At 40.8% G+C, this 72,089-nt stretch overlaps 1 pseudogene; it reads right to left on the bottom strand.

Moving 5' to 3' along the window:
• Window positions 1-48,456: 48,456 nt before the first annotated feature.
• On the bottom strand, window positions 48,457-63,921 carry LOC129115418 (glutathione peroxidase 7-like; annotated as a pseudogene).
• Window positions 63,922-72,089: the final 8,168 nt, after the last annotated feature.

Genomic DNA, 72,089 nt, shown 5'->3' with positions numbered 1-72,089 from the left:
AAAAGCCGTCCTTGATAGGACGGGTTTCTCCCCGAGGACCACCGTCGCTGGTTCCGGGGCACGAAATGGACACCCACCGACCGTCCTTTCGTGTATGCCCAGAAGCTGAGGGACGCAGCTAACAGGTGGCTACAGCCAGGGAGTCTGATGGGGAGCAGAAGATGCTGGAGAGGATCTCTATTGAACAGTTTGTGGAGGGCCTCCTGACTGGGACGTCGGAATGGGTGCGGTGCCACCGACCTGGGGACTTGGGGGCGGCCATTATCCTCGCAGAGGATCACCTCGCCGTCCACCCCGGGGACAGGGAGCGGAGGGGTGGACATCAGCGCCTGTCCGACCGACTCCTGCTCCTCGCAGGAAGTTCCTCACCTCAGCCTCCCCCATCGGCCCCCACAAGCTCATGCATTTCAACCGCGCAATAACCCTCCCTCTGTTTCCTCCCATCGCCAGGCTCCAGGCGCTGTTCCCAACCCACAGGGGGCCCCTCAGGCGTCAGAGCAGGAGTGTTGGAGGTGCGGGCAGCCCGGTCACTTCCGCAGAGAATGTCCACTGATGGAGGTCGGGTGATCCCGCCAGCACCCTCCTCCGGTCCGGGGGACATACAGCGTTCCGGTAAGGATTCAAGGGGGTGTACACCAGGCTATGGTGGACTCGGGCTGTACACAGTCCATGGTCCACCAGAACTTGGTTCGGCCCGGGCGTTGGTAGAGGCAAAGTGGGTGGAGATAAGGTGTGTGCATGGGGATGTTCACAGATATCCTGTTGTGTCAGTCGAAATTAAACACAGGGGCAAAACGCATAGAATTAGGGCTGCGGTTAGCTCCCGCCTTGCACACCCACTGATTTTAGGCACGGATTGGTCTGGGTTCCATACGTTAGTGGGGCAATGTGTGGGTGTGCGATCGCGACCGGCAGGGACATGTGGGATGTGTGCTGTGCTCAGTGGTGATGCGAGGTTGTCCGACGCTGCTGAAGGGGAGGGGGAACCGGTGGTGCCCTCACAAGGGGCCCCGCAGGTTCCCGAAATACACTCCATGGAAGATTTTCCACTGGAGCAGTCTCGTGACAATACTCTACGCTTTGCCTTCGACCAAGTGATACAAATTGATGGTCACATGGTACACCCTGACACACCACCGACATACCCACACTTTTCATTGATTAGGGATAGACTGTATAGAGTGAGTCGTGACACTCAGACTGGTGAAGATATTACCCAATTGTTGGTGCCGGAAAGCCGTCGGGAAATGGTTTTCCGGGCGGCTCATTATAACCCAATGGCTGGGCACATGGGGTATGACAAAACACTAGACCGGATAATGGCCCGATTCTATTGGCCTGGGATTCGGGGAGTGGTGCGCCGTTGGTGTGCCTCTTGCCCTGAATGCCAACTGGTAAACCTACCGGCCATCCCAAGAGCTCCATTGCGCCCATTGCCACTAATGGAGGTCCCGTTTGAGCGCATTGGCATGGACCTCATCGGGCCATTTCACCGGAGCACTCGAGGATATCGCTTTGTGTTAGTTCTGGTGGACTACGCAACGCGATGTCCTGAAGCAGTGCCGCTGCGCACTATCTCTGCAAAGAGTGTTGCGCAGGCACTGTTTCAGGTCATCTCCCGAGTTGGAATCCCGAAAGAGATTCTGACCGACCAGGGCACCTCGTTTATGTCACGCACATTAAGGGAACTATACGGTTTATTGGGCGTCAAGGCAATTCGGACTAGTGTTTACCACCCACAGACCGATGGCCTTGGAGTGCCTGAATAAAACCTTGAAGTCCATGATCCGTAAGTTCATACACGATGATGTCGGAAATTGGGATAAGTGGCTTGACCCTCTGTTGTTTGCAGTGCGGGAGGTGCCCCAGGCCTCCACAGGATTTTCTCCCTTTGAGCTGCTGTTTGGCAGAAAACCACGTGGGGTTCTGGACCTAGTTAAGGAAAACTGGGAGGAGGGTCCGAGCCCAAGCAAAAACGAGATTCAATACGTCCTGGACCTGAGAGCAAAACTCCACACACTGGGGCAATGTTCACGGGAGAATTTGCAACACAAATTTACCACCTCAACCTCCTCAAAGCATGGAGAGAGGCAGAGCCTGTGTCTCTGGTGACTACCGTGAAAGAGAGGGATGAGTTGGGGCCTGAGGTGCCAAATTCCACCAATCCAGCCTCGCTCCGTTGTGAAGACCATCTCACTCAGTCCCAGAGAGCAGATGTGGCTGCGTTGCAGCAGCGCTTTGCTGATGTGTTCTCCCTCTGCCAGGACGCACCAACCTTATACAACACCATGTTGAAACTCGCCCAGGCGTGACAGTACGATCACGGCCTTATCGGTTGCCTGAACACAAAAGAAAGGTAGTTCAGAAAGAATTGGAAGCTATGCTGGAGATGGGGGTAATAGAAGAGTCCAATAGTGCCTGGTGTAGCCCCATTGTTCTGGTTGTCAAGAAGGATGGGTCTATACGGTTCTGTGTGGACTACCGCAAGGTGAATGACGAGTCACGGTTTGATGCCTATCCAATGCCCCGGGTCGACGAGCTCCTGGACCGGCTCGGCACGGCTCGTTTTTTCACGACACTGGATCTGACCAAGGGCTACTGGCAGATTCCCTTATCTCCAGAGTCCAGGGAAAAGACGGCTTTCTCCACTCCGTACGGATTGTACCAATTCGTCACACTTCCTTTCGGGCTGTTCGGTGCCCCAGCCACATTCCAACGTCTCATGGACCGGGTACTGCGTCCACACGCTGCTTATGCTGCCGCCTACATGGATGATGTGATCGTCCACAGCAACACCTGGGCGGAGCACATGCAGCGGGTGTCCGCGGTGCTTGAGTCTATGAGACAGGCTGGGCTCACCGCCAACCCGAAGAAGTGTGCGGTTGGACGGAGGGAGGTACGGTATCTGGGGTACCACTTGGGTGGAGGGCAGGTTCGTCCCCAGGTCGACAAGACAGCAGCGATTGCAGCCTGCCCGAGACCCAAGACCAAAAAAGAGGTGAGGCAGTTCTTGGGGCTGGCAGGGTATTACCGGCGGTTCATCCCCAACTTCGCCGACCTAACCAGCCCCCTGACTGACCTGACTCGAAAGGGTGCCTCAGATCCGGTCCAGTGGACGGAGCAGTGCCAGCTGGCGCTTGAGAGGGTAAAACAGGCCCTCTGTGGGGAACCTCTTCTCCACACACCTAACTTCTCTCTCCCTTTTATCCTGCAGACTGATGCCTCGAATAGGGGGCTGGGGGCCGTTTTGTCCCAGGAGGTGCAGGGGATCGACCGCCCAGTGCTTTACATCAGCCGGAAGCTGTCTGAGAGGGAGTCTCGCTACAGCACAGTGGAGAAGGAAGGCCTGGCGATCCGGTGGGCGGTCGATGCCCTGCGTTACTACCTCCTGGGACGCCCATTCACCCTCTATTCGGACCATGCCCCTCTACAGTGGCTCCACCGCATGAAGGATGCCAACGCCCGGATCACTCGGTGGTATCTGGCGTTACAGCCTTTTAAATTCAAAGTGGTCCATAGGCCGGGGTGCAGATGGCTGTGGCAGACTTCCTTTCCTGCTCACAGGTGGGGGGAGTAGGCTAGGCCGGACGGCTCCCCGGCCTAAGTCGGGCGGTGGAGATGTGTGGCAGTGGGCGTGGTCTGCGCTCAGCTGCAGGCGAGAGAGGTGGGGGAGTGGTTCATGGGAACAGTGCCGGGGTGAGTTCAATCAACACGGCTGTAACATGGTGCTAATCAGGCTGAATGTATTTAAGCAGTAGCAGGCGGGAGTTCGAGAGCGACAGTCACAGACGAGGAACGGACTGAGACAGAGCGAAGCCATCAGAGAGGTGGCATTACGGAACGAGACCGGAAGCCATCAGAGAGGTGACGTTACGGGAACGCTGGACCGAGTGCGCCCGAGAAGCCGGGCAGCGAAGCGGAGCGCACGACGGTCCGCATTGTGTGGTGTATATTGGATGAAATAAATATACCTTTGTTAAAAACCTACCCACTGAAGCCGTGTCTGTGTTGGGGAAAACCTACGGTAGTCGAGAGTCGGCTACAGTAAATAAAAATGAAAATGCTGCAATTGAAAGTGGTTGGCTGGGTTTTGGGTAGTATGACCCCTCTTGGGATACAGTACATGCTTGCATCCCCCCATGAAGCGACACCTCATAGCTGGGGCCCACAGCAGGCTTGCGCCACACAGATATTTCACATACCGGTAAGATGACCTCTCGGGATGCATGCTTGCACCCTCATGCTTAATATAACGTTCACTGAGGTCTGCAGCAGGCATTGCTGCTACACATAGATATTTCATACAACAGTAGGATGACCTCCTCGGGATGCATACTGCACCCTCATGCTTAAGATAATGTTTTCTGAGGTCGGCAGCAGGCTTTGTTGCTACACATAGATATTTTACATAAGGTAGAATGACCTCCTTTGGGATGCATGCTTGCGCCCTAATGCTTAAAATAATGTCTACTGAGGTCTGCAGCAGGCTTTGCTGCTACACATAGATATTTTGCATTACAGTAGGATGACCTCCTTTGGGATGCATGCTTGCGCCCTAATGCTTAAGATAATATTTACTGAGGTCTGCAGCTGGCTTTGCTGCTACACATAGATATTTCTATGTAAGTACTGAAATTGACAATTATATTTTCCTAGGTGATGCTTTAATGTGTTAAATGTTGTGTTTTGTCTGAATAACAGACAGTAATGATTTAAAGCTGAGGTAACCAGCAAATATCTCCAATTAAAGAGCTGGAACCAGAAAATGTTGTGCATTTCTGCTTAAAAAAGTACTTACAACAAATAAATTGATTAATTTGCTGTTGATCCACTAATCATCATTTAAGCTAAAATCTGTGGGCAAATAATTGCACGGGTGTCAGCTACATCGACATGTATAGAGTAGACATAATAGTAGCAAAGTAGAATAGAAATAGCTGTCCCAACCAGGCCAGAAATGACATCCCCGAAATGAAACCATTTCCTTTGCCAATGTACTGTGAGGTGTCAAGACAAAGAAAATAGTTGAACACGTAATGAACAAGAACATCATACAAATAGGTGTGTGAATGTGCTTCATCAACATGAGTTCCTTAACGCCCGTTTGATTTTCAATGGCCTATTATTGAAATAAAAATAAAGAATTGCAGTGACGTTCATTCAACAATAACAGGTGTGGGAATGACGACAGAGAATACCAACAACACGGCGCTGCAAACATAAATAAACAAACTGAATCTTCTGTTTAATGTATTTTCAGAAAAGACACTTGATTTGACATGGAACTAAACCATGGGGGATTAAAATCACAATTTAGCAAATGGCATAATCCCCGTTGAACTTTAACCATTGGCGGACAAAGGAGCCTTTGCTTATAATAATACACTGTGAAAATACTCCACTGCAAGTAAAATTCGTGCATTAAAAAAAAGGAAATATTGGCTAAAGACTGTGGCTTTACACAGTTAGCAGGTCCAAATGGGTAATGTTAAATTTTGCTAACTTAGTTGTCAAGTAAATTGCTGTTAATCAAAAAGTTATATACGTTAACATTTGTATCATCGTTGATTCCACAGCATAGCTTTGGACCTCCTTAGCTAGCTGATTGCTGTTGTTAGTTATCTCAAGTTCAACTTTATTTGTCATCTCAACAATAACAATCCAGCTGAAAGGAAATGTAGTTTGAGCACAAACACTGGGCTGGCCAAATTCATTGACCTTTTAACCAGGCACAGAGTGGCGTATACCATCATTAGGAATGTATTGAAATCTAATGTTTTTAATCTGATCCAATTATTTGAAACATTACAAATATTTCAATATTTCAATTCAATTTTAATTCGAAAATGTAGGTACTCTGTTCTCCAAGTAAATGAAGCAATGTAGGCCTAGGGCTGATGTGCCACAGGTCGAACTAATTAGAGGCAGGGCAGACAATAGCCACTTGCAGGAAACACATAGGGGCAGGAAGTGGAACATCTGAATAGAGAGGTAAGTAACAAAATAAAACAAGAAACCCAAAAGACTGAACAAAAATGACATGAGGCAAATATTATACTTTTCATCCCATGTTTATTTGGGCTATAGTAAGGTATTTTTCAGGTTATGGTTTTCCATAAAACGCCTTTGATGAGTGTATAAAATACAACACAGTAAATAACCTATAAGACCATATACAACATTGGAATGCTGATTACATAGTACTAGTGTACATAACATTATGTATGATGATAGAAATATTCCCCTGCATAATAAGGAATTAGATTTTATTAATTTCTTCTGAAAGTTTCCCTTGAGTAAAAGTTCAAATCCAGTAATTTTAACCCATTTGGTATAAAGTATGCCCAGTGTGATATTGCTATTTATTTTTACTGAAGTAAACCATGAAAACTTTTTCCATCGCTGCACACATAAAAGTCAGGCCCTCAAAGATTTACTTAAGTAAAAGTAATAAAAGTAACAGTATTATCACTAAAAAGTATAAAATGTGAAGGTATTCATTATACAGAAAGGTCTCTTTCAGACTCTTATGTTACCAATCATTGCATATTTTGTATAATGGATCATTGTGATCATAAATATTAGATAATTGTTTTATGATAGGTGTTGCACTAAGATGTATACAGATGGAAGCTTCCATTAGAGGTTGTCGTTTGTTCATGTCATAATTTTCCGTGAAATAAATCTATGAGTATGCTTTCCCACAACATTGATAAACTGCTAGGGGTGTAAAAAAACCCGATACGTATCGATATCCGTTTTTAGCTTGTAAGATACGACTACATCGATGCGTGAAGTCCCGCATCGGTTTTAAAATGACACGAATCGGTTGGTGCCCCGATTTAAAAGTTATGAACCGATTCACAAGTGTTTTTCTCTACGTTAAGTTGCTATCCGAAACCCTCACTCACTGACTTGGTGCATTTGAGCTCAGTCACAACAATGACAGCCTGTCATTGGCCAAAGCCCGCATACCATAAGCCTATCAGGCATGCCGCTATCCCTTTGAATAACGCAACATATTGTAATGACCACAGGCGAGGTTTGAATACGTTGATAGCAGGTTTATTAGATTCCAACATAGGACCAACAGGCGCAGCTGTTGACCCCCTCTCATTCCTCCCAAACCCTGTGACTGTTGACATTAAGTCTGTAAAATGATGTCTGACCACAGCGAACCCATTTTCAATGCGCCATCGACCCTCCGATCAAAAGTTTGGAAGACATTTGGCTTCTTCAAAAAGAAGGTAAACTTGATAAAAGTGAAGCCGTATGTAAAATATGTAGGGCAGCAATTAAGTACACTGGCAGTACTACAAATCTCAGCACACACATCTCGAGACGCCATGCCAGTGATGTTGAACTTGATGCCAGCACTGCATCGACCAGCAGCAGCACCAGCATAACCCCAGACTACAGAAATATAACTCCGTTTCTCACTCAATCACAACTGAGTTACAATTCAGCGAGGGCTAAGTCAATAACGATGCGTGTGGCTCGTTTCATCGCCATGGACCTAAGGCCATACAGCGTCGTTGAAAATGACGGATTTCGCGAACTGCTTAGAGAATTAGAGCCGAGGTACAAGATACCAAGCAGACAGCATTTCAGCGAAACGTGCATACCCGAGCTGTACAAAAAAACTAAAACTGACCTTAAGGCTAAGCTCTCAAGTGCAGAACGAGTGGCAATAACTACCGATGCCTGGACATCACGTGCAACGGATTCATACATTACGATAACCGTGCATTATGTTAATCTGGATTGGGAGTTGGCAAGCTATGTTTTACAGACGAGAGTCTTCAATGAGTCACACACGGGGAAAAACATCGGGGCTTTATTGAAAGAGGCATGTCTTGAGTGGAACATAGAGGATAAAGACCCAGCACTGGTGACTGACAACGCGAGAAACATGGTTGTGGCGGGAGTAGAGGCCGAGATGTCCCCTCACCTTTTTGCTTCGCGCACACATTAAATCTGGCTGCCCAGAAGGCCTTGCATGTGACCACTGCTACGAAGGTGCTTGGGAAAGTGAGGAGGGTGGTTGGATTTTTCCACCGTAACATAGCGGGTGCTGAACTACTGCGACAAAAACAACAGCAAATGGCATTGCCCTCCCACAAGCTCATCAATGACGTTACTACCCGGTGGAACAGTTCCCACGACATGCTCGAACGTTTTTTGGAGCAACAATCGGCAGTTTTTGCCACACTTATGTCAAGGGAGCTCAGAAAAGGAGAAGATGTAAGCGCTCTTACTGAAGGAGACCTCTGCAATGCTGAGGACATGGTGAAAGTGATGGCACCTGTCAAAGTTATCACCACAGTTATGTGCGAAGATGAGCAGCCCACAATTTCGTTGATTGCCCCCTTCAAAGCAAAACTAAAGAATCACTTTGAGGCCACTACTGAGGACACAGGGCTCATTAAGGATATGAAGAAGGTGTTCCTCGAAGATTTTGTTAAGCGGTACACAAACATTGAAGACCTGTTGTGTACTGCATCAGCTTTGGATCCACGCTTCAAAACCCTGCCTTTCCTCAGTGACCGTGAGACCGAGAGGATCTTCTTGTCCATTACAGATGAAGCTACAAACCTGCATGATAAGGTAAGCTAAAGCTACCCCTCCCCTTTACAAATTAACTGTCTAAATACACAATATTTTTTGCATTATTGTTATAGTATTGTCTATTCTTTCCTCTCGTCATTATTGCAGTCATATTGTTGAGTGTCAGTCAATGATGGGCTACTGCATTGAACTAGACAACTAGTTAATCCAAAATGTTTGTTTTCTGTGATGATAAACATCTACCTAGTCAGTGGTTACTCATCAATAATCATCCCTGTTATTTTGTACTATTACTACTAGAAAGTAGAGGAGAGCCATCCCAGTCCGAGTGATATTCAAGAGCCAGATCAGAGAGACCCAACATCCGTCCAGTCCAGCCCAGTCCAGGTCCATGAAGAACCAAGAGGTGCGTTTTTGCATTCTGCATTTACATTTAACACTGCTGCTGCTACATTTAAAGTAATGTTTAATGGTATGGTAAATGTTATCAACTGTCATCATGGCAATACCAAATGAGTGGCTTAATATACTGTAATTGTGTTGCATGTCAGGTGATTGTCCTCCTTGTAAAAAGAGGAAAAGTACAGCACTGGACCAGCTGTTTGGAGAAACATATGTGGTAAGACCATCAAGAAGCTCCAGGGAGAAGGTCAGCGAGGAAATCCTGAGGTACAGAGAGAGAAACCTTTTGCCCCTGAATGGCAATCCACTGGAGTGGTGGAGAGCACAGGTGGACTTACCATTGTTGTCAGATATTGCAAAAAGATACCTCTGCATACCAGCTACAAGTGTAGCATCAGAAAGAGTTTTCAGTACCGCAGGAGATATTGTTTCCTCTCAACGCAGTGTACTTAGGGGTGACCATGCCGATCAATTGATTTTTCTCAAGAAGAATCTTAAAAAACTCGAGCACAAATGAATTATTAGGAGGTAGCTAAAGGATATCAGCATACACTAAATGTCCTACAAGAACATACATCTAACTAAAAGAGGAAACTGAATCTAAAAAAAAGGGATTGTATTAGTTCTACTTATATATATATTTTTTCTCCTTATGCTGTGTTTGGCAGCAATTTGTGCCATTACATTAAAGTAATAATCTAGGCCAGGATGGCGGTTTTGGTTTAAACAAAATTAGATATTTCCTATTGCTGCTTCTTACAGTTCACAGCTTTACTTCGTGTTTGCAGTGATATTTCCTAGCTTCTTACAGTTCGCAGCTCTATTTGTGTTCTCAGTGAAAGGTTGCACATGTATTAATTGGTATAATGATACCTTATCTTGAGTCTGTATGATTTGCAGAGGCACTTAATTTGCAGAAGCATTTATTCTAAATATGAGAAAAGGCCAAGGTCTAGCTCTGTTTTATTTTATTTTTGTATTGTCATCCATCAACAAGGGACTTCTTTGGGTATAGAAAATATATTTTATTTTACTATTTTATTTAATATTTAAATATAATTTTTTTGTATTTCCTTATGGTGTATTTATTTGGCTGCAATGTGTGCCATTACTGAAATGTATTTTTTTTTTTGTATATGTGAGACAAACTACATACAGACTAATTTCACAATAAAATGTTTGTTCATATTCATTGAACAAATGAAAAGAACTCTTTCAGAATATTTTCAATTATTGAACTGCATCGAATCGCATCGCATCGCATCGAATCGCACTGAATCGTTTTTTAACAACATGCATCTTTTCTTATATCGTATCGTGACCATGTATCGAGATACGAATCGGATCGTTTTTTTCATGAGAGATTTACACCCCTATAAACTGCACTTTGATTTTTTTGGGCACAAACTCTACATGTAAGTAGAGATGGATAAGTGTGGATGGATTAAGCCTCGCCTGGATAAGACAACAACACTGCCGTATTCTGACTTTTTAATTTTGTGCCGCTTGAATGTTGCTCATATTGATTGTTTTCCTTAAGGTAAATCGGATAACTGTCAGCTATGTTTCTTGTATGCCTTATTGCGTCTCAATGCTTCTGTTACTTTAGAGTACATACTTGATATAATTCAATTATGAGTTTATTATTGAATCAAGTTATCGCTGGTCAAGGTGCAACTTCAATAATATTACTACTACTTCTACTTCATATGATGTTATGTAAGGCTGTGCAAACAGTACCAGGCAGGCCAAGGGAAATTATTTGTACAACAACTTTCAACAAGCGATTCAAAGTATTTTAGAAAAGACATAAAGGCACTGAGACTACATATAACATAAATATAAGAATTGAAAAGTATTGAAAGAAAGAAGAATAAGATTGAATGAAGTTAAAATAGAATAAACCAGATTAAACCAGGGTAAAAATAAAAATACAGTTGACAATTTATCATCATTCCAAATGATGGAAAGCAAGAAGCACATGCTAGTGAGCGGTGTGGTATTGGAGCGTGAGAAAGGGCATTCCTTTAGTTTAGACAATAGGTAAGAATGTTTCCTCGTCAGAACAGCTTCCATCACAACATCATCATTGGATTTTCAAATTCTTTTATGGAGACTTTTGTCTTTTACTTACTGACGCATGACAAAAAACAACAAACCAATTGTAAATGAAAAAACTAGGCTCACTGCTTTGCCTTCCTGCTACTTAGTGAGAATTATTTGAAGGCACCTGAATGTTATTTTATGATAAGTATGATGTATTTTAGTAGAAAAGTGTAGTATAGTTGTAGTTATCATTAGCAAAGATCTCAAATCTAAGTTTCACATACTCTATCTCTATCTCCTATCTAGGTAAGCGTTGACAAAATAAAAAACAAAAGGTGTGGGAAGGTGTGTTGGTATGTTGTTTTTCCGAGTGACAAAAGAGAAAATGAAGGGCAGAACGCTGTAAAAATAGGGTTACACCCAATCCCCTGATATATTTACGTATGAATGTGTCATATATTTATACACAGTTGCAGTATATAAAGTGGAGCGGTGCCGATAAGGTGTAGTATCAACCCTCAGGAAAACTAATCTGCAGTGTACTACCTGTTCATCATGATGAAGATGATCCTTTCTCTGACTCTCATCTTGGCACTCTCCAGCACAGGTAACTCTACTTATTCTTACAATGTGGTTTCTGCAGGTAAAATGTAATTTACAGCCTTTAAATCCAAGATAAACTTCATATCCTTGAAAATTATATATAATGTGGATTTAGATAAAGACAACATTTAATTGATCACCAGAGGGTGAATCTACAGTATAGCAGTAGAGGAAGCAGTCTACAGAGCTAGGGATAAGAAATACAGTAGTAGTGATTTATAATTTTAAAAAACGAAGAAACAAGAAATTTGAGTTAATGACAAAATTCAATTCAAAATCTATAGAAATTGTATACATTACAATACTTAAGCAATATCCATGATAAGACTTGGCTGTGGAAGTATATTTGTAAGGAAGTACAAACAGAAAAGGGAAGACTCTTGTGCAGATTAGACAAGCCAATTTTAAAGACATTTGAATTGACATTTGAGATGTGATCATCATTCATTGACTCTTTCTCTTCCCATCGCAGCTCGAGCACTTCAGTGTCAGACTTGCACAGATCAGCAGTGTTCAAGCACAATACCACTCACATGTTCCTCAGAGACAATGTGTGTAACAGCTTCCATTCAAGGTAGGCAATTTCTTTAAACCATGTAGTACTTTTGGGTGAAATTAAGGTACTGTGTAATGTGTTCTTTCCATCAACATTAACAAACGTCACTTTTGATTTTGTAGCCACTTCATCTGGATCTACAGTACAGCAAATCTTCAAGGCATGTGCATCATCCTCCCTGTGTCCAGCCACCGGCTCTCAGACATTTTCAGCCAACTTGGGTGTTACAGGTGCAGTTGCATCTGCTAAGTGCTGCAACACAGATAATTGCAACACAGAGACTCTGCCATGTAAGTACAGATGGATAAGAAGCTCATTTAAGATGAGAATAGACGAAATAGATAGGAAAGGAAATAATGACATCCTGCCATCGTCTGACAAGTTCAAGTTTAATTTTGTGAAGTTTAAATGTTCTCTCTTCTTCAAAATAATTATGTTACTTTCTGTTTCAGTCCCTGCTCCTCAGACAGATAACGCCTTACAGTGTTTCACCTGTAACCCCATCACCTCTCAATGTACTTCTCCATTACAATGTAGGGGGGAGGAGAACCTCTGCTTTCAAGCGAGTGGTGAGTCTTAATCATTGCAAAACGTGTTTTACTACCTTAAAGTATCACTAACAAACTACATGTTAGATCTGTAAAATAAAGAGGTAGATGAAACTAAGGATGTACATTTGTACTTATAATCCACTACATTTTATTGGTAATTATTTTACTTTTTACTGCACTATATCTATATGACAGCTATAGTGACTAATTATCTTAAGGAAAATCAATACACTTAAGATTTGATGTGATAATATTCCCAAATGTTACATGTCATAATCCAATAATATAAATGACACTTATAAACACCAATAAAGTGAAAATACTTACATTTCTGACATTTTAAGTAAATTTTACATTGTTGTATTGCTCATTATGATTATTTAGCAAACTGACAACAATGGAGGCTGTGTTAACAATGATTTTTCCTCTACAGTGACAAGTGGGTCCAGCACGTCTCCAGCTTTTGGCTGTGCATCTACAAACCTCTGTGCAGCTGCTGCCAGCCTGGGTAGCCTTCCTTTCATGCAAAGCGTTGGTAGCATAAGCAGTGGACCATCCTGTTGTGGGACAAGTTTGTGTAATACTGGCACAACAACTGTACCCCCGACAACAACAACCGCTGCCCCAACATCAACAACTACAGCCCCTACAACAACCGTTACAACTGCCAGTGACGCTTGCTCCATCAGACTGGGTATGATCCATCTGCTGCTTGGACTCCTTATCTTTACCTTCTGGTAGAATACAGAAAAGCCTGGACTTGGGTTTAATGCTCACTGACATCTTTGGTTGGCAGGTACAAGGGCTAGAATATCCAACTGTAGGGAAAGGGTGCATTGAGTCTGGGTGAAGCTTAGTTGGGGGAAGTGGGCAGCAAAGTAATGGACACACATACATATATGCACAATATATACTACTGTTTTTCCCACTTTTATCAGGAAAACATTTGATGGGACACGCCCTATGTACATCTTACAAGAGAAAACCCCAAAAATGCTTTTTGGATATTGAATGAGGTAACTTTGTCATGGTTGTGATATATAAAATGAAACAGAGAGCCCAACCCTGTGGTATATCCAGATTGCGTATTGCAATGTTGAAACAAATGGGTTCTCAATTAATTTATCTGTTGTCAAATATTGCTCATTCACATTCATTTATTATATCAATAAATATATGTATACAAACACTGTTTATTTACCTATGTTTGCAAATTGATAAACAAATGACAAGTGTGAGCATACTTAAATAATAAGATTACAATTTTTTTTTTTAGAATTAGTCATGCGCAGGGGCGTAGCACAAAAGTCTGGGCCCCTTATATTTTTAACCTCAGTTCCAATAGTCTACTTTTCCCCTAACTGTGGTTAAAAGCGTTCTCCAAAATGAGCTCAATGTTTCAAATATTCTCACACTTTTTATCACAGTGCAGCTCAGCACAACAATTAAACTCACAGGCATTTATTTTCTTCTTCAATTTCAATAATTATTATTATTTATTTATTTTTCACTTTTGGCTAGTGGTTTTAAACTTTTCACCTCCATGAGTAATGCTGACCTACCAGGATTGAGTGTAATACAAATGATGTTCAATAATCTAATTAATTTAATTAAATATATTTTATTTAAGTAATTGAACTATTTCTTTTTTTGTGATCACATATTGCTCATTTACATCAAACCATTCTATTTATACTCATATCTTATATAGATGTCACGTTTTGTAATATCTTGTTTTATCCAATAAATATATGTTGGAATGAATTAATGTGATGAGATCTCCTGTGATGTATGTGACAGCAATAGTTTGTGGCTTATCAGTGGTGTTGTTATCAGAAAAGCCAAGAATGATGTGTGAAGTCACACATCATTGAAAACCTTCCCACACCCTTCTTCATAATTTGGCAATGTTTAGTAGTATAAAAAACTTTATTCTTAAGTTAAACATTCAAATTGAAAATCAGTCATTTTTTTGTGTTCTTGAGACATTGAATGCATGTCTACATCTTGATAAAAATTGGAGGTTTTTGTAAACACCAGGGAAAACAATGGAAATAAGTTCATTGTCATATAATACCAATTAATAATTTGAATGAAGTAGCAAGAATGCACAGCACTTTTTTTCATAAATAATTGGTTTATTATTTGGTGTCATGCGTCAGAGAGCCTCAGACCTAAAGCCTCAGATAAAAAAAACAAGATTTATTTTTATTTAAAAATCAATTATGGTGTAATAAGGATAGCCATTGTTTTGACAGGGAGGACACATAATGTGTTAAGGAATGCCCTCACCAACACTTTATTATTACACAGCTGGTGTTACAGGTCTCAGTGCTAGAGAGCCTGAATACAGATGATGTGTGCCTGTGAAAACAGGAATAAATGAAGAAGCAGGCAGTTCTGTGGCGTCTTCATTGGTAGTTTTCCCGGCTATATTTATTACATATTTCTTTCAAGTGCATTGTCTTTCACAAAATCACATAAATGTACAACAACTTAAATAAGCAACATTCACACATTCATATATTCACTATCCCACTTAATCACTCCATCCAGTCAATATAACTGGGACAACTGGGCATAAAACCCTCTCTAACCGTTCCACAACAGCAAAAATGGACCCACAGCTACTGTGGTGTAGGTGACGACACAGATCTTTAACAATGGCGGCGCCGCTCTAACAATACGACGAACGAGCGCTAACACAGGCTAACAAACAGGCACAACACTAATATACATCTTTCGGTCACATTTAACCAACATACTCAGTGTGACACAACTCATTGAACATACAGATTTACTATATCACTTCATTATTTACAAATATTATTATGTGCAGGAGCCAGAAAACCCAGGGGAATGTACTGCTATTCTATCATTTAGCTAAGCTAACGTTAGCATCCGACAGTCAGTCTTAATACCGAACTCACGTTGCTTCTAAACAAATAAATGAAACACAAATTTTAACAATTGTTCTATAAACATTGGTCTCTATTTAAATCGTGTTTATTTTGTATTTACATATATTAATAACCTGTGAAAACAGGAATAAATGAAGAAGCAGGCAGTTCTGTGGCGTCTTCATTGGTAGTTTTCCCGGGCTATGGGAAGACGTTGCGCGCGCACATACTAAACCACAGCGCTGCACTGCCACCTATTGGCCATAGGGTGAAATATACTTCTGAGGAAGTTAGTATAATAGATTATTCTATTTCATTGAATATTTTAACTAACAGTACATTACATCATATATTAATCAAATAAACAAAAATGTGACCATACATTTTGTGTGCGTCACACTGGCTTGTTCTTCTTTTATTCCATCATTTAGAACGTTGTATAACTGGTAACTTGACATTCCATGGCATGGAATGTATTCACAAATACATCCTATTCATTTATTTTGTTTTTATAATAGCATATATCTTTCTTACAACCAAAATTAAATTTACATGTACTGAAGACTGCTATTTTATCACAAAAGTAGGTCATGTGACTATTCACCTCACCCTCTAATGTCAGCATAGCCTAACAGGTAACAAGTGCAGCCAACATTTCAAACACACACATACTATGGGGCCATATTGGAGGACTCAAACCATAGATTAAACCAAAGAATAGCACGATTTATTGAAAACTTTGACTGAATGAACTGGAAAAGTAATCAAAGATCCATCATGAGTTCAATCATAGATAAATACAATACGGATATTCACTAGATTCTTCCGTATTTGCATATTGTTTAAAGCCTTTTGTTTTCATTCAATTCAAATCAGTGAAATAAAGATTTAGCCTTGTATTTATCATTCCTACTTTTAAGATTTAATTTATACATAACATTTATTGAATAAAGTGACACCCGCTGACGGGGCACTGGGTGGAGATCGGAGACTTTTCTAGATTGTGTTGGCAGTGCTGTGTTGTTGATGTTTTTCTCGTAACATTACCAGACCTGCTGTTGTTGTTGTATTGACGCCACTGCCTCTGTCTAAATGGGATCACACCCAATCCAATGACATGTTTTGTACATTTATATAACACCTCTGCAGTATATAAAGTGTAGCTGTACTAATAGGATGGAGCATCACCGTCCAGGAAAACTAATCTACAGTACTTACCTGTTCATCATGAAGAAACTGATCCTTTCTCTGACTCTCATCCGGGAACTTTAAAAATGATTTAAAATCTCACTGTTAATATCATCGGAAGATTTATTTTAATTAACCAAGACACATTAAAATGAAATTATGAATAAGATAGATATAGATTGGATAATATTTGACTTGATTGATCACTAGAGGGTAAATTCACATGTCACAATACAGTAGCAGAAGAAACAGTCTAATGGGGCAGGAAAGGGAAAAATAGAATTTAGTCCCTGCTCCTCAGACAGATAACGCCCTACACTGTTTCACTTGCAACCCCATCACCTCTCAAAGTACTTCCCCATTACAATGTGGGGGAGGAGAACCTCTGCTTTCAAGCAAGTGGTGAGAGTTAATCATATAAAGTTTGCAAAATGTGTTTTAATACCTTAGAGTATCTCAAACAAACTACATGTGAGATCTGGAAAATCAACCAGTGGAGGAAAGTAATGATGTACATGTATAAAACTACTGTCTTGTAGTATTTATAGTATTTATATGTTACTTCATAATTGTAATCCACTGCATTTCATTGGTAAATATTGTACTTTTTACTGCACTACATTTATATGACAGCTATAGTGACTAGTTACTTAAAGAAGAGACACTTAAGATTTGATGTGATATTATTCCCAAAATGTTACATGTCATAATCCAATACTATAAAGTAAAGTAATAAACAGTTGCAAACTAAAAATAACTTTTTTTCTCATATTTCAAGTTTACATTGTGGTATTGCCTTCTTTAATCAATTAGCAAACTAACAACAATGGAGGCTGTGTATTTTAACAATATTTTTTCCTCTACAGTGACCAGTGGGTACATCACTTCTCCAGCTTTTGGCTGTGCATCTACAAACCTGAGTGCAACTGCTGCCAGCCTTCCTTTCATGCAAAGCGTTGGAAGCATAAGCAGTGGACCATGCTGTTTTGGGACCAGTTGGTGTAATACTGGCACAACAACTGTAGCCCGACAACATCAACAGCCAAAACAACCCTCACTGGCTTTATGACAACCACTACCCTAATGACAACTGCTTCCCAAACAACAACCGCCATCCCGACAATATCCGTGACAACCACTGCCCAAATGACAACTAATGCCCCAACCACCAACGTATGCCCTAACGACAACCACTGCCCTAACGACGACACCTGCCACCTCAACATCAGCAGCTGCCTAAATGTCAACAGCTGAATCAACAACAACCTCACCAGCAACTGCAATTGCTGCGCCGATGACAACAACTATTGCTCCAAACTGCAACCCCAACTTCAGCAACTGCAAACCACAACTGCTCCCAAAACGTCAATAACTGCAGCACCAACAACAACCGTTTCCCAGACAACATCTGCAGCAGTGACAACAACAACTTCCATTACAACAACAACCGCCACCCCAACATCAACAATTGCTGCCTCAAAAACAGCCGCTGCCCAAACAGCTGAGACCCCAACAACAACCTCCGCACCAGCAACAACTACTGCTGCATGGACGTCCACAACTGCTGCTCCAAAGACAACTGCAGTCACAACAAAAACTGTGAAAAGAGAGAGGCCAGTGACGCGTCATCCGTGTAGAAGTTTAGTGACTTAGAAGAACTCATCAGCTCGTTCGAGAACATGTTAGACCATTTAAGTGATCGAGCAGAAAAGCCCAGAGAAACACAGGTCACAGTGGCAACCATCAACAAGATAGATGAGATGGCATATTTCGACACAGAAGACGCCATGTCCAGCGAGTGTGAGATGAAAGATCGCCATTGAGAGATGACTGCCTGCCGAATTTTAGATGGCCAAGGTGGGAGCAAAGCTTTGCTTATACTCGCGCTTGCGCCGCAGTGCGAGCTACAAGCATTAACGGAGCCGTTTAAACTATATGCCCTGTTATTCTCTCCAGAACACCTGAGCGCAAACAAGCAAATGACTTGTGAGAACGGGTGTAACCCATAGAATGCCCATAGACTGTAAGTGTAGCCGGCAAAAGCCATACACCAACCTCCACAATGCTGAGGAGTGATTGTAATTATCTGTAAGATCATATATCATATTCATGGACCAATTACATTTTCTAATCTTTATTTTTTTTATTTTTATTTTATTTGAATGATGATTTCCAAATTTCCAAAAACATTCCGACTGATTACCAAGAAGCACCCGTTGGATCATAATAACGTGTGAGTAGGATCATTCCTTTACATAGTATGTCAGATTGTATCCTCCCTATCAGAACAATGTCAACTACAATGACAGTATTATTGGTATTGGCGTCAAGGAAATCTAGTTCATTTCAATTTGTCTCACTGGCGCATGACACAAAACCACAAACCAATTAAAAATTAAAAAAAAAACTATCCCCTATGCATTCCTGCTACTTTGTAAGAAATATTAAAATGCACCCACATTATATTACATGATCATGGACTTATTTCCATTGTTGTCCCTTGGGGTTACACGGTCCACAAATCTTTATCAAGACATAGATATGCATTCAATCTCTGTAATAAAGATATACTATGTTAGTAAAGAAGAACTGTAGAACAAGAAAACTGAAACATTTTTTTATATATATTTTCCAAAAGCAGAAGGGGTTAATGATTATCAAAGACACCCAAGCAATAAATCATTTTCATTTAAATGTAAAACTTACGAATTAAGTATTTATACTTTACTATCTGATGAAACATTAAAAATAAAAAAGGGTGTGGGAGGGTTTGTTGACTTGATGCTTTCAATTTAACAAAAGAACAGATGAGCTGTAAAAATTAGATCACACCCTATTCCGAGGGTTTTTCGGCATGCGTTTTACCTTTGCAGTATATAAAGTACAGTGATGCTAAAGGTGTAGTATCCAGTCAAACTAATACACAGTACACTACCTGTTCGTCATGATGAAGCTGATCTTTTCTCTGACCCTCATCTTCGTACTCTCCAGCACAGGTAACTTTATTTATTCTTACAATGTAGTTGCAGTTTTAATGTTAATATCCCAAGGGGATTTATTCTAATTGATCAAGAAAAATCTCACATCCTTATAAATTCTAGATACGAATATAGATACGACTTAATTGAGCCACAAGGGGCTAAATTCAATTATTACAGAATAGCAGTAGAAGAAGCAGTCTACAAATGTAGGAAATAGTAAATTACTATTTAAAATAAGATATACTACAAAATAATAAAAATAAAGTAAATTGCAAAATTCAATTCAATTTCTATTGTAAACATTACAATACTGGGCAATACACATTACAAGACTTGGCAGTGCAAGTAGTGTAGAAAAGTCTTGTGGTGCAAATTAGACACTGACATCCTCATGTCATTTACAGTCCTTTTGCACAAGATGAAGAAGAGTTTTCAGGCTTTACAGAAAAAAACCCATTTCAGGCATTTGATTTGACATTTGAGATGTGATCATCATTCATTGACTCTTTATCTTCCCATTGCAGCTCGAGCACTTCAGTGTCAGACTTGCACAGATGAGCAGTGTTCAAGCACAATACTACTCACATGTTCCTCAGAGACAATGTGTGTAACAGCTTCCATTCAAGGTAGGCAATTTCTTTAAACTATGTACTGCTTTTGGGTGAAATTAAGGTACTGTGGAGTTATGTGTTCTTTCCATCAACATTAACAAACTTCACTTTTGATTTTGTAGCCACTTCATCTGGATCTACAATAGAGCAAATCTACAAGGCATGTGCATCATCCTCCCTGTGTCCAGCCACCGGCTCTCAGACATTATCATCCAACTTGGATGTTACAGATGAAGTTACATTGAAGTGCTGCAACACAGATAATTGCAACACAGAGACTCTGCCATGTAAGTACAGACGGATAAGAAGCTCATTTAAGATGAGAAATGACAAAATAGATAGGAAAGGAAATAATGACATCCTGCCATCGTCTGACAAGTTCAAGTTAAATTCTCTGAAGCTTAAATGTTCTCTCTTCCTCAAACTAACCCAATGACAACAACCGCTGCCCCGACGACAACAACTGTGGCCCCAAAAACAACTGCAGCCCAAACAACAACAACTGCAGCCGCAACAACTACAACTGTTGCCCAAATGACAACAACCGCTGCCCCGACGACAACAAGTGCTGCCCCGACGACAACAACTGCGGCCCCAACAACAACTGTCGCCCCGACGACAACAACTGCAGCCCCAACAACTACTGTTGCCCAAATGACAACAACCGCTGCCCCGACGACAACAACTGCAGCGCAAACAACAACTGCGGCCCCAACAACAACTGTCGCCCCGACGACAACAACTGCAGCCGCAACAACTACTGTTGCCCAAAACAACAACAACTGCAGCCTCAACAACAACTGCAGCCCCAACAACAACTGTCGCCCCATTGACAACAACCGCTGTCCCGACGACAACAACTGTGGCCCCAACAACAACTGTCGCCCCAATGACAACAACCGCTGCCCCAATGACAACAAGTGCCGCCCCAACAACAACTGCGGCCCCAACAACAACCGTCGCCCCAACAACAACAACCGCTGCCCCAACGACAACAACTGTGGCCCCAACAACAACTGCAGCCCAAACAACAACAACTGCAGCCGCAACAACTACTGTTGCCCAAATGACAACAACCGCTTCCCCGGCAACAACAACTGTGGCCCCAACAACAACTGCAGCCCAAACAACAACAACTGCGGCTGCAACAACTACAACTGTTGCCCAAATGACAACAACCGCTGCCCCGATGACAACAACTGCAGCGCAAACAACAACAACAACAACTGTCGCCCCAATGACAACAACCGCTGCCCAGACGACAACAAGTGCCGCCCCAACAACAACTGCGGCCCCAACAACAACTGTCGCCCCAACAATAACTGCGGCCCCAACAACAACTGTCGCCCCGACGACAACAACTATGGCCTCAACAACAACTGCAGCCCAAACAACAACAACTGCAGCCGCAACAACTACTGTCGCCCCATTGACAACAACCGCTGCCCCAACGACAACAACTGAGGCCCCAACAACAACAACTGTCGCCCCATTGACAACAACCGCTGCCCCTACGTCAACACGTCCTCCCCTAACAACAACTGTCGTCCCAATGACAACAACCGCTGTCCCGGCGACAACAACTGAGGCCCCAACAGCTGTCGCCCCATTGACAACAACCGCTGCCCCAACGACAACAACTGAGACCCCAACAACAACAACTGTCGCCCCATTGACAACAACCGCTGCCCCGACGACAACAACTGCCGCCCCAACAACTGTGGCCCCAAAAACAACTGCAGCCCAAACAACAACAACTGCAGCCGCAACAACTACTGCCCAAATGACAACAACCGCTGCCCCGACGACAACAACTGCGGCCCCAACAACAACTGTCGCCCCGACGACAACAACTGCAGCCGCAACAACTACTGTTGCCCAAATGACAACAACCGCTGCCCCGGCGACAACAACTGAGGCCCCAACAACAACAACCGTCGCCCCATTGACAACAACCGCTGCCCCGACGACAACAACTGCAGCGCAAACAACAACTGCGGCCCCAACAACAACTGTCGCCCCGACGACAACAACTGCAGCCGCAACAACTACTGTTGCCCAAACAACAACAACTGCAGCCTCAATAACTACTGTCGCCCCATTGACAACAACCGCTGTCCCGACGACAACAACTGAGGCCCCAACAACAACAACTGTCGCCCCGTTGACAACAACCGCTGCCCCGACGACAACAACTGTGGCCCCAACAACAACTGTCGCCCCAATGACAACAACCGCTGCCCCAATGACAACAAGTGCCGCCCCAACAACAACTGCGGCCCCAACAACAACCGTCGCCCCAACAACAACAACCGCTGCCCCAACGACAACAACTGTGGCCCCAACAACAACTGCAGCCCAAACAACAACAACTGCAGCCGCAACAACTACTGTTGCCCAAATGACAACAACCGCTTCCCCGAAAACAACAACTGTGGCCCCAACAACAACTGCAGCCCAAACAACAACAACTGCGGCTGCAACAACTACAACTGTTGCCCAAATGACAACAACCGCTGCCCCGATGACAACAACTGCAGCGCAAACAACAACTGCGCCCCCAACAACAACTGTCGCCCCAATGACAACAACCGCTGCCCAGACGACAACAAGTGCGGCCCCAACAACAACTGCGGCCCCAACAACAACTGTCGCCCCAACAATAACTGCGGCCCCAACAACAACTGTCGCCCGACGACAACAACTATGGCCTCAACAACAACTGCAGCCCAAACAACAACAACTGCAGCCGCAACAACTACTGTCGCCCCATTGACAACAACCGCTGCCCCAACGACAACAACTGTGGCCCCAACAACAACTGCAGCCCAAACAACAACAACTGCAGCCGCAACAACTACTGTCGCCCCATTGACAACAACCGCTGCCCCAAACAACTGATTGACAACAACTGCCCCTCGCCCCATTGACAACAACCGCTGTCCCGGCGACAACAACTGAGGCCCCAACAGCTGTCGCCCCATTGACAACAACCGCTGCCCCAACGACAACAACTGAGACCCCAACAACAACAACTGTCGCCCCATTGACAACAACCGCTGCCCCGACGACAACAACTGCCGCCTCAACATCTGTGGCCCCAACAACAACAACCGCTGCCCCAACGCAAATGACTGCCACCCCAACAACGGTTGCCGGCACAACAACAATTGTTGCCCCAACGACAACAACTGCCACCCCAATGACAACAACTGCTGCCCCAACAACAGCAACTATTTCCCTAACAACAACAAGTGCCGCCACAACAATAATTGCTGGCCAAACCACCAACAACAACTGTTGCACCAACAACAACAGCTGTTGCCCTAAAGACAACAACTGCCACCCCAACAACAACTGCCCCCACAACAACAACTGCTGCCCAGATGCCCAGGATTATTATCGTAAACTAGAACTGAAACTAAAATGAAAATAAGCAGTGAAAAATATTGACTTCAACTGAAACAAAATACAAACGATATCCTATAAGAAAAGTAAAACTTAAATTAAACATTGCCTGGTTAAGAAACAAATGAGAACAAAAGAAAAATGATCACAAATTCATATGAGATTCAGTATTTCAGCTATAATACTTAACTACCAAATTAAGGAGATTTAAAAAGAGAAAAGGAGATTAAATAGCAAAAACATGATTTCAATATTTAGGAAAATCAAACCATTTGACCAAGCTATTCAGCTCAGGTCTAAAGTTGGAGTAGGAATAAATTGCAAGTGACAAGTTTTCTTGTGAGTGTCAATCACAAGATTAAAACATAATGGCCATTCTTACATAGTTCTCCCATCATCTATTTTGTTTGTCAATGCTCCATCTGAAACATCATACCTGGCCCTAACAAAACAACAAAAAAAAACTGTAAAACCAAATATATAAAACTAAAGCTAACCTTTTTGAAAAACTAAAACGAAGCTAATGCTAGCAAACACACTATGAAAACTGACTTAATCTACTAATTTTGTTAGTTTAGTTTTTTGCACTTTTGTAAATATTTATCCATATATATATATATAAACATATATTGCAGTGGTATAATGTAATTTAACTACTGTCTTGTAAAAATGTGTTTTACAAGACACATTTTTACTGATTTTTATGCTCAGCACAACAGTTGATCTCACATCCAAAATGTACATAATCAGTGGCCGACTGGTCTCTGAACATTCCTCCATGACGAAAATAATTATTCTTTATGGTTAATGAATTGCAACCGCCGGAGGATAATAGATTTTTTTTTTTATTATTCTTTAGATGAAGCAGAGTGTAGCAATTTATTTTATAGTAATTTTGTGTTAGCTTGTGAATTAGTATGTAAATATGTGCAAAATTGACTGTAAATACAGTTTTGGTGGAAAGGATATACCGGTTGATGTGGGAGACAGGTGGCTACGACAGGCGGAAAAGTGAAAGAGCATCTGGAGGACTGGTAGAGAATGGCAATGACTGCAAGGTGTCAAAGAAATGTAGGGGCCCGTGGAAGTTGGAACGGCAGAATGGAGTGACAGAGAGGCAGGTGACATAGTGACAATGTTATAGCCGTCATACTGTCTTACTTGTTGATTCATTTGTTTTTGTTTTTCAAACGACCATTATTCGGTTAATAATATGACGACAGTTGTTTCATTGCAGTATGTAGGAGTGGCAGCTCAGCAAAAGCAGGTGTGGCTATTTTCTCACGGCCCTGGGGCAACTCTACTATACGAAGAAAAGTAAATGGTTAACATTGACTAACTGGATTTTGGATCAAGGTTTTTTTTTTTAAGGTTTCGACTTTTCATGCAATTTGGGATTTAATGTAAATGAAGATTTCTTTAAAATGGGTATACAAGGCATGTAGAATATAAAAGGATTCTTTTTTTATACCAAAAATGTCTTACTTATTTACTTTTTAAAGCACTAGCAGCACTATCTCAAAAAGTCGCTAAATTTAGCAAGAAAGTTGCCAAGTCTGCCACACCGACAGTCCATCCCTTTAGACCTCCTTCTCTTTCTCACAAACATGGCTTCTATCAGTACTGAAAGCTGTGAAGCTGTAGCAGCTTGATGAAGGCTCCACAATGCGCAATGAGTGCATGGTAGGTATGCAATGCCATCATTTTACCAGCGTAACTGCGGTAAAATCAAAGCAACAGCAGAGCCTGGTTGGAAGTTTTATGTCGTCTTCACGGCACTCAATGTAGTGAAATCACGAAGAAATAGTTTTGTTTTTCAGAAGCTAATGTTTGAGTTCTGAGAATGTCTAGTCAATAAAACAGGATACCAAGACTTAGCAGCAGGTACACTTCTCTCTCATCACAGTAAAAGTTTATTACACAAATCAGACTGAAATAAACAGCAAAACACATGATCCACATGACAAACAAATAGGAAAACATGAGCTCTCTGACTCAAAGCTGCATCTTGAAATGTCATCTACCTGATATAAAACTTGATATTGAAATTGAAAAAAATAGTGGTGTTTCATCAGTGCTTTCAGAGAGCAAGTACGACTTGCTTTCGGTTTGTGACTTGGTAATAGTTCAGTCTAACAAAGTCTGATTGTACAAGCAAAATAAATGTGTTCAGTTGATGTCTTTAAATCTAACCCTAACACCAAAGGGTTTTTTAACAGGAGGTTAAAGCTCTTCTTTCTTCTTCAGGATTATCTGCCGCACCATTTCAGCTATTTTGGGTCTGAATTCTTTGACAGAAACCTTTGGTCCCCATGCATCCACCACTTTGCCATTTACATCAATGAGATACTTCTCGGAATTCCAGTCAGGCTCATTTCCAGAAGACTCTGCAGAGAATGAGGGAAGGAAAAGGAGTTAATATCAGTTAGTGCCATCTTTCTTTATCCTTTTTTTCCATCGCTCCCCTCTTTTATTTATTCTGCCCTACATGTTTACCTTCATTCTTAATTTGGTCATTTCCTTATCTGCTTTTCCCATGATTTCAGTTTCGGAAATACTGACTACTGTTCATGTTTTGTTATTTAGTCGTTTGTCATTCCTGAATATCTAGCATTTGCCCTTTTTTAATTTAGAAAACCACCACCATGTGTGGCTTAGTAACCAATTTGCACTAATGATGTTACTGTATTTGTAAACAGAAAAAAAATGTGTTTTAGGCTATAGCCTAATTATAATTTGAACTACAATAAGCAATATTATATATCCAGTACTGTACTGTAGTGTAGTGTATTTGAAATAAACGCAACATTTTTGAAACAGTCAAAACAATTTTGTGAATAGCTAAGCTATCCGTTTCTCAACTTTATATCATAATATAAATAAACAAATGCAAACAAGGAGGTAATCTGCATGAGACTACCACAGTTTACGAGAATAACTAATTTCACGAAGACAAACGTGATCACTATAAGAGTTTTCCACTGTATATTACAAAGCATCATGCTCTTGTAAAACACATTGAAAACTTGAACGAGTACTAACATTCCATCCATTTTTTGTGTCACTTGATAATCGCTACTGACGCTACTTTGGATGGAGCGGATCTCATCTCTAGAAATCTGACCCAGTTCATTAGTGGACCTAATCCATGACCCAGAGTTCAGACCAGGAAGCAGAAGCAGAGTCGCAGTCTTTCACACCTCTCTGCGCTTCCTTTGGAGCAGTTACCCACCCACTTACCCACCCAAAACCCTATAGAGACTGTGTCTGCCCCACGGCCACTTCAATTATTTAAAGTCAACAGAAGAGGAGTTATACAAAATAACTTAATAAAAGTTAAGGCAACTGATGCAACAGTGCATCAAAACAGGACAGTTAAATGTGGACTCTTAAATATTAGATCTCTGTCATCTAAGGGTGTACTTGTAAATGATTTAATATCAGATAATCATATTGATTTATTTTGTCTTACTGAAACCTGGCTGTGTCATGAAGAGTACGTTAGCCTTAATGAATCAACTCCTCCAAGTTATATTAATACTCATATTCCTCGAGGCACAGGCCGAGGAGGTGGAGTAGCAGCTATCTTTGACTCAAGCCTATTAATAAACCCTAAACCTGAATTAAATTACAACTCATTTGAAAGCCTTGTTCTTAGTCTTTCAAACCCGAGCGGGAAAGCATTAAAGTCAATTTTATTTGTTATAGTGTATCGTGCACCAGGTGCGTATTCTGAATTCCTATCTGAATTCTCAGAGTTTTTATCTAGTTTAGTTCTTAAGACAGATAAAGTTATTATTGTAGGGGATTTTAATATTCATGTGGATGTGTATAATGATAGCATTAGTACTGCGTTTGGTTCATTACTAGATTCTATTGGCTTCTGTCAGTGTGTACATAAACCGACTCACTCTTTTAACCATACCCTCGACCTTGTTCTGGTTTATGGTATTGAAGTAGAAAATGTAATTGTCTCTCAACAGAACTCTCTTTTATCGGACCATTTTCTAATAACCTTTGAATTTGTTCTACCAGAGTGTACGCCATTAGGCAAAAGTTTCTACACTAGATGTCTATCTGATAATGCTGTAGCTAAATTTAAAGAAGCGATTTCTTCAGGGTTTTATTCAGTACCATTGCTCAATATAACAGAGGACTCCTACGCTAGCTTTAGTCCGTCTCAGATTGACCATCTTGTTGATAGTGCTGCATGCTCACTGCGAATGACACTAGACTCTATAGCTCCTCTAAAAAAGAAGCTAATAAAAGAAAGGAGGTTTGCTCCATGGTATAATCCTCAAACCCGCGATTTAAAGCAAATATCGCGAAAACTTGAAAGGATATGGCATTCCACCAATGTGGATGAAGCGCGGTTAGTCTGGCGAGACAGTCTTAAAATATATAAGAAGGCACTCCGTAATGCTAGAGCAGCCTATTATTCAGCATTAATAGAGAAAAATAAGAACAACCCTAGGGTTCTCTTCAGCACTGTAGCCAGGCTGACAGAGAGTCACAGCTCTGTTGAGCCGTGTATTCCTATAAACCTCAGTAGTAGTGACTTCATGAACTTCTTTAATGATAAGATTCTAACTATTAGAGAAAAAATTTATAATCTACTGCCCTCAACCAGTACCGATCGATCCACAGCTGTAGAACCTGAAATATATTTAGATGGCTTTTCTCCCATCGACCTTCAACAATTGACTTTAACTATTTCTAAGTCTAAACCTTCCACCTGTCTCTTAGACCCGATTCCGACTAGGCTGCTTAAGGAAGTTTTACCTTTAATTAGCAACTCCTTATTAGAAATTATCAATCTGTCTTTACTGACGGGCCATGTACCACAGGCCTTCAAACTAGCTGTAATTAAACCTCTTCTTAAGAAACCTACTCTAGATCCAGAGGTGTTGGCTAACTATAGACCTATATCTAACCTTCCGTTCCTCTCTAAGATCCTTGAGAAAGCAGTAGCAAATCAGCTCTGTGACTTTATGCATAACAATAGTTTATTTGAGGATTTTCAGTCAGGATTTAGAGTGAATCATAGCACAGAGACGGCACTGGTGAAAATTACCAATGACCTTCTAATAGCTTCAGACAAAGGACTTGTCTCTGTACTTGTATTGCTAGACCTTAGTGCTGCATTTGATACCATTGATCACCAAATCCTATTACAGAGATTGGAGCATCTAATAGGCATTAAAGGAACCGCACTTAGCTGGTTTAAGTCGTATTTATCAGACCGATCTCAGTTTGTATATGTAAACAATGAAAGCTCGATGAAAACCAGGGTTAGTCACGGAGTTCCACAGGGGTCTGTTCTTGGACCTATTTTATTTACTTTATATATGCTTCCCTTGGGGAATATTATCAGAAAACACTCAGTACACTTTCATTGTTATGCAGATGATACCCAGTTGTATCTATCAATTAAGCCAGACGAAACTAACCAGTTCTCTAGACTTCAAGCATGTCTTACGGACATAAAAACCTGGATGACCTGTAACTTTTTAATGTTAAACTCTGAAAAAACAGAAGTTATCCTACTAGGTCCAGATCACCTTCGAATTCAATTATCTAACGATATAGTTTCTCTAGATGGCATTGCTCTAGCATCCAGCACTACCGTTAAGAACCTTGGAGTTATCTTTGACCAGGATCTGTCTTTTAACTCTTATATAAAACAGATCTCAAGGACAGCCTTTTTTCATTTACGTAACATTGCGAAAATCAGGCAAATCCTGTCTCAAAGTGATGCAGAAAAACTAGTTCATGCATTTGTTACCTCTAGACTAGATTACTGTAACTCCTTATTATCAGGCTGCTCTAATAGGTCTCTTAGATCTTTACAGTTGATCCAGAATGCTGCAGCACGTGTTCTAACAAAAACTAAGAAAAGAGATCATATTACTCCAGTATTAGCTTCTCTGCACTGGCTCCCTGTTAAATCAAGAATAGAATTTAAAATTCTTTTACTTACCTACAAAGCTCTAACTGGTCAGGCACCGTCTTATCTTAAGGAACTTATAGTTCCATATTACCCAACTAGAGAGCTGCGCTCAATCAATGCAGGGTTACTTGTGGTTCCTAGAGTATATAAAAGTAGGATGGGAGCCAGAGCCTTCAGTTATCAGGCTCCTCTTCTGTGGAACCAGGTTCCAGTTTCAGTCCGGGGGCAGACACACTCACCACTTTCAAGAGCAGGCTTAAGACCTTCCTTTTTGATAGCGCTTATAGTTAGGGCTGGTTCAGGTTCGCCTTGGTCCAGCCCCTAGATATGCTGCTATATGCCTAGACAGCCGGGGACTACCTAGGATACGCTGAGCTCCTCTCTCCTCTTCTCTCCCTCCTTCTTTATGTATTAATCTCCTATTTATGCACATTACTGATTTTGCTTCTTCCCCGGAGTTCTTGTGCTTTCGCCTCGCAGGTTCCCAGGAATCGGGGTTATATTTGGACTGTCATCGTGCCACCGACTGAGGCCCTGCTGACACCCACTACTACTACCACTATCATTATTAGTCACATTACTATTATTATTGCCTGTACTATTACGCTTATTGACTTGCTTCTACCCTGGAGTCTTTGTGCTTTCTCGCTTCGCAGGCTTCTATAAATCGTGGCTGTACCTGGACCGTGGATGTGCATCCTGCTACGGCCCTGCTGACACCGACTGCTACCACCATTATTATTATTACTAGTCACATTACTATTACTATTACCTGTACCATTAAGCATTTTAGCTTTACTTCCACCCTGAAGCCCTTTTGCTTTCTCGTTCTGCAGGTTTCCATGAATCGTTGTGGTACCTGGACCGTAGTCGTGCCTCCTGCTGTGAGCCGACTGACACCCACTGCTACTTCGATTATTATTATTAGTCACATTACTATCCCTATTTTCATGGCTATAATTCTACTGTAATAATTGCTGCTGTTATTATAAGTAGTCTTATTATATGAATAATTTATGTCATATACATTGAATGTGTTGTATCTAAGAACTGTTATGCTGCTCATTCTGTACACATGACATCTATTGCATTCTGTCCATCCTGGGAGAAGGATCCCTCCTCTGTCGTTCTCCCATAGGTTTCTTCCTTTTTTCTCCCTGTTAAAGGGGTTTTTTAGGGGAGTTTTTCCTGTGCCGATGTGAGGGAAGGACAGAGGATGTCGCATGTGCACAGATTGTAAAGCCCTCTGAGGCAAATTTGTAATTTGTGATTCTGGGCTATACAAAATAAACTGAATTGAATTGAATTGAATTGAACTTAATTTGACAGCTCGTTTGCCATTTACTTCCTGCTGAAATACCATTGCTGTACTGGTATTTTTACTTCGGTAAAGGATGTGAATACTTCCTTCACCAAATGAGTGTTTCATGTCTGATGAGAACAATGCTTTTGTTGTTTATCTTTTCATACTAAGTGTAAGTGACAAGTTCATGGATACACCCGTACAGACACACGCATGCAAACAGTAGAGTATGTTAGTGCCATCAGTAGCATTGTTAATATTTTAAACATTATGGATGGAAGTAATTTGTTTCATTTTGCCCTCAATGTTTTCTATTTTCCACCATCGCTATATTCTCTTCTTTCATTACTTTATTCACTTCACACCATTTATTCCTTTGATTATTTAGTTTCTTACCCCATGTCTTTCTCCTCTTAACCCTTCTTCCTGCTTTCATCCCTTCCAGACCTTTTTCAGTTTGTATTCTCTTTTATGTTCACCTTTCTTCTTTTCCCCCTACCTTAAGTGTGAATCATATATATTACACTAAAAGGGACAATCATTCACTAAATGAACATCATGCTGTATTGGAGAAGACTTACTGTATTCGAGAATTACTCTGTATTTAGACCCAATGTTGTTACAAACAGTCTTACAGTTGGACAGTACATTAAATGTTGCCTCTTTTGTTTCAGCTTTATTGCAGCTTATTCAGAAACTCATCAATTTCTCAACACATTCGTCTCCTGTTTCTTTCTCTTATCGTCTCCAGAGTATTGTGGAAAATGCAGTAACACCAACATTTTATTATACCATAACTGACAATAATATACAACATGGTTTGTTTTTTCTAAGTCGGACATACATCAGTGTGATTACAGTAAATGCAGGTGATCCCTGTCTCTCGCATTTCCTTTTACATGCTGTGTCATTGGGTCCGATAGGGCTAAATCAGATGTTGTACAGAGACTGTCCTCAGCTGAAAACCAACTGCATTAGTTGTTTGTCAAATCTAAAAGATCTATACTAATATTTACCTAACAGCCTGTATACCTAATATCCTGCCAGAAGTCGGCATTGCTTGTGTTATTCACAAAACTTATTAATGAAGCATCGCATTAGTTCATGTAAGTAATGCGCCTCCAGCTGTAACCAGCTGACAGCCAGTCAATGAGAATGTTGACTGTGGTCTGCAGCAGGCTTTGCTGCTACATATAGATATTTTACATAAAGGTAGGATGACCTCCTTTGGGATGCATGCAGCTTCACTGTAGCTCTCGCCTGGCAAGAAATGTTTGCGGTTTGTTAAGGGTTGATAAGATGACACTGGAAGCCAAACATTATTTTATATATATGGCTCGGCTGCAGCCTAATAAACAGGTAGACCTCTCCTTTGATCTTAGAAAAGAGTGTGGCTCAGTTACAGATAGAGGCCAAATGTGTAGTTTCCTGGAGACGTTGTCTCATTTTGATTTGCAGAAATGTGGGCTGTAGATTGTTGGACTATGATGTATTGGACCAAAGAGGAAAATTCTTATTCCCATCTACCAAGGGCCTTTTTTTTAAAAGAAATGATTCGGGTGGGGAGGTGTGATTTGTCAAGACAATGAGAATAGCAGGTCTCCCTTAAAGGTCAGGCATGGGCCGAAGTCGTCGCTAACTTCAGGGCTTACCCACTTCACTTTATCAGCAGGTGGCTTAGCATTTATCGTGCCATAAATAAACTGTACACACACTGACCTGCTTTTTTCACAGCTATAACATTACTGCTTACGTTACACTTCATAATCGGTGTCACACACATGCTGTCTTTCTCATTCACGACTGCACATCCACTAATGCCATGCTCACAGCCTGCATACTGAGTTATTCCTTAAAGAAGGTCGCTACTTATGAAAAACATTTTAGTTTAGAAAACATCTCGAAAATGTTTTTTTGGGCTGATGGGAGTCAACTGACCAAAAGACAATTTTGGGAGGTCTTTACTAACATTTCAGAACCAGAATTAACTTTATTGTCACATAAAATGAATTGACTCCAGAAGTCAATAAATGTACACGGCTCACAGAGACTAACTGACACTTTAATAATATAATATACATGATTTAACATACTCTTATATATTTACTTGTTTACATTTTACCATATTTTATTGTATATTGTTGTATATATATTTTTATTTTTAAATTTTATCTTTAGTATTGCACTTGTTTGTTATTGATTTTATGTACAATTCATTGTATGTATAACGTACTTGGCAATAAACAGCTTCTGATTCTGATTCTGATGTATAAAAATACAAATATAGATGTACAAATTAACAAATCCAATACATTTATTTTGGGATACTAAGGAGAATCATTATGTTCCAACTGTCATATAGCAAAGTAAGGACTAACATGTTTTGATCCATGTCCTTCCTTCACAATAATTCACAGTTTTTTAGTTGTTTTTTTATGCAGTTTTAAACAGAGACACAAAACAGACATCGCTTTCGCGACCCTTTTGTTTTTAATGTTGGCCTCTTGCATCATGTTTTCAACACCGTTTTTCAGTAATGTGGTTTTATACAAGGGATAGTGCCACTGTACTAAAGTAGACTGTGACTCACTTTCAATGCAGTTTGAGGTCACATCTGAAACCAGAATGATTGTTTGGCTTTCACTTCTCGACAAAACTCTTGTGCGACCTTTAATGTCAATTCAGTTCTTATTAGCCTTTTTTACTGTGGCTAATTTCAAGTTCTGCATAAATTCACACTGTGGATGTTGACATCATGTTGACTGCAAAAAAACAAGGCAGTGTGGTTAACTCATGGAGACATGGCATCAAAGACCTGTTCTTGATCGATCCCCTATGTTTTCTTACTGCAGACTTATTGTCCGGAATTTAAGGTCTACTTTAGAAAAGTGTACACTTTGTTTAGAATTGGGTAAAACATAGTTTTTGCTAAAACCCTACAAACTACTTGATTTATAACACAGATAAATCTGTTATTAGAGTATAGAGTAGTCCTTTGCGCATACAAGATTTTATGGTATATGCAAAAACTTTAAATGTTTGAAAAATAAGCACACCCAATGTTTACATAAAACTTTAAATTTGTGGTGAAATGTTTCCACAGTTCAAACTACTGTTGAAAACTGGTTTGTCATCGTTGCTGGTCAACAACACTAAAGCCTCTATGTGCCTCTCAGAGAGGAACCATGTTTAAATTCCCTTTCCATTTTCCTGCTTTGGCACTATTTCACTTTACAAGATACTTTTCTTTATGGAAACACCATCATTATTGGCTGATGTTACTATCTTCGGTGAGGTCTGTATCTTGAATATATAAAGAATCTTACAAAAGCTCTTTATTAGTTTATACATCTCCATGTGTGTGCAGACTTGTATGTTTCATTAATGTGGCCAAATAATCCTAAACATAATCCACAAATGATCCTACCAGCAAGGCAGCATTTATGTTTTTTTTGTTTGCAGCAAAACCTCTCCAGGTCCAGATTCAGTGAGTCCTGGGTAGTACTGGGGTAGTCTGCCTAAATCAAAAGGATTATTTTCCCTGCTGGTTTGGGTCCAAACAACAGACTGCACCCAGACTGACACTGCAGCTGTTTAGTGCTAATTGTTGACATGTGAGAAGCCGTTGTACATGTGATAAAATTACAAAAGCTGGTTCAACAAGTTTGGTACACCGGTTTATATGAGTTTAACCTGCTGGGACGCAGTTTCGCTCATGTCTGCTGGCAGAAAGTTCGGAATGGTGTTGCAACACCTATGTCGTGCCAGATATTATGCTGTGATTTGTAGTGGGTAATTGGTGATACAAAAAGTCCTTTAAGTATTTACAAAAGTTTGTTACCAGTCACAGCCACTTTCTTAGCACACCAATTTTTGTTTGTCAATTAAATCTTGTTTGTTAACTGTGTAAAAAACAGAATGTAAAAATGATTTATTTGGCCTGGTGCCAACCATAAATCACAACATCCCCATTTCACGAATGGATGGGGGCTCTTGTTGCATTCCAACTGCAGGATTTTGAAATGGAAGGTTTGTGATTTTGGCTTGAATTCAAAAGTAAAACTTTGTTACATTAATTTGCTGATCATGGGAACTGTCCAGCAAGCCGTCTCATGGGTAGTCAGTTTAAGCTTTTCTCCCAACTCTCTGTGTATTTCAATGGGATTGAATGCTGTAAAATTGTTCTATAGTTGAACCTTTGTTGCAAATTATAGAAATATAATACTTCATTTTAGAAAAATCAAATTAATAACCAAATTATTTTTATGACGTTGTTCCACACTTCAAGTGGGCCCTATATCTGTCCTTATTACTTTTGTACGCACAAGCAACCCAGGTGCAAAGATGTAAGTATAGTTGCAAGTCAGCAACATAGTTGCTGCAACCAGTGACAGAAACAAGGTACAAGGTAACAAAGCACAAAAGGTTTTGTGTTTTCCTCAAAAATGTGGTTAAAGTAGGATAACAAACTTTTGTTATCCTACTTTAACCACATTTTCTGACCCATTGGCATCACAGCAAAATTCACATAGCAATAGCAGGTCTATATTATGTTACATACTGTGGTGTTAAAAGTGCTGCAGTGTTACATTATGCTCTGTTCAGAGTTATAAATGAATCTGCTGATATTTTCTTGATTAAACCATTTTTTTTATCTGTGTGTAAGATGACAGAAAATAGTGAAAGATAAATTCCAATTATTACATTTACCAGAGGCCAGGGGGACATATTTAGGTAACTTGTTTTTTCCAACCAGCAGTCCAAACCCCAAATATATTCAGTTTATTATCACGTTAAACAAAAACAAACTTCCAATCCTCATGCTCGACAAATGAAATACATGCAAATATTTGGCTTTTTTAACTTGAAAAATTACAGAAACAGCTTATTCATTTCCTAAAATGTAATTGATTCATTTATAATCTATCACATTATATGGCTTTATAAATTGATACACAAAATACAGAGATCTAGATAATTTACTTGCAAATATTTTTCAATAAATTGATGCAGGTTTGGTCTGAATAACAGACAGTAATGATTTAAAGCTGAGACAACCAGCAAATCTCTCCAATTAAGATCTGGAACCAGAAAATGCTGGGCATTTCTGCTTAAAAAAAGACCTAAACAAAAATGTTTTGCCGTTGATCCACTAATCACCATTTAAGCTCAAATCTGTGGGCAAATAATTGCAAGGGTGGCACCTACATCGACATAGAGTAGACATAATAGTAGCAAAGTGGAATAGAAATAGCTGTCCCAACCAGGCCAGAAATTACATCCCCGAAATGAAAATAGTGTACACGTAATGAAGAAGAAGATCACAGAAACAGGTGAGTGAATGTGTTTCATCAAGCTATTAATGAGTTCCTTAACGCCCGTTTGATTTTCAATGGCCTATTATTGAAGTAACAATAGAGAATGGCAGTGACGTTCATTCACAATAACAGGTGTGGGAATGGCGACAGAGAATACCAACAACACGGCGCTGCAAACATAAAAAACAAACTAAATCTTCTGTTTAATGTATTTTCAGAAAATACACCTGATTTGACATGGAACTAAACCATGGGGGATTAAAATCACAATTTAGCAAAAGGCATAATCCCCTCTTGAACGTTAACCCAAAAAAAGGAAATATTGGCTAAAGACCGGTTTTACACATTAGGTCCAAATGGGTTAAGTTTTGCTAACTTAGCTGTAAAGTAAATTACTGTTAATCAAAAAGTTATATACGTTAACATTTGTATCATCGTTGATTCCACAGCATAGCTTTGGACCTCCTTAGATAGCTGATTGCTGTTGTTAGTTATCTCAAGTTCAACTTTATTTGTCATTTCAACAACAAACAATCCAGCTGAAATGAAATGTAGTTTGAGCACAAACACTGGACTGGCCAAAATTCATTGACCTCCTAACCAAGCACAGAGCGGTGCATACTGTCATAAGGGGGTTTATTGAAATTGACTGTTTTTAATCTGATCCAATTATTTGAAATATTACAAGTATTTCAATATTTCAATTCAATTTTAATTAAAAAATGTAGGTACTCTTTTCTCCGAGTAAATGAAACAATGTAGACCTAGAACATTAAAAGCCTTCGATGAGCCTTAAAGAAATAAAATGCAACAAATAACGGAGACCTATAATAAACTCTAACTCAACCATATACAACATTTAAATGCTGATGACATAGTACTAGTGTACGTAACACTATGTATGATGATATAAATATTCCCCTCCATAATGAGGACTTTGATTACATTTTTTTTCCCCTGAAAGTTTCCCTTGAGTTAAAGTTCAAATCCAGTCATTTTCACCCGTTTGGTATAAAGTATGCCCAGTGTGATATTGCTACTTTAACTTAAGTAAACCATGAAAACTTCTTCCATCGCTGCACACATAAAAGTCAGGCCCTCAAAGATTTACTTAAGTAAAAGTACTAAAAGTAACAGTATTATCACCAAAAAGTATAAAATGTGAAGGTATTCATTATGCAGAAATGCCTATTTCAGACTCTTATGTTACCAATCATTACATATTTTGTATTTTGTATCATTGTGATCATAAATATTACATAATTGTATTATGATAGGTGTTGCACTAAGATGTATACAGATGGAAGCTTCCATTAGAGGTTGTCATGTGTTCATGTCATAATTTTTGTCAGGGTTGCATAAAGGCAACAGGTGACAGACCCAAAAGCAGCAACACAAGAGGAGCAGGGGAGTAGCTCACAGTGATTTAATTAACAAAAAGTCCAAACAAAAACTTATATGAGGAGAAACGGAACCAGGAACATCCAGGGAAACATAGTCAAGGCGGGAACAGGGCAGCAACATAACAGACGAACCAACAACTAGCAGACAAAAGACAGGACTATAAATACACAATAAACTAATCAGACAACCAGACACAGGTGGGTAGACATGAGGGCAGGCTGAAAGCTGATAGGTTGTAGAAACACAAGGGAACAGAACAAGGCTGACAAGACTAATACATCACAGGTGTAAACAATTGGGGGCGGGGTAGACAACTACAAGAGCGGGAAAACATACAAGGGCAGGAAGTGAAATATACACAAGACACAAGAGGCAGGTATCTTCAAAATAAAACAGGAAACATATTAAAATAAAACCAAGATCGTGACAATTTTTCCATGAAATAAATCTATGAGTTTGCTTTCTCACAACATTGACAACCTGCACTTTGATTTTTTTGGGCACAAACTCTACATGTAAGTAGAGATGGATAAGTGTGGATGGATTAAGCCTCGCCTGGATAAGACAACAACACTGCCGTATTCTGACTTTTTAATTTTGTGCCGCTTGAATGTTGCTCATATTGATTGTTTTCCTTAAGGTAAATCGGATAACTGTCAGCTATGTTTCTTGTATGCCTTATTGCGTCTCAATGCTTCTGTTACTTTAGAGTACATACTTGATAAGTATAATGGTCAAGGTGCAACAACAATAATATTACTACTACTTCTACTTTATATGATGTTAGTAAGGTTTTGTGAGGTGGTGCTATGTAAGGTGGTGTTATGTAAGATGGTGCAAACAGTACAAGGCAGGCCAAGGGAAATTATTTGTACAGGCACTGAGACTACATATAACATAAATATAAGAATTGAAAAGTATTGAAAGAAAAAAGAATAAGATTAAATAAAGTTAAAATAGAATAAACCAGATTAAACCAGGGTAAAATAAAACATACAGTTGCCAATTTCTCATCATTCCAGATAATGGAAAGCAAGAAGCACATGCTAGCAAGCCATGTGGTATTGGGGTGTGAGTAAGGGCATTCCTTTAGACATTACGTAAGAATGTTTCCCCGTCAGAACAAATTCCATCACGACATCATCATTGGTTTTTGCATCAAGCATTTCTTTTATGGAGATTTTTGTCTTTTACTTACTGACGCATGACACAAAACAACTAACTTTTTGAATTGTAAATGAAAAAACTAAGCTCACTGCTTTCCCTTCCTGCTACTTAGTGATAATTATTTGAAGGCGCCTGAATGGTATTATATGATAATTAATTTATTTCCATCGCTGTCCCTGGTGTTTAATAGTGTATTTAATGTCTGACATAACATTAAATACACTACTGTGTAAGTAAAGAAGTAAAAATTTGCAAACTGAACAAAACAATCAATGAGATATATTTTCAGGAAGCAGAAAAGGACAGTATAGTATTAGTAACAATTAGCAAAGACACCTAAAATCTAAGTATCTCCTATCAAGGTAAGCATTTTCAAAATTTAGAAAGGGTGTGGGTAGGTGTGTTGGTATGTTGTTTTTCCAAGTGACAAAAGAAGAGGTGTGAGGCAAAACGCTGTAAAAATGGGATCACACCCAATCCATTGAGGTATTTACGCATGAATGTGTCATATATTTATACACCTTTGCAGTATATAAAGTGGAGCGGTGCCGAAAAGGTGAGGTATCAACTCTCAGGAAAACTAATCTGCAGTGTACTACCTGTTCATCATGATGAAGATGATCCTTTCTCTGACTCTCATTTGGGCACTCTCCAGCACAGGTAACTCTACTTATTCTCACAATGTGGTTTCTGCAGATAAAATGTAATTTACAGCCTTTAAGACATTTTTCATTTCACAATTTTTTCAAATTTAAATCTTACTGTTAAAATAACAAGCAAAATCCAAGATAAACTTCATATCCTTGAAAATTATAAATAACGTGGATATAGATAAAGACAACATTTAATTGATCCCCAGAGGGTGAATCTACTGGTTACAGTATAGCAGTTGAGGAAACAGTCTACAGAGCTAGGGATAAGAAATACAGTAGGAACACAATTTATAATTTAATAAAAACGAAAGAATAAGAAATTTAAGATTATGATCAAATTCAATTCAAAATCTATATAAATTGTATACATTACTATACTTAGGTAATATACATGGTAAGACTTGGCTGTGGAAGTATATTTGTAAGGAAGTACAGAAAAGGGAAGACTCTTGTGCAGATTAGACAAGCCAATTTTAAAGACATTTGAATTGACGTTTGAGATGTGATCATCATTCATTGACTCTTTCTCTTCCCATCGCAGCTCGAGCACTTCAGTGTCAGACTTGCACAGATCAGCAGTGTTCAAGCACAATACCACTCACATGTTCCTCAGAGACAATGTGTGTAACAGCTTCCATTCAAGGTAGGCAATTTCTTTAAACCATGTACTACTTTTGGGTGAAATTAAGGTACTGTGTAATGTGTTCTTTCCATCAACATTAACAAACTTCACTTTTGATTTTGTAGCCACTTCATCTGGATCTACAGCACTGCAAATCTTCAAGGCATGTGCATCATCCTCCCTGTGTCCAGCCACCGGCTCTCAGACATTTTCAGCTAACTTGGGTGGTACAGGTGCAGTTGCATCTGCTAAGTGCTGCAACACAGATAATTGCAACACAGAGACTCTGCCATGTAAGTACAGATGGATGAGAAGGCCATTTAAGATGAGAAAAGACTAAATAGATAGGAAAAGAACATTGACATCCTGCCATCGTCTGACAAGTTCAAGTTTAATTTTGTGAAGTTTAAATGTTCTCTCTTCTTCAAAATAATGATGTTACTTTCTGTTTCAGTCCCTGCTCCTCAGACAGATAACGCCCTACAGTGTTTGACCTGTAACCCCATGACCTCTCAATGTACTTCTCCATTACAATGTAGGGGGGAGGAGAACCTCTGCTTTCAAGCGAGTGGTGAGTCTTAACCATTGCAAAACGTATTTTATTACTTTTGAGTATCTCTAACAAACTGCATGTGAGATCTGGAAAATAAAGAGGTGAGGTGAAGAGAGATGAAAGTAATGATGTACATTAACTGAACAACTGATTTCAGTATTTATAGTATTTATATTTTACTTTATACTTATAATCCACTATATTTTATTGGTAATTAGTACTTTTTACTGCACCATATTTATGACAGCTATAGTAACTAGTTACTTCAAGAAAATGTATTACACTCCAGATTTGATGAGATAATATTCTAAAAATGTAACTTGTCATAACCCAGTAATATAAATGTAAGAAATAAACACTTGCAAAGTGAGAATAGCTTTATTTCTGATATTTCAAGTAACTTTCACATTGTAGGCTGTGTAGTTAAACAATGATTTTTCCTCCACAGTGAAAACCCAAAGTGGGTAATATAAATTACAGTAATAAACACTTGCAAAGTGAAAATATGAATTTTCAAGTAAATTCTACATTGTGATATTGCTTATTTTACTCAATTAGGAAATTAACAACATTGGACGCTGTGTAGTTAAAGAATGATTTTTCCTCTCCAGTGACAAGTGGGTCCAGCACTTCTCCAGCTTTTGGCTGTGCATCTACAAACCTGTGTGCAGCTGCTGCCAGCCTGGGTAGCCTTCCTTTCATGCAAAGCGTTGGTAGCATAAGCAGCGGACCATCCTGTTGTGGGACCAGTTTCTGTAATACTGCCCCGACAACAACAACTGCAGCCCAAACAACAACAACTGCAGCCCCAACAACAACTGCAACCCAAACAACAACAACTGCGGCCGCAACAACTACAACTGTTGCCCAAATGACAACAACCGCTGCCCCGACGACAACAACTGCAGCGCAAACAACAACTGTCGCCCCAATGACAACAACCGCTGCCCCGACGACAACAAGTGCCGCAGCAACAACAACTGTGGCCCCAACAACAACTGTCGCCCCGACGACAACAACTGTGGCCCCAACAACAACTGTGGCCGCAACAACTACAACTGTTGCCCAACTGACAACAACCGCTGCCCCGACGACAACAACTGCAGCGCAAACAACAACTGCGGCCCCAACAACAACTGTCGCGCCAGTGACAACAACCGCTGCCCCGACGACAACAACTGCGGCCCCAACAACAACTGCGGCCCCAACAACAACTTTGGCCCCAACAACAACTGCAGCCACAACAACTACTGTTGCCCAAATGACAACAACCGCTGCCCCGGCAACAACAACTGAGGCCGCAACAACTACAACTGTTGCCCAAATGACAACAACCGCTGCCCCGACGACAACAACTGCAGCGCAAACAACAACTGCGGCCCCAACAACAACTGTCGCCCCAATGACAACAACCGCTGCCCAGATGACAACAACTGCAGCGCAAACAACAACTGCGGCCCTAACAACAACTGTCGCTCCGACGACATCAACTGTGGCCCCAACAACAACTGCAGCCCAAACAACAACAACTGCAGCCTCAACAACTACTGTCGCCCCATTGACAACAACCGCTGCCCCGACGACAACAACTGTGGCCCCAACAACAACTGCAGCCCAAACAACAACAACTGCGGCCGCAACAACTACAACTGTTGCCCAAATGACAACAACCGCTGCCCCGACGACAACAAGTGCCGCCCCAACAACAACTGCGGCCCCAACAACAACTGTCGCCCCGACGACAACAACTGCAGCCCAAATGACAACAACCGCTGCCCCGACGACAACAACTGCAAAACAACTACTGTTGCCCAAATGACAACAACCGCTGCCCCGGCGACAACAACTGAGGCCCCAACAACAACAACTGTCGCCCCATTGACAACAACCGCTGCCCCGACGACAACAACTGTGGCCCCAACAACAACTGCAGCCCAAACAAAACACAACAACTGCGGCCAACAACTGAGGCCGCACAACTACAACTGTTGCCCAAATGACAACAACCGCTGCCCCGACGACAACAACTGCAGCGCAAACAACAACTGCGGCCCCAACAACAACTGTCGCCCCAATGACAACAACCGCTGCCCAGATGACAACAACTGCAGCGCAAACAACAACTGCGGCCCTAACAACAACTGTCGCTCCGACGACATCAACTGTGGCCCCAACAACAACTGCAGCCCAAACAACAACAACTGCAGCCTCAACAACTACTGTCGCCCCATTGACAACAACCGCTGCCCCGACGACAACAACTGTGGCCCCAACAACAACTGCAGCCCAAACAACAACAACTGCGGCCGCAACAACTACAACTGTTGCCCAAATGACAACAACCGCTGCCCCGACGACAACAACTGCAACAACAAGTCGCCCCAACAACAACTGCGGCCCCAACAACAACTGTTGCCCCAATGACAACAACCTGCTGCCCAAATGACAACAACTGCAGCAGCCCAAACAACAACTGAGGCCCCAACAACAAACTGTCGCCCAATTGACAACAACCGCTGCCCCGACGACAACAACTGTGGCCCCAACAACAACTCCCAACAACAACAACAACTGTTGCCCAAATGACAACAACAAACAACTGTGGCCAAAACAACAACAACAACTGTCGCCCAAACAACAACAACTGCGGCCCCAACAACAACAACTGTTGCCCAAATGACAACAACAACTGCGCAGCCCAAACAACAACAACTGCGGCCCGACAACAACTGTTGCCCAAACACAACAACTGCTGCCCCAACAACAACTGCGGCCCCAACAACAACTGCGCCCCAACCCAACAACAACAACTGCAGCCCCAACAACAACTGCAGCCGCAACACTGTTGCCCAAATGACAACAACCGCTGCCAACAACTGCAGCAACAACAACTGAGGCCCCAACAACAACAACTGCGCCCCACGACAACAACTGCGCCAACACAACAACTGCAGCCCAAACGTTGCCCAAATGACAACAACTGCTCGCCCGACAACAACTGACAACAACAACTGCGGCCCCAACAACAACTGTCGCCCCAATGACAACAACCGCTGCCCAGATGACAACAACTGCAACAACAACTGCGCCCAACAACAACAACAAACTGTGGCCCCAACAACAACTGCAGCCCAAACAACAACAACTGCAGCCGCAACAACTACAACTGTTGCCCAAATGACAACAACCGCTGCCCCGACGACAACAACTGCAGCAATCAAACAAACAACTGTTGCCCCAACAACAACTGTCGCCCAACAAGTGACAACAACTGCGTTGCCAACAACTGCACAACAACAACTGTCGCCCAAATGACAACAACCGCTGCCCCGACGACAACAACTGTGGCCCAAACAACAACAACTGCGGCGCAACTGCAGCCCAAACAACAACAACTGCGGCCGCAACAACTACAACTGTTGCCCAAATGACAACAACCGCTGCCCCGACAACAACTGCACAAAACAACAACTGTGCTGCCCCAACAACAACTGTGGCCCCAATGACAACAACTGTGGCCCAACTGCAGCAACAACAACTGTGGCCGCCCTGTTGTCCAACGACAACAACTGCAGCCAACTGCAACAACAACTGTTGCCCAAATGACAACAACCGCTGCCCCGGCGACAACAACTGAGGCCCCAACAACTACAACTGTTGCCCAACATGACAACAACTACTGTTGCCCAAATGACAACAACTGCAGCGCAAACAACAACTGCGGCCCCAACAACAACTGTCGCCCAAATGACAACAACCGCTGCCCCGATGACAACAACTGCAGCGCAAACAACAACTGAGGCCCTAACAACAACTGTCGCTCCGATGACAACAACTGTGGCCCCAACAACAACTGCAGCCCAAACAACAACAACTGCATCCTCAACAACTACAACTGTTGCCCAACTGACAACAACTGCTGCCCCGACGGCAACAACTGCAGCACAATCAACAACTGCGGCCCCATCAACAACTGTCGCCCCAATGACAACAACCGCTGCCCCGACGACAACAAGTGCCGCCCCAAAAACAACTGCGGCTACAACAACAATTGTTGCCCCAACAACAACAACTGCCACCCCAATGACAACCACTACTGCCCCAACAACAGCAACTATTTCCCTAACAACAACAAGTGCCGCCACAACAATAATTGCTGGCCAAACCACAACAACTGTTGCACCAACAACAACAGCTGTTGCCCTAAAGACAACAACTGCCACCCCAACAACAACTGCCCCCACAACAACAACTGCTGCCCAGATGACAACAACTGCTGCCCTGACGACAGCAACTGCCTCCCTAACAACAACAACTGCTGTACCGACAACTGCATCCCCAACTACAGCAATACCTGCGGCCCCGACTACAATCACTTCTGGCCTAACAACATCTACAACAGCCACCACCGCAGCAACCCAATCAGCCCCAACTACAACTACTACCAGTGACGCCGTCTGTGTCAGACTGGGTGTGATCCATCTGCTGCTCGGACTCATTATCTTTGCTGTTTGTTAGAACAAGGTGGTTCGAAAAAAGCACTAATGAAGCCACCAGAAGGAGTCTGAAACAGGATTATTATCGTTAACTAGAACTGAAACTAAAATGAAAATAAGCAGTGAAAAATATTGTCTTCAACTGAAACAAAATACAAACGATATCCTATAAGAAAACTAAAACTTAAATTAAACATTGCCTGGTTAAGAAAAAAATGAGAACAAAAAAAAAAAAATGATCACAAATTCATATGAGATTCAGTATTTCAGCTATAATACTTAACTACCAAATTAAGGAGATTTAAAAAGAGAAAAGGAGATTAAATAGCAAAAACATGAATAAATTGCAAGTGACAAGTTTTCTTGTGAGTGTCAATCACAAGATTAAAACATAATGGCCATTCTTTCATCGTTCTCCCATCATCTATTTTGTTTGTCAATGCTCCATCTGAAACATCATACCTGGCCCTAACAAAACAACAAAAAAAACTGTAAAACCAAATATATAAAACTAAAGCTAACCTTTTTGAAAAACTAAAACGAAGCTAATGCTAGCAAACACACTATGAAAACTGACTTAATCTACTAATTTTGTTAGTTTAGTTTTTTGCACTTTTGTAAATATTTATCCATATATAATATATATATATAAACATATATTGCATTGGTATAATGTAATTTAACTACTGTCTTGTAAGAATGTGTTTTAAGAAGTGATTCAGAGAATCAGTAATCTCTTTTAAATCACTTCTTAAAACACATTTTTACAGAATGGCTTTTATGTGATGTCGTCGTTTTAATGTTTCATTTTCATTTGGTCTTAGTATTTTATCTTATATTTGTTTACTATATTTTACCTATTTCACTTGATTTTATCTATTTTGTTCATTTATTTGATTGTCACTGTTATTTAATTTTGTTTCTTTGTTTAGTTTTATCCTAACGATTGTTCTTAATGTTTCTTCTATTGCACTGCTGGCTTGTCTGTCAAAGCACTTTGTAAACCTTATTTTTAAAAGGTGCTATATAAATAAAGTTATTATTATTATTATTATTATTATTGTATATATTAAAACCTGTTTAATAAAGCTTTTCTGATGCATGACACAACAACAGTTTTTAGCATCTGTGGTGCTTTTATCCAAAAGGTCAAGAATAATGAATCAAATGTAAATGTGAAGCCATTTTAATAAAAAAGATGTATTAATTTAAAAAAAATATATATAAATATTATTAGTTAAACTTAGTTGCATACCACAAATGACTGGGCCCCGAACATATTTATCCTCAGTTAGTTACACTATTACCCTCACTACTAGGTCTATGGTTACACACATTTCTCCATACTGAGTTCTTGTTTCAAGCTCTTTACAAAGTCATTTTTATGCTTTACAAAGTCATTTTTATGCTCAGCACAACAGTTAATCTCACATCCAAAATGGATTTATGCAACCTAAATGCCACATAATCAGTGGCCGACTGGTCTCTGAACATTCCTCCATGACGAAAATAATTATTCTTTATGGTTAATGAATTGCAACCGCCGGAGGATAATAGATTTTTTTTTTTTATTCTTTAGATGAAGCAGAGTGTAGCAATTTATTTTGTAGTAATTTTGTGTTAGCTTGTGAATTAGTATGTAAATATGTGCAAAATTGACTGTAAATACAGTTTTGGTGGTGGTTGAGTCATGTCACTGTCATCGAATGCATTTTGTGCCAAAGCAAGCTACAGCTTCCCCTGTTTTCACTATGATTAAAAGCCAATACCATTAGAATGATGGTGCACATTGAGCTGCACAAAATCTGATGGTATGGCCTTTTTTTATGAGGCAGCGCAATGTAGCATGGAAATGGCCTACATGCAGACAATCCAGGCAGACAAGAACAGTTCAGTGATTTATTGAAAAAGTGAAGGTACATAGGCTAACTGGCATGGGGAGCAAGTACGAAGAGAACTGACAGCAAATCCACAGTTCAGATTATAGTTCTGGTTGGTGTAAGGCAAAGGCACCAAGCAAAATTGATGATCTGGCCCTGATTGAGTAAGAGAGACACTTCTGACTGTGGAAAGGATATACCGGTTGATGTGGGAGACAGGTGGCTACGACAGGCGGAAAAGTGAAAGAGCATCTGGAGGACTGGTAGAGAATGGCAATGACTGCAAGGTGTCAAAGAAATGTAGGGGCCCGTGGAAGTTGGAACGGCAGAATGGAGTGACAGAGAGGCAGGTGACATAGTGACAATGTTATAGCCGTCATACTGTCTTACTTGTTGATTCATTTGTTTTTGTTTTTCAAACGACCATTATTCGGTTAATAATATGACGACAGTTGTTTCATTGCAGTATGTAGGAGTGGCAGCTCAGCAAAAGCAGGTGTGGCTATTTTCTCACGGCCCTGGGGCAACTCTACTATACGAAGAAAAGTAAATGGTTAACATTGACTAACTGGATTTTGGATCAAGGTTTTTTTTCTTAAGGTTTCGACTTTTCATGCAATTTGGGATTTAATGTAAATGAAGATTTCTTAAAAATGGGTATACAAGGCATGTAGAATATAAAAGGATTCTTTTTTTATACCAAAAATGTCTTACTTATTTACTTTTTAAAGCACCAGCAGCACTATCTCAAAAAGTCGCTAAATTTAGCAAGAAAGTTGCCAAGTCTGCCACACCGACAGTCCATCCCTTTAGACCTCCTTCTCTTTCTCACAAACATGGCTTCTATCAGTACTGAAAGCTGTGAAGCTGTAGCAGCTTGATGAAGGCTCCACAATGCGCAATGAGTGCATGGTAGGTATGCAATGCCATCATTTTACCAGCGTAACTGCGGTAAAATCAAAGCAACAGCAGAGCCTGGTTGGAAGTTTTATGTCGTCTTCACGGCACTCAATGTAGTGAAATCACGTAGAAATAGTTTTGTTTTTCAGAAGCTAATGTTTGAGTTCTGAGAATGTCTAGTTAATAAAACAGGATACCAAGACTTAGCAGCAGGTACACTTCTCTCTCATCACAGTAAAAGTTTATTACACAAATCAGACTGAAATAAACAGCAAAACACATGATCCACATGACAAACAAATAGGAAAACATGAGCTCTCTGACTCAAAGCTGCATCTTGAAATGTCATCTACCTGATATAAAACTTGATATTGAAATTGAAAAAAATAGTGGTGTTTCATCAGTGCTTTCAGAGAGCAAGTACGACTTGCTTTCGGTTTGTGACTTGGTAATAGTTCAGTCTAACAAAGTCTGATTGTACAAGCAAAATAAATGTGTTCAGTTGATGTCTTTAAATCTAACCCTAACACCAAAGGGTTTTTTAACAGGAGGTTAAAGCTCTTCTTTCTTCTTCAGGATTATCTGCCGCACCATTTCAGCTATTTTGGGTCTGAATTCTTTGACAGAAACCTTTGGTCCCCATGCATCCACCACTTTGCCATCTACATCAATGAGATACTTCTAGGAATTCCAGTCAGGCTCATTTCCAGAAGACTCTGCAGAGAATGAGGGAAGGAAAAGGAGTTAATATCAGTTACTGACATCTTTCTTTATTCTTTTTTTCCATCGCTCCCCTCTTTTATTTATTCTGCCCTACATGTTTACCTTCATTCTTAATTTGGTCATTTCCTTATCTCCTTTTCCCATGATTTCAGTTTCGGAAATACTGACTCTACTGTTCATGATCCACTAATCACCATTTAAGCTCAAATCTGTGGGCAAATAATTGCAAGGGTGGCACCTACATCGACATAGAGTAGACATAATAGTAGCAAAGTGGAATAGAAATAGCTGTCCCAACCAGGCCAGAAATTACATCCCCGAAATGAAACTCCTCCATTTCCTTTGCCAATATACTATGAGGTGTCAAGACACAGAAAATAGTGTACACGTAATGAAGAAGAAGATCACAGAAACAGGTGAGTGAATGTGTTTCATCAAGCTATTAATGAGTTCCTTAACGCCCGTTTGATTTTCAATGGCCTATTATTGAAGTAACAATAAAGAATGGCAGTGACGTTCATTCAACAATAACAGGTGTGGCAATGGCGACAGAGAATACCAACAACACGGCGCTGCAAACATAAAAAACAAACTAAATCTTCTGTTTAATGTATTTTCAGAAAAGACACCTGATTTGACATGGAACTAAACTATGGGGGATGAGATGGCATATTTCGACACAGAAGACGCCATGTCTCAGCTGTCTGGTTTGACCCAAAGCACGAAACAGTGGTGTGAGGCGGAAAGAAACATACAGCTCACACAAAACTCGATCCCAGTAAGGTCAACTGCATCGCATAGAGGAAGCTGTATGTTTTGAATATGTTTATAATAATTTGTCTTGTGTGATACACCCCTGACTCGTTTGCTTTGGGCTTTTGTATGCTATCCCCTGTATACTGAATCTGTTCCATTGATTAATAGAAAAAAATATATGAAGAGATTAGTAGCTGTAGCCGACTCTCGACTACCGTAGGTTCTCCCCAACACAGATACGGCTTCAGCAGGTAAGTTTAACAAAGGTATATTTATTTATTTCAAAATACAACACAAAATGCGGACCGTCGTGCGCTCCGCTTCGCTGCCCGGCTTCTCGGGCGCACTCGGTCCACCGTTCCCGGAACGCCACCACTCTGATGGCTTTACGCTCTCGTCTCAGTCCTCGTTCCGCGTGTGTGACTGTCCTCTTGAACTCCAGTCTGCTACTGCTTAAATAGATTTGGCATAATTAGCACCACATTACAGCTGTGTTGATTGCACTCACAACGGCACTGTTCCCATGAACCACTCCCACACCTCTCTCCCCTGCAGCTGAGTGCAGACCACGCCCACACACCTCCACCGCCCGACTTAGGCCGGGGAGCCGTCCGGCCTAGCCTACTCCCCCCCCCACCTGTGAGCGGGAAAGGAAGTCTACCACAGCCATCTGCACCCCCGGCCTATGGACCACTTTGAATTTAAAAGGCTGCAACGCCAGATACCACCGAGTGATCCGGGCGTTGGCATCCTTCATGCGGTGGAGCCACTGTAGAGGGGCATGGTCTGAATAGAGGGTGAATGGGCGTCCCAGGAGGGGCATCGACCGCCCACCGGATCGCCAGGCCTTCCTTCTCCACTGTGCTGTAGCGAGACTCCCTCTCGGACAGCTTCCGGCTGATGTAAAGCACTGGGCGGTCGATCCCCTGCACCTCCTGGGACAAAACGGCCCCCAGCCCCCTGTTCGAGGCATCAGTCTGCAGGATAAAAGGGAGAGAGAAGTTAGGTGTGTGGAGAAGAGGTTCCCCACAGAGGGCCTGTTTTACCCTCTCAAGCACCAGCTGGCACTGCTCCGTCCACTGGACCGGATCTGAGGCACCCTTTCGAGTCAGGTCAGTCAGGGGGCTGGTTAGGTCGGCGAAGTTGGGGATGAACTGCCGGTAATATCCTGCCAGCCCCAAGAACCGCCTCACCTCTTTTTTGGTCTTGTGCCTCGGGCAGGCTGCAATCGCTGCTGTCTTGTCGACCTGGGGACGAACCTGCCCTCCACCCAAGTGGTACCCCAGATACCGTACCTCCCTCCGTCCAACCGCACACTTCTTCGGGTTGGCGGTGAGCCCAGCCTGTCTCATAGACTCAAGCACAGCGGACACCCGCTGCATGTGCTCCGCCCAGCTGTTGCTGTGGATGATAACATCATCCAGGTAAGCGGCAGCATAAGCAGCGTGTGGACGCAGTACCCGGTCCATGAGACGTTGGAATTTGGCTGGGGCATCGAACAGCCCGAAAGGAAGTGTGACGAATTGGTACAATCCGTACGGAGTGGAGAAAGCAGTCTTTTCCCTGGACTCTGGAGACAAGGGAATCTGCCAGTAGCCCTTGGTCAGATCCAGTGTCGTGAAAAACCGAGCAGTGCCGAGCCGGTCCAGGAGCTCGTTGACCCGGGGCATTGGATAGGCATCAAACCGTGACTCGTCATTCACCTTGCGGTAGTCCACACAGAACCGTATAGACCCATCCTTCTTGACAACCAGAACAATGGGGCTACACCAGGCACTATTGGACTCTTCTATTACCCCCATCTCCAGCATAGCTTTCAATTCTTTCTGAACTACCTTTCTTTTGTGTTCAGGCAACCGATAAGGCCGTGATCGTACTGTCACGCCTGGGCGAGTTTCAACATGGTGTTGTATAAGGTTGGTGCGTCCTGGCAGAGGGGAGAACACATCAGCAAAGCGCTGCTACAACGCAGCCACATCTGCTCTCTGGGACTGAGTGAGATGGTCTTCACAACGGAGCGAGGCTGGATTGGTGGAATTTGGCACCTCAGGCCCCAACTCATCCCTCTCTTTCACGGTAGTCACCAGAGAAACAGGCTCTGCCTCTCTCCATGCTTTGAGGAGGTTGAGGTGGTAAATTTGTGTTGCCCCTCCCCTGTCAGAACGCACAACCTCATAGTCTACATCGCCCACTCGCTGTGTGACCACAAAGGGCCCTTGCCACTTAGCGAGCAGTTTGGAGCTGGAAGAGGGAAGTAATACAAGTACTTTGTCTCCCGGTGCAAATTGTCTCAGCCTAGCCCCTCTGTTGTACAGGCGTTGTTGACGCTCCTGGGCCCTGAGCAAATTCTCCCGTGAACATTGCCCCAGTGTGTGGAGTTTTGCTCTCAGGTCCAGGACGTATTGAATCTCGTTTTTGCTTGGGCTCGGACCCTCCTCCCAGTTTTCCTTAACTAGGTCCAGAACCCCACGTGGTTTTCTGCCAAACAGCAGCTCAAAGGGAGAAAATCCTGTGGAGGCCTGGGGCACCTCCCGCACTGCAAACAACAGAGGGTCAAGCCACTTATCCCAATTTCCAACATCATCGTGTATGAACTTACGGATCATGGACTTCAAGGTTTTATTCAGGCGCTCAACAAGGCCATCGGTCTGTGGGTGGTAAACGCTAGTCCGAATTGCCTTGACGCCCAATAAACCGTATAGTTCCCTTAATGTGCGTGACATAAACGAGGTGCCCTGGTCGGTCAGAATCTCTTTCGGGATTCCAACTCGGGAGATGACCTGAAACAGGCATCACGTGCATCTGCGCAATATAATAGCACATGATTACCGAAAATATATACTGATATCAGCACAAGAAGGCAATTAAACAACAATTCAGGGAAAATTATCTTTATTAAACATCCCAGATCATGTACCAAAAATAAAGCAAAGGCTCAAAACAATAGCCTACAAACAGTGGGCACGGCGCAATTGCGCATTAGGCAAAAAAGAAATAAATGTGCACAATAATAAAAGGGAACCATAAAAGTTCGTTATTTAGCAATAAACTGAAACGAAATAAAGTGCATAACAATAACAAGGAAGGCTCACTCAGAACAAATACAAAAATAAAATAATAAAATGCCTCATATCCTGAGCAATAAAATTGACAATTCCTTCTGTGATATCATGTTTGCGTTTGGATGATAGAGGAGGCTTAACATCCAGCGTGGTCTGGGTGTATCGGAGGGATCCTGCAGTTATAAAACGAATAAACGATTATTAGACTAAAATATTGAAATATGTTTAATATGATATTAATAGGCTATAATATTGAAATATTACCGTTTTATGATACGCCATGTTTGTAGTCGAACTGTGATATGCAAACTGTTGTTTGCAAATTTTACATTCAACTTTTTTCCCGCCATCTATTTTGGAAAAATTCTGCCACACTGCCGATGTCTTTGACATGGATGGTAGAGGAGGAGGACTCAAATGAAACTTAAATGAAACGCTCAAAATAAAAATAGATATTCAGCAATTAAACCACCGGACGTTGAATAACATGGACCTTCTTCAATCTACCTGTCTCTAGTGGGTTGGGCTAATCCAAAATAGTGAAAACAAGGGGGTGTTCTCTGAAGACAGGCTGTTTTCTGTGAAACAGGGCTCTGAAAACACCCCCATTAGCACTTGGTACTTTCCTCCTGATGACGACTTTATGAAATTAACACGGCAAAAAATCGACCAATCAGAATTTTGGTCGACCCAGAACGTATCGACCAATAAGTCGACTAGTACAGCCCCTAGTCATGTGACCATCAATTTGTATCACTTGGTCGAAGGCAAAGCGTAGAGTATTGTCACGAGACTGCTCCAGTGGAAAATCTTCCATGGAGTGTATTTCGGGAACCTGCGGGGCCCCTTGTGAGGGCACCACCGGTTCCCCTCCCCTTCAGCAGCGTCGGACAACCTCGCATCACCACTGAGCACAGCACACATCCCACATGTCCCTGCCGGTCGCGATCGCACACCCACACATTGCCCCACTAACGTATGGAACCCAGACCAATCCGTGCCTAGATTAGTAGCTGTAGCCGACTCTCGACTACCGTAGGTTCTCCCCAACACAGATACGGCTTCAGCAGGTAAGTTTAACAAAGGTGTATTTATTTCTTTCAAAATACAACACAAAATGCGGACCGTCGTGCGCTCCGCTTCGCTGCCCGGCTTCTCGGGCGCACTCGGTCCACCGTTCCCGGAACGCCACCACTCTGATGGCTTCACGCTCTCGTCTCAGTCCTCGTTCCGCGTGTGTGACTGTCCTCTTGAACTCCAGTCTGCTACTGCTTAAGTCGCTTCAGCATAATTAGCACCACATTACAGCTGTGTTGATTGCACTCACAACGGCACTGTTCCCATGAACCACTCCCACACCTCTCTCCCCTGCAGCTGAGCGCAGACCACGCCCACTGCCACAGTAGCCAATTAGTCTAAATTAACATGATGCTATGGGTTGGTTTCCCTACTTTTCTCCAAGTTTTTAGATGGCTAACAGAGCTATTTCACGAACTGTTGGCTGCAGTCCGGGCCCTGAGGGTCAAAACACAACATTTCACAAAACATAAGTACATTTTACAAAAAAACATGAATAGAATAGTGAATAGTGTTCACAAATTGTTTCAATTGCCCCCAAGTGGCCAACATCTATTAAATGAATGAATTAATGAATATTCTAAGGAACAATACACAGCACTGAGCAATAAAACACACATAACAAGTAGCACGTAACACAAAACATAGCATGTAGGTGGCAGAAGAGCACATTTTTAATTTCTTTCAAGTCCATGGCAGATCTTCTAACCTGCAAAGACTTCTGAAACTCTGATTCACTGATAAATATTTGTATTAAAGGACAATATCTAGAATTTAACAAAACCATCCCATCAGTGTATAACATATACAATGAATGACAAATATCATACATTAGTCAAAGACCCAATGACCTTAAGAAGCTGAAAAATTGATGACATATTTTCAAGATACTTTTTAAGAAAGCAATATCATTTCTAAATCAGAAGACTAAGATAGGATGAAATAAAACAAACCAGATTGAAGAGTAAAATAAACGTTACAGTGCAGCTACAGTGCTGTGTAAAATATGAAAAACAGTTTCAAATTTAACTTACAATGAAAAACGATACAGTCATTAAATAGAGTGTTTTGTCGTCTGGCCAGTTCCACAACATTCCGACTGATTACTAAGAAGCACCCGTTGGATCATAATAACGTGTGAGGAGGATCATTCCTTTACATAGTATGTCAGATTGTATCCTCCCTATCAGAACAATGTCAACTACAATGACAGTATTATTGGTATTGGCATCAAGGAAATCTAGTTCATCTTTTCAATTTGTCTCAATGACGCATGACACAAAACCACAAAACAATTAAAAATTAAAAAAAACTATCTCCTATGCATTCCTGCTACTTTGTAAGAAATATTAAAAGGCACCCACATTATATTACATGATCATGGACTTATTTCCATTGTTGTCCCTTGGGGTTACACGGTCCACCAATCTTTATTAAGACATAGATATGCATTCAATCTCTGTAATAAAGATATACTATGTTAGTAAAGAAGAACTGCAGAACAAGAAAACTGAAACATTTTTTTATATATATTTTCCAAAAGCAGAAGGGGTTAATGATTTCAATGTAACAAAAGAATAGACGAGCTGTAAAAATTAGATCACACCCAATTCCGAGGGTTTTTCAGCATGCGTTGTACATTTACATAACACCTTTGCAGTATATAAAGTACAGTGATGCTAAAGGTGTAGTATCCAGTCAAACTAATACACAGTACACTACCTGTTCGTCATGATGAAGCTGATCTTTTCTCTGACCCTCATCTTGGTACTCTCCAGCACAGGTAACTTTATTTATTCTTACAATGTAGTTGCAGTTTTACTGTTAATATCCCAAGGGGATTTATTCTAATTGATCAAGAAAAATCTCTTATAAATTCTAGATACGAATATAGGATACGACTTAATTGAGCCACAAGGGGCTAAATTCCATTATTACAGAATAGCAGTACAAATGTAGGAAATAGTAAATGACTATTTAAAATAAGAAATACTACAAAATAAGAAAATTAAGTAAATTGCAAAATTCAATTCAACTTCTATTGTAAACATTACAATACTGGGCAATACACATTACAAGACTTGGCTGTGCAAGTAGTGTAGAAAAGTCTTGTGGTGCAAATTAGACACTTAAACCACTTTTAAGCATTACATCCTCATGTCATTTACAGTCCTTTTGCACAAGATGAAGAAGAGTTTTCAGGCATTTGGCATTTGATTTGATGTTTGAGATGTGATCATCATTCATTGACACTTTATCTTCCCATTGCAGCTCGAGCACTTCAGTGTCAGACTTGCACAGATGAGCAGTGTTCAAGCACAATACTACTCACATGTTCCTCAGAGACAATGTGTGGAACAGCTTCCATTCAAGGTAGGCAATTTCTTTAAACCATGTACTACTTTTGGGTGAAATTAAGGTACTGTGGAGTTATGTGTTCTTTCCATCAACATTAACAAACTTCACTTTTGATTTTGTAGCCACTTCATCTGGATCTACAGCACAGAGAATCTTCAAGGCATGTGCATCATCCTCCCTGTGTCCAGCCACCGGCTCTCAGACATTTTCAGCCAACTTGGGTGTTACAGATGCAGTTGTATCTGCTAAGTGCTGCAACACAGATAATTGCAACACAGAGACTCTGCCATGTAAGTACAGCCGGATAGCAGAAGCTCATTTAAGATAAGAAATGACAAAATAGATAGGAAAGGAAATAATGACATCCTGCCATCGTCTGACAAGTTCAAGTTAAATTCTCTGAAGCTTAAATGTTCTCTCTTCCTCAAACTAATTATGTTCTTTTCTGTTTCAGTCCCTGCTCCTCAGACAGATAACGCCTTACAGTGTTTCACCTGTAACCCCATCACCTCTCAATGTACTTCTCCATTACAATGTAGGGGGGATGAGAACCTCTGCTTTTAAGCGAGTGGTGAGTCTTAATCAGTCGTAGCTTGAAAAACATGTTTACTATCTTAAAGTATCTAAAAAAAAACTACATGTGAGATCTGGTAAATCAACCAGTGGATGTACAGAACTAGCGCTTATGGTATTTATAGTATTTATATGTTACTTTATTTTCAGAATCCACTAAATTTCATTGCTAATTATTCTACTTTTACTGCACTACATTTATATCAGGTATAGTGACCAGTTACTTCAAGAAACGTCAGTACACTTCAGATTTGATGTGATATATCCCCTAATGATACATGTCATAATCCAGTAATATAAATTACAGTAATAAACACTTGCAAAGTGAAAATATCAAATTTCAAGTAAATTCTACATTGTGGTATTGCTTATTTTACTCAATTAGCAAATTAACAACATTGGACGCTGTGTAGTTAAAGAATGATTTTTCCTCTCCAGTGACAAGTGGGTCCAGCACTTATCCAGCTTTTGGCTGTGCATCTACAAACCTGTGTGCAGCTGCTGCCAGCCTGGGTAGCCTTCCTTTCATGCAAAGCGTTGGTAGCATAAGCAGCGGACCATCCTGTTGTGGGACCAGTTTGTGTAATACTGCCCCGACAACAACAACTGCTGCCCAAACAACAACAACTGCGGCCCCAACAACAACAACTGTCGCCCCAATGACAACAACCGCTGCCCCGACGACAACAACTGAGGCCCCACCAGCTGTCGCCCCGACGACAACAGCTGTGGTCCCAACAACAACTGCAGCGCAAACAACAACAACAACTGCAGCCGCAACAACTACTGTTGCCCAAATGACAACAACCACTGCCCCGGCGACAACAACTGAGGCCCCACCAGCTGTCGCCCGACGACAACAACTGTGGTCCCAACAATAACTGCAGCGCAAACAACAACAACTGCAGCCGCAACAACTACTGTTGCCCAAATGACAACAACCACTGCCCCGGCGACAACAACTGAGGCCCCAACAGCTGTCGCCCCTTTGACAACAACCGCTGCCCCGACGACAACAACTGAGGCCCCACCAGCTGTCGCCCCGACGACAACAGCTGTGGTCCCAACAACAACTGCAGCGCAAACAACAACAACTGCAGCCGCAACAACTACTGTCGCCCAAATGACAACAACCGCTGCCCCGGCGACAACAACTGAGGCCCCAACAGCTGTCGCCCCATTGACAACAACCGCTGCCCAACAACAACTGAGGCCCCAACAACAACAACTGTCGCCCCATTGACAACAACCGCTGCCCCGACGTCAACACGTCCTGATCTAACAACAACTGTCGTCCCAATGACAACAACCGCTGCCCCGACGACAACAACTGAGGCCCCAACAACAACAACTGTCGCCCCATTGACAACAACAGCTGCCCCGACATCAACACGTCCTGATCTAACAACAACTGTCGTCCCAATGACAACAACCGCTGTCCCGACGACAACAACTGAGGCCCCAACAACAACAACATCACCTCTCAATGTACTTCTCCATTACAATGTAGGGGAGGAGAACCTCTGCTTTTAAGCGAGTGGTGAGTCTTAATCAGTCGTAGCTTGAAAAACATGTTTACTATCTTAAAGTATCTAAAAAAAAACTACATGTGAGATCTGGTAAATCAACCAGTGGATGTACAGAACTAGCGCTTATGGTATTTATAGTATTTATATGTTACTTTATTTTCAGAATCCACTAAATTTCATTGCTAATTATTCTACTTTTACTGCACTACATTTATATCAGGTATAGTGACCAGTTACTTCAAGAAACGTCAATACACTTCAGATTTGATGTGATATATCCCCTAATGATACATGTCATAATCCAGTAATATAAATTACAGTAATAAACACTTGCAAAGTGAAAATATCAAATTTCAAGTAAATTCTACATTGTGGTATTGCTTATTTTACTCAATTAGCAAATTAACAACATTGGACGCTGTGTAGTTAAAGAATGATTTTTCCTCTCCAGTGACAAGTGGGTCCAGCACTTATCCAGCTTTTGGCTGTGCATCTACAAACCTGTGTGCAGCTGCTGCCAGCCTGGGTAGCCTTCCTTTCATGCAAAGCGTTGGTAGCATAAGCAGCGGACCATCCTGTTGTGGGACCAGTTTGTGTAATACCCTGCCCAACAACAACAACAACAACTGCAGACCAAACAACAACAACTGCGGCCCCAACAACAACAACTGTCGCCCCAACTGCTGCCCCACCATCCTGACAACTGTCGCCCCAACAACAACCGCTGCCCCGACGACAACAACTGAGGCCCCACCAGCTGTCGCCCGACGACAACAGCTGTGGTCCCAACAACAACTGCAGCGCAAACAACAACAACTGCAGCCGCAACAACTACTGTCGCCCAAATGACATCAACCGCTGCCCCGACGACAACAACTGAGGCCCCACCAGCTGTCGGCCCGACGACAACAGCTGTGGTCCCAACAACAACTGCAGCGCAAACAACAACAACTGCAGCCGCAACAACTACTGTTGCCCAAATGACAACCACTGCCCCGGCGACAACAACCGCTGCCCCGACCACTGCCCCGACGACAACAACTGAACAACAACTGGCCCCAACAGCTGTCGCCCATGTCGCCCAAATGACAACAACCGCTGCCCCGACGACAACAACTGAGGCCCCACCAGCTGTCGCCCGACGACAACAGCTGTGGTCCCAACAACAACTGCAGCGCAAACAACAACAACTGCAGCCGCAACAACTACTGTCGCCCAAATGACAACAACCGCTGCCCCGACGACAACAACTGAGGCCCCAACAACAGCTGTCGCCCCATTGACAACAACTGTGGTCCCAACCCTAACAACTGTCGCCCCAAACAACAACAACTGCAACGCAAACAACTACTCAGCTGTCGCCCAAATGACAACAACTGTGGTCCCAACAACAACTGGCGAAACAACTGAGGCCCCAACAACTACTGTCGCCCAAATGACAACAACCGCTGCCCCGACGACAACAACTGAGGCCCCACAAGCAACAACAACTGTGGTCCCAACAACAACTGACAACAACAACTGCAGCCGCAACAACTACTGTTGCCCAAATGACAACAACCACTGCCCCGAGACAACAACCGGCGACAACAACTGCTCCCTGATCTAACAACAACTGTCGTCCCAATGACAACAACCGCTGTCCCGACGACAACAACTGAGGCCCCAACAACAACAACTGTCGCCCCATTGACAACAACAGCTGCCCCGACAACTACTGTCAACACGTCCTGATCTAACAACAACTGTCGTCCCAATGACAACAACCGCTGTCCCGACGACAACAACTGAGGCCCCAACAACAACAACTGTCGCCCCATTGACAACAACTCCTGTCCCAACAACAACAACCGCTGCCCTAACAACAGCAACTATTTCCCTAACAACAACAAGTGTCGCCACAACAATAATTGCTGGCCAAACCACAACAACTGTTGCACCAACAACAACAGCTGCTGCCCAAATGACAACAACCGCTGCCCTGACGACAGCAACTGCCTCCCAAACAACAACAACAACTGCTGTACCGACAACTGCATCCCCAACTACAGCAAAACCTGCGGCCCTGACTACAATCACTTCTGGCCTAACAACATCGACAACAGCCACCACCGCAGCAACCCAATCAGCCCCAACTACAACTACTACCAGTGACGCCGTCTGTGTCAGACTGGGTGTGATCCATCTGCTGATCGGACTCATTATCTTTGCTGTTTGTTAGAACAAGGTGGTTCGAAAAAAGCACTAATGAAGCCACCAGAAGGAGTCTGAAACAGGATTATTATCGTAAACTAGAACTGAAACTAAAATGAAAATAAGCAGTGAAAAATATTGACTTCAACTGAAACAAAATACAAACGATATCCTATAAGAAAACTAAAACTTAAATTAAACATTGCCTGGTTAAGAAACAAATGAGAACAAAGGAAAAATGATCACAAATTCATATGAGATTCAGTATTTCAGCTATAATACTTAACTACCAAATTAAGGAGATTTAAAAAGAGAAAAGGAGATTAAATAGCAAAAACATGATTTCAATATTTAGGAAAATCAAACCATTTGACCAAGCTATTGAGCTCAGGTCTAAAGTTGGAGTAGGAATAAATTGCAAGTGACAAGTTTTCTTGTGAGTGTCAATCACAAGATTAAAACATAATGGCCATTCTTACATAGTTCTCCCATCATCTATTTTGTTTGTCAATGCTCCATCTGAAACATCATACCTGGCCCTAACAAAACAACAAAAAAAACTGTAAAACCAAATATATAAAACTAAAGCTAACCTTTTTGAAAAACTAAAACGAAGCTAATGCTAGCAAACACACTATGAAAACTGACTTAATCTACTAATTTTGTTAGTTTAGTTTTTGCACTTTTGTAAATATTTATCCATATATAATATATATATATAAACATATATTGCATTGGTATAATGTAATTTAACTACTGTCTTGTAAAAATGTGTTTTAAGAAGTGATTTAAAAGAGAATCAGTAATCTCTTTTAAATCACTTCTTAAAACACATTTTTACAGAATGGCTTTTATGTGATGTCGTCGTTTTAATGTTTCATTTTCATTTGGTCTTAGTATTTTATCTTATATTTGTTTACTATATTTTACCTATTTCACTTGATTTTATTTATTTTGTTCATTTATTTGATTGTCACTTGTTACTTAATTTTGTTTCTTTGTTTAGTTTTATCCTAACGATTGTTCTTAATGTTTCTTCTATTGCACTGTTTTGCTGGCTTGTCTGTCAAAGCACTTTGTAAACCTTGTTTTTAAAAGGTGCTATATAAATAAAGTTATTATTATTATTATTATTATTATTGTATATATTAAAACCTGTTTAATAAAGCTTTTCTGATGCATGACACAACAACAGTTTTTAACATCTGTGGTGCTTTTATCCAAAAGGTCAAGAATAATGAATCAAATGTAAATGTGAAGCCATTTTAATAAAAAAGATGAATTAATTTAAAAAAATATATATAAATATTATTAGTTAAACTTAGTTGCATACCACAAATGACTGGGCCCCGAACATATTTATCCTCAGTTAGTTACACTATTACCCTCACTACTAGGTCTGTGGTTACACACATTTCTCCATACTGAGTTCTTGTTTCAAGCTCTTTACAAAGTCATTTTTATGCTTTACAAAGTCATTTTTATGCTCAGCACAACAGTTAATCTCACATCCAAAATGGATTTATGCAACCTAAATGCCACATAATCAGTGGCCGACTGGTCTCTGAACATTCCTCCATGACGAAAATAATTATTCTTTATGGTTAATGAATTGCAACCGCCGGAGGATAATAGATTTTTTTATTTTTATTCTTTAGATGAAGCAGAGTGTAGCAATTTATTTTATAGTAATTTTGTGTTAGCTTGTGAATTAGTATGTAAATATGTGCAAAATTGACTGTAAATACAGTTTTGGTGGTGGTTGAGTCATGTCACTGTCATCGAATGCATTTTGTGCCAAAGCAAGCTACAGCTTCCCCTGTTTTCACTATGATTAAAAGCCAATACCATTAGAATGATGGTGCACATTGAGCTGCACAAAATCTGATGGTATGGCCTTTTTTTATGAGGCAGCGCAATGTAGCATGGAAATGGCCTACATGCAGACAATCCAGGCAGACAAGAACAGTTCAGTGATTTATTGAAAAAGTGAAGGTACATAGGCTAACTGGCATGGGGAGCAAGTACGAAGAGAACTGACAGCAAATCCACAGTTCAGATTATAGTTCTGGTTGGTGTAAGGCAAAGGCACCAAGCAAAATTGATGATCTGGCCCTGATTGAGTAAGAGAGACACTTCTGACTGTGGAAAGGATATACCGGTTGATGTGGGAGACAGGTGGCTACGACAGGCGGAAAAGTGAAAGAGCATCTGGAGGACTGGTAGAGAATGGCAATGACTGCAAGGTGTCAAAGAAATGTAGGGGCCCGTGGAAGTTGGAACGGCAGAATGGAGTGACAGAGAGGCAGGTGACATAGTGACAATGTTATAGCCGTCATACTGTCTTACTTGTTGATTCATTTGTTTTTGTTTTTCAAACGACCATTATTCGGTTAATAATATGACGACAGTTGTTTCATTGCAGTATGTAGGAGTGGCAGCTCAGCAAAAGCAGGTGTGGCTACACCGACAGTCCATCCCTTTAGACCTCCTTCTCTTCCTCACAAACATGGCTTCTATCATTACTGAAAGCTGTGAAGCTGTAGCAGCTTGATGAAGGCTCCACAATGCGCAATGAGTGCATGGTAGGTATGCAATGCCATCATTTTACCAGCGTAACTGCGGTAAAATCAAAGCAACAGCAGAGCCTGGTTGGAAGTTTTATGTCGTCTTCACGGCACTCAATGTAGTGAAATCACGTAGAAATAGTTTTGTTTTTCAGAAGCTAATGTTTGAGTTCTGAGAATGTCTAGTTAATAAAACAGGATACCAAGACTTAGCAGCAGGTACACTTCTCTCTCATCACAGTAAAAGTTTATTACACAAATCAGACTGAAATAAACAGCAAAACACATGATCCACATGACAAACAAATAGGAAAACATGAGCTCTCTGACTCAAAGCTGCATATTGAAATGTCATCTACCTGATATAAAACTTGATATTGAAATTGAAAAAAATAGTGGTGTTTCATCAGTGCTTTCAGAGAGCAAGTACGACTTGCTTTCGGTTTGTGACTTGGTATAGAATAGTTCAGTCTAACAAAGTCTGATTGTACAAGCAAAATAAATGTGTTCAGTTGATGTCTTTAAATCTAACCCTAACACCAAAGGGTTTTTTAACAGGAGGTTAAAGCTCTTCTTTCTTCTTCAGGATTATCTGCCGCACCATTTCAGCTATTTTGGGTCTGAATTCTTTGACAACTCACAGCAACACCATCACATCTCACTCACCAACAAGGTACTGTACAGTGATTTTACTAAACAGGGGAAAGGGTAAACTCTGCGCACAAAGCTGTTGATCTCTTTGTCGCTGCCTGGCTCCTGCTGCCTAAACTGGTTGCAGGGATGACCAACACATTCAAGTGATACTGCTCAAACTCCCGCTGGAGCTGGTGCAGGTCTTTGTAGTGCTCTTCGGTAAAGCCACATTCACTGGCAACATTCACCACCAGGGACACCTAGAGCCAAGGAAACACTCTGTGAAAGCACTACAGTCACAATTCTGAAAGTCAAAAAAACAATTAGCATCAACTTAGAAACTGTCAACAGCTTTTTGATTACCTGATTAAGAGTAGATGTGCTGAACATGCTCACAAGGGTTCACAAGATGACACTGGAAGCCAAACATTATTTTATATATATGGCTCCGCTGCAGCCTAATAAACAGGTAGACCTCTCCTTTGATCTTAGAAAAGAGTGTGGCTCAGTTACAGATAGAGGCCAAATGTGTAGTTTCCTGGAGACGTTGTCTCATTTTGATTTCCAGAAATGTGGGCTGTAGATTGTTGGACTATGATGTTTTGGACCAAAGAGGAAAATTCTTATTCCCATCTACCAAGGGCCTTTTTTTTAAAAAGAAATGATTCGGGTGGGGAGGTGTGATTTGTCAAGACAATGAGAATAGCAGGTCTCCCTTAAAGGTCAGGCATGGGCCGAAGTCGTCGCTAAATCGTCAATAAATGTACACGGCCCACAGAGAGCAAATAGCCTACTAACTGACACTTTAATAATATAATATACATGATTTAACATACTCTTATATATTTACTTGTTTACATTTTACCATATTATTTTTGTATATATATTTTTATTTTTAAATTTTGTCTTTAGTATTGCACTTGTTTGTTATTGATTTTATGCACAATTCATTGTATGTATAACGTACTTGGCAATAAACAGCTTCTGATTCTGATTCTGATGTATAAAAATACAAATATAGATGTACAAATTAACAAATCCAATACATTTATTTTGGGATACTAAGGAGAATCATTATGTTCCAACTGTCATATAGCAAAGTAAGGACTAACATGTTTTGATCCATGTCCTTCCTTCACAATAATTCACAGTTTTTTTGTTGTTTTTTTATGCAGTTTTAAACCAGAGACACAAAACAGAAATCGCTTTCGCAACCCTTTTGTTTTTAATGTTTGCCTCTTGCATCATGTTTTCAACACCGTTTTTCAGTAATGTGGTTTTATACAAGGGATAGTGCCACTGTACTAAAGTAGACTGTGACTCACTTTCAATGCAGTTTGAGGTCACATCTGAAACCAGAATGATTGTTTGGCTTTCACTTCTCGACAAAACTCTTGTGCGACCTTTAATGTCAATTCAGTTCTTATTAGCCTTTTTTACTGTGGCTAATTTCAAGTTCTGCATAAATTCACACTGTGGATGTTGACATCATGTTGACTGCAAAAAAACAAGGCAGTGTGGTTAACTCATGGAGACATGGCATCAAAGACCTGTTCTTGATCGATCCCATATGTTTTCTTACTGCAGACTTATTGTCCGGAATTTAAGGTCTACTTTAGAAAAGTGTACACTTTGTTTAAAATTGGGTAAAACATAGTTTTTGCTAAAACCCTACAAACTACTTGATTTATAACACAGATAAATCTGTTATTAGAGTATAGAGTAGTCCTTTGCGCATGCAAGATTTTATGGTATATGCAAAAACTTTAAATGTTTGAAAAATAAGCACACCCAATGTTTACATAAAACTTTAAATTTATGGTGAAATGTTTCCACAGTTCAAACTACTGTTGAAAACTGGTTTGTCATCGTTGCTGGTCAGAACAACACTAAAGCCTCTATGTGCCTCTCAGAGAGGAACCATGTTTAAATTCCCTTTCCATTTTCCTGCTTTGGCACTATTTCACTTTACAAGATACTTTTCTTTATGGAAACACCATCATTATTGGCTGATGTTACTATCTTCGGTGAGGTCTGTATCTTGAATATATAAAGAATCTTACAAAAGCTCTTTATTAGTTTATACATCTCCATGTGTGTGCAGACTTGTATGTTTCATTAATGTGGCCAAATAATCCTAAACATAATCCACAAATGATCCTACCAGCAAGGCAGCATTTATGTTTTTTTTGTTTGCAGCAAAACCTCTCCAGGTCCAGATTCAGTGAGTCCTGGGTAGTACTGGGGTAGTCTGCCTAAATCAAAAGGATTATTTTCCCTGCTGGTTTGGGTCCAAACAACAGACTGCACCCAGACTGACACTGCAGCTGTTTAGTGCGAATTGTTGACATGTGAGAAGCCGTTGTACATGTGATAAAATTACAAAAGCTGGTTCAACAAGTTTGGTACACCGGTTTATATGAGTTTAACCTGCTGGGACGCAGTTTCGCTCATGTCTGCTGGCAGAAGGTTCGGAATGGTGTTGCAACACCTATGTCGTGCCAGATATTATGCTGTGATTTGTAGTGGGTAATTGGTGATACAAAAAGTCCTTTAAGTATTTACAAAAGTTTGTTACCAGTCACAGCCACTTTCTTAGCACACCAAGTTTTGTTTGTCAATTAAATCTTGTTTGTTAACTGTGTAAAAAACAGAATGTAAAAATGATTTATTTGGCCTGGTGCCAACCATAAATCACAACATCCCCATTTCACGAATGGATGGGGGCTTTTGTTGGATTCCAACTGCAGGATTTTGAAATGGAAGGTTTGGGATTTTGGCTTGAATTCAAAAGTAAAACCTTGTTACATTAATTTGCTGATCATGGGAACTGTCCAGCAAGCCGTCTCATGGGTAGTCAGTTTAAGCTTTTCTCCCAACTCTCTGTGTATTTCAATGGGATTGAATGCTGTAAAATTGTTCTATAGTTGAACCTTTGTTGCAAATTATAGAAATATAATACTTCATTTTAGAAAAATCGAATTAATAACCAAATTATTTTTATGACGTTGTTCCACACTTCAAGTGGGCCCTATATCTGTCCTTATTACTTTTGTACGCACAAGCAACGCAGGTGCAAAGATGTAAGTATAGTTGCAAGTCAGCAACATAGTTGCTGCAACCAGTGACAGAAACAAGGTACAAGGTAACAAAGCACAAAAGGTTGTACAGTGTCTTCTTCTGGTACAAACATTACCTGCAAAATGGCAATGACAAATTATTTCTCATTCAGGAAAGCAGTGCTGACTGTAAAAAATCTAAATATATTATTAATAGATGGCTATGCAAATAATAGTAAGATGTTAAATCAAACAAAAGAGAGCAACACATATTTTCAGTTTTTTTCTTACTTTTAAAGTAACCTGAATGTGATTTTTGTGTTTTCCTCAAATTAAGTTTGTTATCCTACTTTAACCACATTTTCTGACCCATTGGCATCACCGCAAAATTCACATAGCAATAGCAGGTCTATATTATGTTACATACTCCAACCAGCAGTCCAAACCATAAATATATTCAGTTTATTATCACGTTAAACAAAAACAAACTTCCAATCCTCATGCTCGACAAATGAAATACATGCAAATATTTGGCTTTTTTAACTTGAAAAATTACAGAAACAGCTTATTCATTTCCTAAAATGTAATTGATTCATTTATAATCTATCACATTATATGGCTTTATAAATTGATCCACAAAATACAGAGATCTAGATAATTTACTTGCAAATATTTTTCAATAAATTGATGCAGGTTTGGTCTGAATAACAGACAGTAATGATTTAAAGCTGAGACAACCAGCAAATCTCTCCAATTAAGATCTGGAACCAGAAAATGCTGGGCATTTCTGCTTAAAAGAAGACCTAAACAAAAATGTTTTGCCGTTGATCCACTAATCACCATTTAAGCTCAAATCCTTGGGCAAATAATTGCAAGGGTGGCACCTACATCGACATAGAGTAGACATAATAGTAGCAAAGTGGAATAGAAATAGCTGTCCCAACCAGGCCAGAAATTACATCCCTGAAATGAAACTCCTCCATTTCCTTTGCCAATATACTATGAGGTGTCAAGACACAGAAAATAGTGTACACGTAATGAAGAAGAAGATCACAGAAACAGGTGAGTGAATGTGTTTCATCAAGCTATTAATGAGTTCCTTAACGCCCGTTTGATTTTCAATGGCCTATTATTGAAGTAAAAATAGAGAATGGCAGTGACGTTCATTCAACAATAACAGGTGTGGCAATGGCGACAGAGAATACCAACAACACGGCGCTGCAAACATAAAAAACAAACTAAATCTTCTGTTTAATGTATTTTCAGAAAAGACACCTGATTTGACATGGAACTAAACTATGGGGGATGAGATGGCATATTTCGACACAGAAGACGTCATGTCTCAGCTGTCTGGTTTGACCCAAAGCACGAAACAGTGGTGTCAGGCGGAAAAAAACGTACAGCTCACACAAAACTCGATCCCAGTAAGGCCAACTGCATCGCATAGAGGAAGCTGTATGTTTTGAATATGTTTATAATAATTTGTCTTGTGTGATACACCCCTGACTCGTTTGCTTTGGGCTTTTGTATGCTATCCCCTGTATACTGAATCTGTTCCATTGACTAATAGAAAAAATATATGAAGAGATTAGTAGCCAATTAGTCTAAATTAACATGATGCTATGGGTTGGTTTCCCTACTTTTCTCCAAGTTTTTAGATGGCTAACAGAGCTATTTCACGAACTGTTGGCTGCAGTCCGGGCCCTGAGGGTCAAAACACAACATTTCACAAAACATAACTACATTTTACAAAAAAACATGAATAGAATAGTGAATAGTGTTCACAAATTGTTTCAATTGCCCCCAAGTGGCCAACATCTATTAAATTAATGAATTAATGAATATTCTAAGGAACAATACACAGCACTGAGCAATAAAACACACATAACAAGTAGCACGTAACACAAAACATAGCATGTAGGTGGCAGAAGAGCACATTTTTCATTTATTTCAAGTCCATGGCAGATCTTCTAACCTGCAAAGACTTCTGAAACTCTGATTCACTGATAAATATTTGTATTAATGGACAATATCTAGAATTTAACAAAACCATCCCATCAGTGTATAACATATACAATGAATGACAAATATCATACATTAGTCAAAGACCCAATGACCTTAAGAAGCTGAAAAATTGATGACATATTTTCAAGACACTTTTTAAGAAAGCAATATCATTTCTAAATCAGAAGACTAAGATAGGATGAAATAAAACAAACCAGATTGAACAGTAAAATAAACGTTACAGTGCAGCTACAGTGCTGTGTAAAATATGAAAAACAGTTTCAAATTTAACTTACAATGAAAAACGATACAGTCATTAAATAGAGTGTTTTGTCGTCTGGCCAGTTCCACAACATTCCGACTGATTACTAAGAAGCACCCGTTGGATCATTGTTAGCAGGAGCACTACTAACACAGCAGGAGTCCAACAGTGCAACAACAGAAAAGTAGACGAGACGAGTTTTAGTCTTCAGCCTCAAGGCATATTTATTTTATAGTAAATAACTAAACTGCTCTTCCAGCCTTCATGTTGGGAGCGGGCTAAGAGAATGATCAAGCCCAGAACATTCATATTTATAGGGGGCATGACGTCACCAATCATATCACATCTCTTATCAAACTGATAACGCCCCCTTGTGGTGTGGAACAGATATACAGTACAGAATACATCATAGTCAATCATACATACTTATGTCAACAATCATAATAACGTGTGAGGAGGATCATTCCTTTACATAGTATGTCAGACTGTATCCTCCCTATCAGAACAATGTCACTACAATGACAGTATTATTGGTATTGGCATCAAGGAAATCTAGTTCATCTTTTCAATTTGTCTCAATGACGCATGACACAAAACCACAAACCAATTAAAAATTAAAAAAAACTATCTACTATGCATTCCTGCTACTTTGTAAGAAATATTAAAAGGCACCCACATTATATTACATGATCATGGACTTATTTCCATCGTTGTCCCTTGGGGTTACACGGTCCACCAATCTTTATTAAGACATAGATATGCATTCAATCTCTGTAATAAAGATATACTATGTTAGTAAAGAAGAACTGTAGAACAAGAAAACTGAAACATTTTTTTATATATATTTTCCAAAAGCAGAAGGGGTTAATGATTTCAATGTAACAAAAGAATAGACGAGCTGTAAAAATTAGATCACACCCAATTCCGAGGGTTTTTCAGCATGCGTTGTACATTTACATAACACCTTTGCAGTATATAAAGTACAGTGATGCTAAAGGTGTAGTATCCAGTCAAACTAATACACAGTACACTACCTGTTCGTCATGATGAAGCTGATCTTTTCTCTGACCCTCATCTTGGTACTCTCCAGCACAGGTAACTTTATTTATTCTTACAATGTAGTTGCAGTTTTACTGTTAATATCCCAAGGGGATTTATTCTAATTGATCAAGAAAAATCTCTTATAAATTCTAGATACGAATATAGGATACGACTTAATTGAGCCACAAGGGGCTAAATTCCATTATTACAGAATAGCAGTACAAATGTAGGAAATAGTAAATTACTATTTAAAATAAGAAATACTACAAAATAAGAAAATTAAGTAAATTGCAAAATTCAATTCAACTTCTATTGTAAACATTACAATACTGGGCAATACACATTACAAGACTTGGCTGTGCAAGTAGTGTAGAAAAGTCTTGTGGTGCAAATTAGACACTTACATCCTCATGTCATTTACAGTCCTTTTGCACAAGAGGAAGAAGAGTTTTCAGGCTTTACAGAAAAAAAACCATTTCAGGCATTTGATTTGATGTTTGAGATGTGATCATCATTCATTGACACTTTATCTTCCCATTGCAGCTCGAGCACTTCAGTGTCAGACTTGCACAGATGAGCAGTGTTCAAGCACAATACTATTCACATGTTCCTAAGAGACAATGTGTGTAACAGCTTCCATTCAAGGTAGGCAATTTCTTTAAACCATGTACTACTTTTGGGTGAAATTAAGGTACTGTGTTCTTTCCATCAACATTAACAAACTTCACTTTTGATTTTGTAGCCACTTCATCTGGATCTACAGCACAGAGAATCTTCAAGGCATGTGCATCATCCTCCCTGTGTCCAGTCACCAGCTCTCAGACATTTTCAGCCAACTTGGGTGTTACAGATGCAGTTGCATCTGCTAAGTGCTGCAACACAGATAATTGCAACACAGAGACTCTGCCATGTAAGTACAGCCGGATAGCAGAAGCTCATTTAAGATGAGAAATGACAAAATAGATAGGAAAGGAAATAATGACATCCTGCCATCGTCTGACAAGTTCAAGTTAAATTCTCTGAAGCTTAAATGTTCTCTCTTCCTCAAACTAATTATGTTCTTTTCTGTTTCAGTCCCTGCTCCTCAGACAGATAACGCCTTACAGTGTTTCACCTGTAACCCCATCACCTCTCAATGTACTTCTCCATTACAATGTAGGGGGGATGAGAACCTCTGCTTTTAAGCGAGTGGTGAGTCTTAATTCAATTCAGTTTATTTTGTATAGCCCAGAATCACAAATTACAAATTTGCCTCAGAGGGCTTTACAATCTGTGCACATGCGACATCCTCTGTCCTTCCCTCACATCGGCACAGGAAAAACTCCCCTAAAAAACCCCTTTAACAGGGAGAAAAAAGGAAGAAACCTATGGGAGAACGACAGAGGAGGGATCCTTCTCCCAGGATGGACAGAATGCAATAGATGTCATGTGTACAGAATGAGCAGCATAACAGTTCTTAGATACAACACATTCAATGTATATGACATAAATTATTCATATAATAAGACTACTTATAATAACAGCAGCAATTATTACAGTAGAATTATAGCCATGAAAATAGGGATAGTAATGTGACTAATAATAATAATCGAAGTAGCAGTGGGTGTCAGTCGGCTCACAGCAGGAGGCACGACTACGGTCCAGGTACCACAACGATTCATGGAAACCTGCAGAACGAGAAAGCAAAAGGGCTTCAGGGTGGAAGTAAAGCTAAAATGCTTAATGGTACAGGTAATAGTAATAGTAATGTGACTAGTAATAATAATAATGGTGGTAGCAGTCGGTGTCAGCAGGGCCGTAGCAGGATGCACATCCACGGTCCAGGTACAGCCACGATTTATAGAAGCCTGCGAAGCGAGAAAGCACAAAGACTCCAGGGTAGAAGCAAGTCAATAAGCGTAATAGTACAGGCAATAATAATAGTAATGTGACTAATAATGATAGTGGTAGTAGTAGTGGGTGTCAGCAGGGCCTCAGTAGGTGGCACGATGACAGTCCAAATATAACCCCGATTCCTGGGAACCTGCGAGGCGAGAAAGCACAAGAACTCCGGGGAAGAAGCAAAATCAGTAATGTGCATAAATAGGAGATTAATACATAAAGAAGGAGGGAGAGAAGAGGAGAGAGGAGCTCAGCGTATCCTAGGTAGTCCCCGGCTGTCTAGGCATATAGCAGCATATTTAGGGGCTGGA

Source organism: Anoplopoma fimbria, unplaced genomic scaffold (assembly GCF_027596085.1).
Source record: "Anoplopoma fimbria isolate UVic2021 breed Golden Eagle Sablefish unplaced genomic scaffold, Afim_UVic_2022 Un_contig_7472_pilon_pilon, whole genome shotgun sequence".
In the NCBI taxonomy this organism is placed as follows: domain Eukaryota; kingdom Metazoa; phylum Chordata; class Actinopteri; order Perciformes; family Anoplopomatidae; genus Anoplopoma; species Anoplopoma fimbria.
This window is presented reverse-complemented; position numbering and strand designations above follow the sequence as displayed.